The sequence below is a fragment of the Heterocephalus glaber genome, unplaced genomic scaffold (genome assembly GCF_053883595.1).
Source record: "Heterocephalus glaber isolate CG9 unplaced genomic scaffold, H.glaber_assembly_v1.0 deba00001465, whole genome shotgun sequence".
NCBI lineage: Eukaryota > Metazoa > Chordata > Mammalia > Rodentia > Bathyergidae > Heterocephalus > Heterocephalus glaber.
This window is the reverse complement of record NW_028258312.1, coordinates 5,422,754-5,494,842: the sequence shown is the minus strand read 5'-3', so window position 1 is coordinate 5,494,842 and position 72,089 is coordinate 5,422,754. Positions and strand designations below refer to the sequence as shown.

At 37.0% G+C, this 72,089-nt stretch overlaps 1 non-coding gene and 1 pseudogene across 1 annotated transcript; both read right to left on the bottom strand.

Annotated features, from left to right (window-relative positions):
- Window positions 1-49,121: 49,121 nt before the first annotated feature.
- LOC147826553 (small nucleolar RNA SNORA44) lies at window positions 49,122-49,251 on the bottom strand. The gene has a single exon (XR_015439031.1). It is a non-coding gene; the product is annotated as a small nucleolar RNA SNORA44 (small nucleolar RNA).
- A 1,347-nt stretch (window positions 49,252-50,598) lies between these two features.
- Window positions 50,599-50,881, bottom strand: LOC101698320 (ATP synthase F(0) complex subunit k, mitochondrial pseudogene; annotated as a pseudogene).
- Between the last annotated feature and the right edge of the window lie 21,208 nt (window positions 50,882-72,089).

Genomic DNA, 72,089 nt, shown 5'->3' with positions numbered 1-72,089 from the left:
TGTCCTCACATTGGTTCATTCTGCTGTTTAAACTTTCAATGGAGTTTTTAATCTCCTGGAATTCTGTTTGCATATGTTTTATGGATTCCATTTGTTTCCTCTGTAGGGATTCCATCATGTTCCTCAGCTCCTCTATTTTTTTATCTCTGTCCTCTCTAGATTTATTAATCATGTCTTGCACTATGAGCACAATCTTTTCTGTTATCTGAGAAATTATTTCTGATTTCATTTTTTCCAGATCCTCTTTTGTTGTCATTTCATGGAGTCCAGGTGGTTGAGTATTAGATTGTTCCATCTCATTTCCCTTTGGGGTTGCTGTAGGTGATCTGGAAGTCTGTTTTTGAGGCTTGTTTACATGTCTTCTCATTTCCATGGGGTGACTGGGGGGTGCTGCTGGCACCCTGGCAACTCACCTCCTCTGCCCTCTGAGCAGGGGAATGGTTGCCAGGGAGCCTCCTCCTGGGCACTGGGATTGGCCCAACTCCTCTAAAAACTCCAGTCTGTATCTATGGATATTAATGTAGTTGCCTAACGGACTTTTATGAAATTTAGATTAAATTTGGCAATTAAAGTTTTGAGAGATTTAGTATCTTTATGGTTTTGGTCATTTGAATGCATTTCTGAAAGTAATATTTGTTCATATACTTTTCAGTTTTCCCCACTTGTATTACTCTCAATACTAACTATGAGGTGATGAATAAATAAGAAAAAGCTATATTAACTTTATACACATACTTTCTCCCTTCTTTTGCTCTCCTTGGCTTGAAACAGTTATTATTTCCATGCACTTGTTCAGTTCCTCTAAATTGTTCTGTACAGTACATTGCTTCATCAAAGCACAATATATAGTTATGCAATGATAAGAAAAAGAAACATATATACCCTGATGTTTTTGTGCCTTCTTAGCTTTGAAACAGTCACTATTCCTCTAAATTTTCTCCTTTCTCCTCCTCAGGTATAATCAGTCCCAAGCTCCCCATTAACACCGCTCTACTAGAAGGTCTGGAGAGTGGAGAGACAACCCCCCAAGAATGACCCATGGGATCTTAAAAGTAGGGGAGGTGGGGCCACATCCAAGGCTAAACCACAAGTTCCAGACTCTGCGGCCATATACTTCCTGCTTAATTCTCAAAGGGAAAAAGCAAAGGATCCAGACCAATATATTTGCTCCTTCCTTTCACCCCAATAACAAATGTCATTCTATTTCAAAATGCTAAAATCTGACATGTTCTCAGAAGACCTTCTTTCTTCAGGCAGCCATCTGCATTATAGCCATCTGTCAGTTTCTCTTGCTTATTAGTCGTGTCCTTAAGGAACCAACTGTAATATCTACTAATCCTTAAAGGCCATGAAATATTGTTGATCCAAATGTGAAAGGATGACAGTCGAATATAGTCTCCATCTTTCTACTGCAAAATAAAAGGGAACACTGCAAATGTGTTTTATTTTTATCAGTATAAAGAGCCAAACAAAAACATTCACCTCTTATTGTGTATTTTTTCTATTCCCTGCTTTTTTATTTGGGTTATTTGGTTGAAATTTAGTCTGTTTTGTGGAATGAAATGATTAGGATTTTTTAAATGAATTTTTCTACTCTGCTTATTTACAATATAACTGATGTGGACAAAAATGTGATTATTCACCCAAACCGTTTAATCCTAATCTTTTTAAAATTTAGAGTGTAATCTTGGTTTTGAAAAGAACAACATAGAAAGAACACTGGCTCATTCATCAGACAGTTTAACATCTAGAACAGGTCTTATACTTACTAGCCCTAAGATTTTGGTAGGTGCTTGACTTGATTTACTTTTTAAATATACAATTTAAAATTAATATCTTTCTAAAAACAACTAATTCAATTTTCTCACAAAATATGAAATGAGGAAATATAATCATCAGTTCAGCCATCTGTTTATCTACCTACCGAACTCTTCGTCTATCCAGCCAACTAATAATCCATTCTTTCAACAGATTTTATTACTAACATGTGCTAGGCACTGGGTATAAAACAGCAATCAAAACAGAAAGTAAGTCTGATCTCATGTAACTTAAATTTGAGTAAGGGAAAACAAGTAGTTTATAAGTAACTAACCTATGTAGTATGTCAGATGATCAGAGGTATCATGGAGAAAACTTTAGGCAAGGGGCAAGGAAACTGTGATTTTTAAATTGGATAGGCAAGGAAAGTTTCATAGAGAAAATGGAATTTGAGTAAAGACCTTGGTAAGGCAAGGGGAAGGAGTAAGCCATCCAAATATCTGGGAGCAAATTGTTTCAAGTGATTATACAGTCAGGGCACTATCCTGAGGCAGGAATATGTCCGATACAGTCATGGAAAATCCAGGAAGCCAGTGCGGCTGCAGTGGCTTGAGAAAGGGCAAAAGAATAGAAGGAGTGAAAGGGATGAGAAGGTAGATCAGGTAAGAGGAATGGTGGGAGCCAGACAACGCGAGGCTTTATAGACCATTAAAAGTATAGACACTTGTTCTGAGTGAGATTGGAGTGTGAAAGATTTGGGGCAGAGGAGTGGCATGATCTAATTTAGGTTTTGGCTCCTGTGAAGAGAAGAAGCTATATTGGGGTGGACAAAGAGGGTGGAAAAAGTAGAAGCAGAGAGACTTGTTAGTAGACTGTTGCTATTTTCCTGAAGAAGTGGTGCAAAAGTGGAGAAGGTGATGAAGAATGAATGCTAATATGTTTTCAAAGTGGAATCAGGTAGATCTGTTGACTATTTAGAAAGGAGAAGTGAAAGAAGTGAAGGACGGTTATAGGGCTGGAACTGAGGAGTTTGAACAATGAAACTGTCATCTACTGAGATGGTGGGGGGCACAAACGAGGGAAGTTTATGGGGGAGATAAGGGGGTATATAGATGCTGGACTGAGAAGTCTGAGATGTGTGCATTTTATGCAGAGAAGAGCACCCACCTAGAAGCCAAAACAACACTGAATTATTGAGGGTGGGAAAAAGAGTATGAATGGATATCAGGCTCACTTTTTTATTTTTTTAAAATAAAACGTTTCATAACAAAATTAGAGACTAACGATAGCTATACACTGTGTATCATTATCTTCAACTTTTTACAAAGAAATGTCATGAAGGCAGGTAACCACAAAACCAGGTGGGCTGTCCTAGGCAGCAGGAGTACAGTGTTGTTTCTCTATGCAGCTCGAACTTCAGGGTAGGCACAATTCAATGTCACACCTCTTCTGAGTATAATCACTTTCTTGACAACTTCAAAAACAAGACTAGAAGAGACTTTTATTTCTCTGCACATACTTGCAAACCACACTTTGATAAATGTCTGATTATATACCTCTTTGAAAAACGTCTCAGGTGAAATCAAATCCTTCTACTGACACACCTGACCTTCTTTTTTGTTTCATATAGTTTATGCTCATCTTTTTGCTGGGAGCAGGGAATTGTGCAAGTTAACCTATGTCTTCATCAACATGCTAACACAGATAGGAAATCATAATTCACTATATGTAATTATGCAGTGACTTAATAAACAGTTCCATGAGTTTTCAAAACAGTGTCTTTTCTAAGATTGGTGTTAAATTAAATGAGGAAATATCAAGAATAACTGTTTAAGGCAATTTAAAGTCAATGTCTAAGACTAATAAACATCTCTAACAAAATAATTGTACTGAAATAGTAGATTATAAGTGTTTTTCTTTTTAAAATATTATTTAAGTATTTAAAAATCACTGTCATAGTTCTATGATAAAGATTGATTGATATAGTGGGTCTGGATATTTGCCTTTAAAATGTGTGTCTTTTGAACTACATTGCAGACATTCTTTTTGATCAACAATCTAGTTTCTTGAAACTTACAGGTATAATTAGGAGTGAAACTTAGGCAAGAGAAATAAAAATATGCACATCCTTATTAAAGCACCTTTTTTGAGGCACTTCTGACCTGTGAGAATTGGAACTTAAGGTTTTAGAAAGTTTCTCTCCCTGTGTAATGTTTAGAAAACAACTTCAACTTTGTAGACTGAAGGAACCAAGAAGAGGTCCATGAAGAAAAAGTGAGGTATCATGGTGCTGGTCACCCAAAGAGAGGACAATTGATGGAGTGAACAACTGTTGTTTGTTTCCATAAAGCATCTATTACCTCTTCTTTATTAACAGCACCCTTTCCCTCTGAAGAACTGTTCCTCCACTCAGTGTGATTTTCAAGAATTTTCAATCACATATCCTTACCTCCATGGTCTAATGGGTGGTCCTGTGAAGTGAGCACTCATTATTATTCATCAAGGCTCTCCTCTAAAGTAGAGTGGGAGGGTTCTCTATTTTCCCTGGGACTATGAATTGCAAAGATATGACTTCAGCGTGGCTAGTCTCCAGAATATGGAGTATAGCTGAGAGAATTAAATCAACAAAGCCCAGAAGTTGAGATGAGAAATGGGCAACAGTAGAGTGGATAAGGCATGAAAAGAATGTGAACTAGAGAGAGTGAATATGCCTTGCCTTGTTTTTTGAGTTGAATGTTTCATCAAGCCGGTAGACACCTTACTTCTCCCTTTCCATATTTTGGTTCTGTGTTCCATATGTATCATCCTCTTTGTTTTTTAATGTTTCAAATAGTAAGAATTTTGTTTCTGTTACATTTAGCCAAATAATACAGATTAATGTAGGGAATGCATACTTTCTTTTAGAAGTCTTAATCTATGTTTTACACATGGACAAGGAGACAGGCGGGAGAACCAGACTTTGCATATGGCTACATATTTCCTATGCTGATTGTTTCTCTCTCTTTTTCTCTTCATCTTTCTTCTCTTCTCCCTTCTTCCCCCCCCCCCTTCTTGTTTGTATTTATTCAGCAACTGAGTGTAATAGGGCAGAAGACAGTGAAGGTCCCCCATGCCACCATAGGAGAAACTGTAATTAACTAAGTTTATAATGGAATATAGTGGAATTACTTATAACTGTTTAAAGGATAATGTGCAATTTAAGTGAGGATTTAATGAAGTGAAAACAGTTGGGAGAGGAAGAGAGCTAACAACTGTGCCTATATATCTTCAATATGTGTGAGGTGCTTTATATCCATTACTTTGTTTAGTATTTATAAAAGCCTTATAAATAAATGTATAAATTCCATGTACTTACTGACCTAGATTAAGCAAAAAGAAAATTAATTGTTTCTGAGTAGGCCCAAGGTTAGAACTGTTTTGGGAAGGACTGAATTCAGGGTTGAAGTGATACCGTCAGAATCCATTTCTGACTCTGCACCGTTGCATTGCATAACTGCTGATACACAGAAAAACAAGTGAAGGGAGCCTTCTGGAGCTGGGTAGCCATTCCTGGTCTTTTTTATCATACTTTCCTTATTTTCAGGTTTGCTCAGTTGGCCTGGATCTTGGGAATCATACAATCACAGCATCCTTTAAAGAGTTTGTATTTAGGGTACAGCATGAACAAAAGTCTCAGAATTAAACACATATGTTCTGTGCAGCTGTGAAACAATTAATGACTATAGGTCTTTGGAATCAGACCAGGCTGATATCAAATTCTATCTTTGCCATTTACCGGGTGTGTGATCTTAGATATACCCTTGGCTTCTATCAATCCCAGGGATGGGAAATACATTCTTGATAATATTTGATATAGAAATTTTCTATCAGGAAATGGAAGTTGTATAACCTGACTTCTTTACTGTTATTTTAGAGTTCAGAAGCCAAAACTTCTTTACAGGAACTAAAATATACCTAATTCCCGAGACTTGATGCCTTAATTATTCTGATGAATTAATATGGGTTTTTCTTTTAATCTCTAAAATGCCTTTGAGATTTACTTTTAGCAGAATTCAGACTACAATCTTACTGAAAAGGAAAGGTTATGGTCACCCAACTTTTGTCTGAGAGACTTCTGTCTAATATTCTCTTTCCAAGGTGACAGTTTCATTTAATTAATTCTAAACTTTTGTCCTTTCATCAAAATATCCTCATTTTGTATAATTAGAGCTCTCATGAATAGTTCTCACATCAATTTATATTGTTCTAAAGTTTTATTTTAAAGGATCATTGCCTTTTTACACAGTTTTTTTTCACTTCCTTAAGTGTACATAAATAGTAACTAGGTATTAAAAACCAGACTCATATTTACCATATGTAAAATTACACACAGGGAAGGATGTTGACTATCTCCTTGCCCCTCCAACCTCCCTAATCTTCACCTTTACTCTAAAAATGCCCTGTAGAAATTTTCACTTGTCCTAACCTGACTTGAAATGTCTTTGATGCTCATAGCCTGTCTAGTGAGTATCATGATGGGTGGTAATGTTCCTTTTGATGTGATTATCACAAAGAGATATTTAGCTCAAACACATATGCTCTTAGAATTCACTTCTGCGAATGAGAGGCAATCTAAAATTTGTCATCTCAGAGTATTTTTGAACTGAGTTTGGCTTATGTGAACATACTTATTAACAAAGCTGAGAAATCCTAAAAACACTGTGAAACTGAAAACTTGTGGAAAATTTATGTAGTTCAGAGGTTAAGACAGCTTCTGACCACTAAGGTATCCTAGTGAGCAAACCACTCCAGGAATCTAGTCCTGTGAGCTTAGAAGATTATCTTTCATTGCCAGAACTTTCATGTTCATAAAATATAATAATATAAAAGAAGAAACTCTTTAGATATCATTTCCCTTTGGATGGAGTCCTGCACTGATTCCCATGTCACACGACTTTGAAACTGTGGGAAACACAAGCAGTTTCTTGTAAGAAGTATCAGGCGTTTTATGTTAGATTTTTGAGGACAAGGCTCAGAGGAGCTATGAGCACTGTCCCCAAATATTTGATGGGTCTTCAGGTGAAGCAAGTTCCCCAGACTGAACTGGAAGTAGACTTAATGGATGGGAGATGTTATGGGGATATATTTGCACTCAATTTACTGAAAAGTTTACAATAATTGTATGCATTCAACAAAGGAACAGATTTTCCTGAGATGTTCAAGCAAAGGCTATAGAGTATTATTCAGGTTACGGAGTAGAAGCAAGACCTTTAAACTTATGTCCTGATTTCTAAGGTTTCTGGATATTAAAAATGCTCTGAAAAGAAAGCAGTAAATATAATTTGTTGGTTCTGTTGGACACAATGAGATTCTGAATTGTTATGGAAATTTTTAATCCTCCTGTCATTTCAGAACCACTTCCACACATTTTTATTTTTTGGATGGAGTATACATATTCCTTAGAGCAGGGGACAGGCATGAAAAAACTGTAAATGAGAAAACTAAATGAGAAAAGCAGCATAAGTGGAAATATGATATAGCCAGCATTTGTTTAACAATGCATACACCTATAGTTTCTCTTTTTCATTTAAGGATTGAGACGTAATGTTGCTGGATCTGCTGAAATATCACAGAAAGGAAGAAATTGATTTTTTTGTTTGTGAAAGCTCTTAATTTTTGAAAACTGTTGGCAACTATGGCCATTTCAGAGCAGGATACAGGATTAAGGATGGGGAAATTTCAAACAAAACTCCTGCAAATCAAATTTGGCCCTCAGACCACCTTCTTGTGACATCTGGAACAAGCAAAGAAGTAATAAAATTAATGAATAAAAAACTACTCTGGTCACAGATGAGAGCACAAATGAGAAATTCATGATTTCCAAGTCACATGTCACTAAATTTGTCATAGTTTCTGCCGTGTAACTTCTTGATCATGAGGTTTTGGCATACTAAACATATTCGCTGTACTCAAGTAGTGTAGAGATCTCAAGAATGCAATAGAACAGTGTAAAATATTCTGAACATCACACTACTCATAGGGATTTTCTATCATAAGCAATGCAATCTAATGGAGGAACAATGGGGCAGTGCAATCAGAGAGAACTGAAGTAATATGCCAGTGTTCCTGGTCACCACAAGGTGACCTGGAGAAAAATCACTTAACATTCCTGAGTCCTAGGTTCCAGGAAACTGTTACTCACTTCATTAGATGGTGTGAGTTTGAGTCAAGAGCTGGGTATAAAGCTAGAACTTAAGGAAATAATTCCTGTAGGTATCTCTGGAAGCTTCCCATTCACTCATTCAAAATGGTTTTGGTTAATGAATATGAATAACAGTCTCAATGAATATAGCCTATTTATTCAAGATAATAAACACATAAATAAACAACAAAATTTTAAAAAAACAATAATCAATACAATAAAAAACCCCAAATATAAAAGGTGGAAAAGAGTTCATGAGAAAGAGACAAGTTAGACAGAGAAATTGTTGGGTGTGACATTTCTGCACTATGAGCATGTGTCCTCAGAATCTAAAGTCCTGGAGGCAGAAGCAGGCCTGTCAGTGCCAAGTGCCTCATGAGTATGGGTGCATATGAAATTCCTGGTGTATGACTCTGCAACAGGAAACACATTGGGTGACTTATCCTTCAGCTTTTCCTCTCAAGTGTTCCAGCAGTAAAGATCCTGCAGCCCTCTGCTCTTGAAACTTCCTATCATACCATGTTGTGAAATGTTCTTGATGTTGTAGGGAAAAATCTATGTATGGAATTGAACAGGTTTGGACTATACCTGCTCACCAAAATTTCCTTTGAAAAGTGGGAGAAGGAAATTTTATAACTGTAGAAATTTCATTTGGGGACCCTTGAGATTCATGTTATTTTTGATATTTAACAGCTGCATGACACCTTTTTAAGCTATCTGTGATTGGTCATCTTTGTTGAACTTCTCCCATCTCCGTGTCTAGAGAATATGTCCAGACCTGCATGCCTCCTCTTCTGGTTCAAGATGGGTGAGCCAAATGTTAGCTGGAACTTTCACAACATTCACACGATTTCTGCTGAGAATATATCACTTCATGGGATACTTTGGGGAATCATTATTCTGCATAGTCTTCTACCAGCAGTCTTTATTGATATTTGAATAAACCTACATCTTTATTTTCTAATTGCATTGACCACCTTTTAAATAAGATCATTTTTATGGATTGGATCTAAAATGTTCCCCAAAAGTCTTATGTATTGGATGATGATTAGATCATTGCAGTGTTATAGCTATTGGTGGATTCATCTATTAATGAGTTCAGTAGCTGAATGTGGTGTTACTAGTTGGGGACTGGTTGGAGGTGAGTCACTCAAAGCAGGACCTGGAAGGGTGTATTCTTGTCCCCAACTCTTCTCTTTTCTCTCTGCTTTTGGTCACTATCATATAAGCAACTTTCCTCCACCATCCTCTTTCACGTGTCATTCCTCTTTGGAACTGGCCATCCATGGACTGAGCCAACCAACTATGGACTGAATCCACTGAAACTATGATCCAGTGATAGGAAAGCTGATTACTTGGGAAATTAGTACTAGGAATGGGGTCATTGTTGTGATAGTACTTGTTCATGAGGTTTAAAAATCTTTGAACTTCTTTTTGGGATGAGTTCAGAAAAGTTTGGAAGAGCGGCTAGAGAATCCTGAGAATGCTGTATGCAGAGTGATTCTAGTCAGAGCTCAGGAGCCCAGACTGATAATAGAAATGTAGATAGTAAAAGCCAAGATGAGAAGGTTTCAGTTGGAAACAAAGTCTCCATTGGTAGTTGGACTAGAGTCCATGTGAAAGACATTTTGGCAGATAATTTCTTTGCATTTTTCCCATGTCCTGAAACTTCAGGAGACTGAGATTAAGAGCAGTGGACTAATTAATGTGGCAGAGGAAATTTCAAGGCACTACATTGTTCAGGTTGTGTAATGGCTATGTCTGGTTGCTTTCAGTCAGATTTACAATAAGAATGAGGAACACAAAGAAGAGCTCAATGATGCAAAACTTGGTGGTGGTGGTGGGGCAACCTGTAAAGTTAGAACAAAGGAAAGTGTGGGTGCTGAAAAGATTAGAATGAAAAAGGAGCCAAGTGTTTTTCATCAGGACAATAGGAAAGGTAATTTTAAAGCATCTCAGAGACTGACCAGACTCCACCCTTCACGGGCCCAAGTGTGTAAAGCTGGAACATTATTGAAAAGAGAGGCACTATGTCCCTGCTGGACAAGAGGTATCTAAGAAATTGGTTAACATGGATTCAGCACTCAGAGGCCACTGCAGCCCTATCTCAATGGAGCCTGGCTACTGCTTGAGCTGGTGACATCATCCACATAGTAGTAGTTTTTCAGGCATGAAGAATGCAAGAGTTATAGGATCTCGGTTGCTTCTCTTTTGATCTCAGAAGAAGGCTAGTGTGCCCCTGAGAGGGCAGTGTATGGAGTTGTGAGAGTGATGCTGAAGGTACAGTGGAGACTCAGGAATTTTCAGATACCAGGAATGTGGAATATCTACTAAGAAAAATGACAGGAAGTGAGCAGAGAGGATATATGGGCGACAAACATCCACGACATAGAAGCAGGGCAGCCCAAGCCTTTTGGAGCTCACATTTCACCACAGCTTACCTTGGGTACTGGGCATACAACTACAAGTTTTAATGTTTGCCCTGTGGTTTTTCTGCTTTACTCCCATTCCTTTTTATCACCCTATTTATCCCTTTTGGAGTGGTAATGTTTACTCTGTGCCATTGAGTGATGGAAATGTTTAACTTTCTTTTTGATTTTTACAGGGAGGCTCAGCTAAAAATTGGCCTTGAGTCTCAGAGGAGACTTTGGACTTAAACTTTTCAGCAGCGCTGAAACTGTTAAGACTGTGGTGACTCTTACAGATGAACTAAATTCACTCTGCATAATGAAATAGACATGAGCCTTCTAGGGACCAGCGGTGCAATGTTAATGTTCAGATACAAAATATCTCCCAAAAGTTGCATGTGTGGGGTGGTGATTTGTTCACGTGATAGTAGCTGAATGTGCTATTAGGATATGGGTCTGGTTGGAGATGGGTCACTAGGTACATGACCTGGAAGGGAATATTCTTGTTCCCAGGTCCTCCCTTCTCTCGCTGCTCTGGCCACCATCATTTGAGCAGCTTTCCTCTGCCATGACTTTACTTTATGACATCTCTGTCTTGGAATAGGCTTACCATGGAATTAGCCAACCAACCATGGACTCCAGTCTCTGAAAACCATGAACCAAAATAAACCCCTCCTCTTTTAACTTGCAGGTGTTGGATATTTGTTCCAGTGATGAGAAAATGGCTAATGCAATCCTAAAATTTAACAACACCTTAAACAAATAGTCCTAGAAAGTGTTACTGAGGCTAGTAGAATCTGTCTTATTCTAGAACTATTCAGAGAAAAATGGGCACAAGAGGCTATTTGTCTAAAAACTTTCTCATTCATATATTGCTATGATGTCACAGGTTGAGAAAATGGCAATGATTTTACTCCCCTTATCAAATAAATCATATTTGTCCCACATCCACATATAGAAGGCATGGCTGTATTTCATTTCATAACATGTAACTCAGCACAGGTATGTTTAAAAGCATAAATCATTGTTCACAACTGCAAAAAAGCCTGTACCAATCAATATTTATTCTGCAAGTTATAAAGAAAACATGTTTATTGTTTGGAAGCTAGGCAGAACTGGAATTAAGAAGGAGAAAAACTAATTATTTTTATCAAATTAAAACCATCTTTAAGGAAAATATAGAAGTGTATACATTCTGTGACCTAAAAAGTATAAGAAAACAAAGTTTGGTCAAGACCTTTTGAAATGTTAAAAAGTGAAAGGATAATGTGTAAGTAATTTTTTTTCCAGTACCAGGGATAAAACTCAGGACCTTGGGCTTGTGAGGCAGACGCAGTGGCACTAAGCTAAATCCCCAGCCCAAAAGGATAATGTTTATATGACCATCACTATATACATTATATTGGCCCTTGTTCTTGAAAGAAGCATGAACCTCTTGGTGTTTGAGAAACTTTGGTAAGCACAATTTCAGAAAGAGCATGTAGGCTTTCATTTGAAAAATTGCTTAAAATCTAGTTGAATCAGGGGTTTCCTTACACAATGCAAGCTCTTCTGCTCTCCATACAACACCAACTTTGCTCAGTTTTCTAATGAGTCTCTTGATTTTATATAAGCATATATTTATGTGATAGTGAATACATTTTCCTTATTTGGTGGCTTACTTTTAAAATTATGTGTTGTATAAATTCCCTATAGTCAATAATTTTAATCTTTTTGTTTGTTTTTTGGTTTTTGGAGACAGGATCCTACCATGTAGTTCAGGCTAGCCTTGAATTCATTATGTAGCCCAGATAGGCCTGGAACTCATGGTGATTCTCCTGCTTCAGCCTTCTGAATGCTGGGATTACAGGCATGCTCCACCATGCCTGGCTCAAATATTTTAATCTTTTACCTGTGTTTATCTTATTTTTCATTTAAGAGACCTATTTTTTTATATTGATTCTAAAGTATATTTTCTATATTTCTTCTAAAAGTTTTGACTGTTACATTTAGCTTTTTAAGCTGGGACTATAATATTATATGTAGGTGAGGTAATTTGTAAAAATGGGTATCTATCTCCATACTATTTATCAAATTGCTGTCTTTCTCACTGACTTAGAAAGCCACATGTGGGACACATCCTATTTTCATATATACTGTATACATGTACTTCTCAACTCTTTATCTGATCCTATTGATTTCATTGCACCAATATCCAAGGATATGTACTAGTATGGCAATTATTAAACTATAAAAGTTCTGTATAAGTTGGTAAGTGTTACTGTTCTGACACTTATGAATTTTCCCTTCTGTTTCTTCTGCCATTCTTCGAGTTGCATCTCTACCTCCTCAAAATGTACCCATTGTATAGCAATTAAAGAGGAAATATCTGATATATCCACAGTCTTCTCTTAGAAGTACAAAATCCTTTCTGCCTGATTAGTGCCCTTGAAATGCTTGTCAAATATTTAGACTATCATTCCTGGCAATATCCACTGTTTTAATTACTATGGCTTTGTAATTTCGTTATATATGGAGAAAGAAATGCTCACACTTTATTTTTGGTTTTCCAACTTCTCATAAATATTTACCCTTTGTTGTGTGAATATTTAAAGATTGTTTTATCAGGTAACCTGAAAAATGTATTGGAAAAAAGTTTATTATTTGAATAAAAATTGAAACTTTAATTTCTAGTTTAATTTTCTTGTATCTGTTTAACAGTATATGTCTCCTCTGCCTCTTTTTGCTTCACTTTTAATTAATTTCTTTATTTAAAACAAAACAGCAAAAAACCCAAAAACTAAATTGTGTGTTATTGTTGAATTTGTCATGAAAACATAGTTTGGTGTTTTCTGAATTCATTTTCAAGGCATTCTTTAACATAGTACTCTAGCCTTAGCACTTTCTGTAATTTGCTAGTTAGATTTAGGTGATTGGTCAAATTTAAGGTTGATTTTTTTTTTTCAGTTCCTTGGCTACATCAAAAACTGGAGCTACAGGTATCACTCTACAGAGCACAGGCTTATAGCTGAATGCGCAATTCAAATATGGACTTCCTGGGAACCTTCAGGAAGATGGCAGAGCACTAAGCAGCAACATATCAGCCTCTCCAAGATTTGGAATCCAGACACTGGAGAGTGACAACTTGTGGAAGAAAGGAAGGAGAGATAGGATCCCTGAGACTCAGGAAGGATCTGAGGGGAAAATTGAAACCTACAGAGAAAGTGAAGAGACAGACCTCAGCACAGAGAGAAGAGGCAAACTTCACCCCCATGCTAACATCCCAGAGTAGGAGGAGTATCAAATCTACAGAGGCACAGTGAGGATGGGTGAGACCAGAGGTCTCCAGGGAGAAATGCACCAGTGGAGCAGAGAAGTGGATGTTGTGTGCTGCAAGGGCCAGTGAGTGACTCCAGACAAGACAGCAGCCATGTTTCTTGAAAAGAATGCCTGGTTGGATGTCTCTTTAGGGAGGAGCCAACTGAGCCTGAGACTCAGAGTAGCCATGGGTTGGTTTCATCTCAGGGCTCTTAGTGTTGAAATCTTACAGCAACTGGGTGAGGGATGGCCTTGGGAGATGTCCAGTGTCTGGGAGAAGTAAGTGGGCTGTCGAGGAACACCCAGAGTGTTGCTGGCTGAAGACTCAGGCCCCAGCCCTACAGCTGGAGGCCAGGATCAGTCTGAACTTTTGCATAGTTGAAAGTATTATAATCTGCACTCTGTCCTAACCCTACTACAGGCTTGTTGGGATTATTCAGCAACCTGCTTAGTCCTACTACAGATTTACTGGGGTTACCCAGCACAGATCTGGGCTCTGACTTGGACACTGGCATAAAACTGTAGACACTAGAAGATAACCACAGGCTTAATGTCAAAGAAATATCTTTTTCTTTTTCTTCATTTTTTTGGTTTGTTTTGTTCATTTATTTTTTCCTTGTTATTTTTTTTTTTGTTGTACCAGGGATTGAACTTGGGTCTTTGTGCTTGGGAGGCAGGCGGTGGAACCACTGGGCTAAATCCCTAGCCCTTCCTTGATTTTTTTTATGAGTGTGAACATTGGTTTCAGTTTTTTTGTTTTGCTTTGTTTTGTTCTTGTTTTTTCCTTCTTTCTCTCCTGTTTTCTTCACCAGTTTCCCAAAGCTTGAATGATCTTCGTTTGCCCTTCAGCCTTGCTTCTAATCTCTTTCTCTTCTTTTATTTCTCTATTTTTTTCCTCCTTATCTCTTTTAAATTCTCTGAGAGTGAAATCAGTCTAGTAAGGGGATATTTACTATATATAATTTTCTTATTGGTTTTAGATTTTGTTATATAACTATAAAGCTTGTACCTATGCTTAAAGAAGGCAAATCATTATCACAGTTTGTCATTTTCTGGGTTGTACTCGCTTCTATTGTTATTACTGATTATACTACTTTAGCCAAGGTGACATAGTTGTGATCAGTTGTTCTTCCTTCTTTGCTAATACCAAGGGGTCTTAAATAATACCATAGTCCAATACCAAAGAACTAAGTGTAGACCAGACACCAAATTTTAATCCCTAACAAATCAAAAAGGCAGGATCTCAGAATAGACTCATAAGCCAAAAGCCAGCTATGCATGGAAAATATTTCTGAAATGTAATAATTTCCTAAAGAGTTCTTGGTACTAGTGGCAAAGCTACCTACCACAAGCAATTTACAAACATCAGTGAAGAAAACAAGTTTAAAAAATATAAAATGAGAAAACATGGTGGCAAGATGCAACTCCAGACCTCTATGTCATTCAAGGCAAATCCAGGGGGCACTGAGGTAGAAGAAAGTAAAAGCCACCCAGCTGGACTTTCTGAAATAGCAGCACAAGTAGCAAAGCAGATGAATGAGGCTATAGAAAAAAAATCAGAAATAAAAACACAGAGTTTAATAAAGAGATGATGACCATAATGAGGGACATAGTGAATCTAGAGCAGATACAGATAAAAAATAGAGGGTTTTAGGAAAGTGATAGAACCATGAATGCCCAACATAGGAAAGCAGTGGATTACATTAAACAGATGTAAACAGATATCCAGGAGACTAAAATTATATTTAAAGTATACACTGCAGAATCAGCCAATGTTAAGACAGAATATCAGATTTGTAAGACAGGTTTGCAGTTAACAACCACCAAATGAAAGACTTCTTAAAAATAGCAAAGGACCAAGAAAAATCAGTCCAACAGCTGCTGGATGATAAAAGAAGAATCACATAAGATTAACTGGAATCAATAAAAACTCAGAAGAAAGTGCAAATATATAGCAAATGTGTTCACAGAAGTAATAGCAGAAAACTTCCCAAACATGGAAAAAGAATTTGACCTACACATAAGCTAGACATATAGAACCCCAATAAGCTATGATTGGAAAAAAATTATACCAAAGCATATAATAGTCAAAATTCTGGAAATTCAACTCAGGAACAAAATATTAAAAGCTGTTTGTGAAAACAAACAAATCACCTATAAAGGAAAACCTATCAGAATCACAGCAGACTTCTCAACACAAACCCTTAAGATAAGGAGAGCTTAGAGTAAAGTATTTCAAGCCCTAAAAGAAAACCTCCAGGCCAGATTGATGTATCTTGCAAAATTATCTTTCAAAATCGATGGAGAAATAAGATACTTCCATGGTAAAGAACACCTGAAAAAATTCATGACCACCAGACTAGCACTCCAAGAAGTTCTAAAGGATATTCTAGAAAGAGAAAATTAGGGCAACAACTCCATGAATTACAATAGAATGAATCCACTAGGCAAGGCAAGCAATTAAACATGGGGGAAAGAAAGAAAACGAAAAACAGGGAAATTATATGACAAGGATAAGTCAATATATGTCAGTTATAACGGTCAGTGTAAATGGTCTCAAGTTACCAATAAAAAGAAACAGATTGGAAGAATGAATCAAGAAACAAGACCAAACAATATGCTGCATACAAGAAACACATTTAACTCAAAAATAAATTCATTGACTGAGAGTCAAAGCATGGAAAACAATACTCCATGTGACGGGAACCTGGAAAAAAGCAGGGGATAGCTATTTTATTTGCAGACAAAGTGGATTTTAAGCCAAGACTGATCAAGAGAGATAACGAAGGTCACTGCACACTTGTTAAGGGAGCAGTCCAAGAGGAAGCGGTAACAATCATAAATATATATGCACCAAATATTGATGCACCTAAATATATAAAACAAACCCTAATCAATATGAAAAATCAGATAAACATAAATACAATTGTAATGGGGACCTCTATACTCCACTCTTACAAATAAACAGATGAATTAGACAAAAACTCAACAAAGAAGTATCAGAACTGAACCAAACCTGTGAACAAATGCAATTAGTAGATATCTACAGAGTGTGTCACCTCCACAGCAACAGTATACACATTCTTTTCAGCAGAACATTGGACTTTTTCCAAAAAAGTCATATACTACTTCATAGAACATGTTTAAATAAATGCAAAAGGATTGAAATTGTACCATGTATATTATCAGATCATAGTGCAATGTCACTGGAAATCAGTGGGAATGGAAACCACAAAAACTACATAAACACATGGAAATTAAATAACATCCTCCTGAACAGCCAATAGGTCACAGATTAAATTAAAGAAGAAATAAATGATGATCCCCATATGACGTATTGGAATTTATTGGATGCAATGAAAGCAATCCTAAGAGGAAAATTTATAGCAATGAATTCCCATGTCAGAAAAACAGAATGAGCTCAAATAAATAACCTAATATTGAACATCAATCTTCTAGAAAGAGAAGAGCAACTCAAGGTCGAAGTTCATAGTAGGGAGGAAATTATTAAGATCAGAGTAGAAACTAATGCAATTAAGACTAAGAAACAATACAAAGAATCAATGGTTTTAATACCTCGTTCTTTGAAAGATTAAATAAAATTGACCAACCCTTGGCCAATTTTATTTAAAAAAGGAAAGAAAAGACTCAAATCCATGCAATTAAGAATAAAAAAGGCAAAATTACAATGGACCCTGCAGAAATCCAGAAGATCATCAATATCTATTTTGAGAAACTGAACTCCAGTAAGATGGAAAATGCAGAAGAAATGGACAGATTCATAGATATATACGAATTTCCAAAGCTGTAACAAGATATAAAATTTTTAAATAACCAAATATCAGCCCAGGTCCTGACAGATTCCCTGCTGAATTCTACAAGAAATTTAGAAAAGATCTAATGCCACTACCCCTCAAACTCTTTAATGAAATTGAAAGGCAAACAATACTCCCAAAGTCATTCTTGGAAGCAAGCGTTACCCTGATTCCAAAACCAGAAAAGGGTCCACCCAAAAAAGAGAACTACAGGCCAATTTCCTTAATGAACGTAGCTGCAGAAATCCTCAGTAAGATACTGGCAAACAAAATTCAGCAAGTCATTAAGAAGATTATATATCATGACCAAGTAGGATTCATCCCTGAGATGCAGGGATGGTTCAACATACACAAATCAATGAATGCAATACCCCACATTAATAAAACCAAAGGCAAAAATCACATGATTGTCTCAATAGATGCAGAAAAAGCAATTCTCTTTTATTTTTGTAAACTTTGTATTATCTATTTTCAAGTTATATTGGTGAGTGACTATCGATATAGAACTGCTATCTTTCAGGTAGATTAACTCAGTATTGTTATGAAATATGCTTTTAATCTCTTCTAACGTTCATGGTTTAATAATTTATGATTCTGTTTTTCTGTTTCATAGTATATCTTTTGCCAATTTGTTTAAAAATTTTTTTTCCGTCCTTATATTTCAAATTTGTCTCTTGAAAGAATTTAGAGTTAAATATTGCATTTTAAAAATCTTGGATGATAATCTTGGCTTTGAATGATGATACTGTATTCAATTTCTGTATATTTATATAATTGTGTATAAATCTAAGCTTTTATTACCATTTAATTATTTTTTGACCTTATTTTATATTCCTTTTATTTTTTTTATTTCCTCTTGTTAGAATTACATATGTCTAGGGCCTGGGATTTAGCTCAGTGGTGCCATGCCTGCCTTGCAAGCACAAGGTCCTGAGTTCAATCCCTGGTACTGGGAAAAAAAAGAATTACCTAACATATGTCTGACAAATTCTTATAATTTTGAAAATTGCAGATCTATTGGTAATAATTTTTATGTGTAATAAAATGTATTTATTTTGGTTTTCTTTTTGGATATTTTTCCTAGTCATAAAATTTTAAGTTGGCTATATTAATAATACAAAGCTGACATACCTTTTTCTGGCTTTCACAATTTCTGTTGAAAATTAGCTTTAATATTTCATGTGTTGTTTGAATAGTGTCTTCTTTTATGTAAATAGTATTTTGTCAGGTCTTTTTGCATATTTTCCATGATAAGCCTAGGTTTCCTCATTTTTATAATCTCTTCAAAGGGATTTTTCTTCTTCCCCCTCAACCTAAAGTGATGGTAAGCTCTGAAATATTTGGAAGACAAAAACTTAAATCTCTAAGAATCTGGCACTTAATTTGTGGATATTCTACAAATTCTAATTTAATTTATTTAATATCTGTAAGATGACATAGATTTTCTATTTATTCAGATGTCAATTTTTATATTTGTTTTTCTATGAAATTATTTTGTTTGAATTTTCAAATCATTACCAAAATATTCTTAATATTCCTTCCCTCTCTCCTTTCATCATTTTGTTCTTTCTCCTTTGTTCATTCCTTTCTTCATTCTTTTTTCTTTTTTCCTCTCTTCCTTTCCTTCTTCCTCTTTTCCTCTCTCTCTCTCTCTTCTTCCTTCCTTAATTGCTTTCTTTCCTCTTCTCAGCTTAGTGGTATGATTATAACTGTAAAATAGATTTATATAGCATCTCTGTGAATTTATTTTGGAAGAGAAAACCATGTGACTGTAGTCTTCTTAATAATTTTATAATAATGTAGTCAATAGTAACTAGATTATACAAAGTAAGATCCAGTTTTTTTCAGGAAATTTCCTGGAATAACCCCTTCCTTTTTTTTCATGGAGTAATACATAACTTATTTATTTTTCTATCCTACTTTTATTTTTATTTCTCTAAATTTTAATCCATGTTTATTTTCCATTGAGGAAAACATACAACACTTTTCCAATCACTGTCATATTAAGAAACGAGCTCAGTTCTGAGAGTCATGATAAATAGGAAACAATAAATATGTAAAGATAAAAAAGAAGATGAAACAAAACCTATTTACATTATAGAGATGACAGACAGCCTTTTCCTGATCTAGTGTAGTATTTTTAGCCAGGTTGAACAATTCCTCCGTGTTTTCATAGGAGACCCCATCTGCATTTTCTTTTTTTTTTTTCAGAGATGTGTTCCGCTCTCTTTTCTTTCTAATGGTGGTAATGAAGCTGATTGTGGGTTTGAGGCCATACACTGGGCTTGGGAGAACTCATCTAGTCACAGAACAAATCTGCTCCTGGGAGATAGGTGTTAATCCATTTTGAGGGTAAGGCCCCATAATCTAATAATTTCCCACCAGGCCCCACTACTTAAGTTTTATCACCTCAACACCATTACACTGGGAGCAAGCTTCCAGCACATGGAGCTTTGGGGAACAAACCACATTCAACCCATGGCAGAGACTACTGTCTCACCAATATATAGAGCACCATGTTTTCCTGTTTCTTTACCAGATTAATGATTTTTAATTGGATAGTAAATATTATAATAAATGGGGTTTTTCTGGTACCGGGGATCTTATAATAAATGTTTTTTTGGTGAACATACAGATGTTTTAATCTTCCTTTAAGCATTTGGGAGGCAAATAAGCTACTTGTGGGTCATCATGATTCTACTCAAAGTGATTTTTAAGTTTTTAGAATTCATCTAAAGGAGCTTTTACTCAGGGTTATTGGTATACTTTTCCTCCCAATTTTTATTTTGTATCAGTACATGTTTGCAGTGCATAGTGATTACATTCTCATGGGGAGTTCGTACACATGTGCATAACACATTCCAATTTATTGTTTTATCCCCTTCCCCACCTCTCCCTCCTCTTTCCATCTTTTGGTCCCCTTTCCTTTTGCGAAAGATGCTATCTCTGAATTTCCTATCCTTTATTTTTCTGGTTATTTACAATTTGTGTTTCTCATATATAAGAGAAACCATGTGATATTTAAGCTTGTGTGCCTGATTCTGATTTATTTTACTTAGCCTTACAGTCTCAAGATGAGGAATGACACATCTGGGATCGCTACTAAAGGTCCTAGGTGGTCAAACAGATCTCTTCACTGTAACTGGCTATCGTGCAAATATCCTCCAGATCTGAGCTCTGAGAATTTTTAAATGTACTACTTCCTGGAAGTTGTTCTTTACCCAGTTTTGTGGAGTCTTAGTCAATGCATGTAAATATTAGTATTCAACTAAAGAACCAAAAGAGAACCTCTATAAAGAGCTCCAAACTCTTCTGTGTCCTCAACAGAGTATCATGTTTGCTAGGCTCCCCATCCCTGTATCACAGTTTTAAAAGTGCCTCCAGGCAGAAAGCTAAGGATATTTCAGGGCTTACTACCTTTGTTTCCCTTTTTTCAAGGATCACAATCTGAGGCTACCTATTGCCCAGTATCTGCTTATAATTGGTCCATATTTTCTGTCCAGTTTTCCAGCTATTCATAAAGAGGAGAAAATCTGTTATCATTTGCTCTGTCAAGGATGGAAGGAAAAGCACTAACTAGTATAACAAAGAATTTACTAAGAATTTAGTTTTCCTTGAATTAGGGGAAGGGACTTCTATTATTTTCTCAAAGGATGCTTGTAATGAAAGACGTTTTCTGAACAGGATACAAAAAAATGTATCAACTTTAATATAAGTTAACTTACATGTCAAACTCCTTCATAATGATTCTTTGCTTCTGAATCTTAAAAGGGTACAAGAATTGGATTCTTTCTCCTGTGAATGTCAGTCAAAACTTAAAAAAAAAAAGAAGGCCAATTGTTAGCAAGAGAATGGCTATTGATTAAACTCACTAAGTATTTCCCTGAGAAAACTATCAAAGAATTGACAAAACTAGAACCATGTTAAAAATATACATATACAGCTCAGAGAACAGATGGAGTAAATAACAGAGGAATTTAGAAATAATCTTTCAAATTCTTGCTGAATGTTTTCCTTATGCTTCAGAATTGCCAATCATATACTCTAAGTCACCGTAATATTGAACTTAAAATAAAATCTGGTTTGCATATCTTTACTATCTGATATGACACACTGTAGTTAACATGACATTTACAAAAACAAACATCCTATTAAATAAATTGAATTAGTCATACAGAGAGCATTTACCTGTTTCCTGAAACACTGAAGGAGAGTAAAAGAGGAAATAAAATGGCAGCTGGGGTTTTTCTGGATCACTAAAGACCTGTCACCACACCGCTACACTTGTACTCATCACTGCTCAGCTGTGTCCACCAGCAGAATGTCAGCCCTGGCTCCGAGGACTCTTTCAACCACGTGTTCCTAGTTTTATCATTGACTTTTGGGGTGTAGAATATTTCCCCATCTTTATTATATTCTCCCTAGCTACCCTGTTAAGGGCATCCTGTCATATTCATACCCTATCAAGAATAAGAATTAAAGATCCCTATTAAATTGACAAAATGTTGGTAGTTGTTGGACCTAAGGAAACATACACATGGCAGTGTTTCCTGACTTCCTCCACATCAGCCTTCTGGTCTTCCTTTCATCTCTTTTCTCACTAGCATCAGCCTTAAGGGTTTTCCTTTCTCCACTGAGGCCCTTTCTTACTTTGACTTTATAGTCACATCTCCAACACATCTTTATACATCTGCAACCATCTGTATCTCCTTTATCTCTGAGAACACTCTGACCTTTCATCTTTTCTTCTTCTCCTTATTTAGTCATTCAGAACCTACAACTTGCTGGTGTCATGAACTCCAGCTTTACCCTGGAATCTTTGCTTATTGTTATAGTTACTGTATTGATTGCTCTTTTAGCATTTGTAATGTGGGCTCAAAGACTTTTACCAAAATTTGTGGATCTCTCAGTTGTCGCTGACCAGATCTGGGTGAGCTGCCTGGTTTGTTTGGTTTTTGTTTGTTTGTTTGTTTGTTCCTGATCTCAGCTGAGTTTTGCTGGGGAAAATGTTGATTACACATTCATGCTGTTTAGTTGTAGATCCTTACAACTAGATCCTTATATTGGTTTGGCAGCTAATTTATTCAGTTTATCCACTTTTATTCACTTTATTTGACTGCAACTGCACTCAGATATTAACCTTGATACTGGTTCATTTATCCTCAAAAGATGACTTATCTCCTACTTTTAAGACAACTGAGCATTCCCTCCTCTTGGTATATATCCAAAGGAAATGAAATTACTATGTTGTATAAATATCTGTAGGATTATTCATAATAATCAAAATGTAGAGACAGTAGACTTATATGTTGACAGATAAATGGATAAAGAAATTGTGAGATATGTCACATATATATTATATATAACATATATGTATCATATATAATATATACACATACACACTAAGTGAAATATTACTCAGCTTCAAAATAAGAAGGTGATCCCACCACTTGCAATGAAAGATTAAACTACAGGACATCATATTAAGTGAAATAAGCCAGATAAAGACAGGAAAATGCTGCATAATCTCAATTATATGTGGACTCTGAAAAAAACTGAATCTATAGAAACCAAGGGTAAAACAGTAGCTGCGGGGGTGGGAGAGGCAGCAACAAATGGGAACAAATGGGTCACAGTGTGTGAAGCTGAACTTACTTGGTTTAGCTAAGTCCAGAGATCTAGTGGACAGCATGAGGACACTTGTTAACAACATGGTGTCATATTCTGCTGATTTGATAAGGGAAGAGATTGAGGTCCTCTTACCTCATGCACACAAGAAGAAAGGGAAGTGCACCTGACATTGGGTATATGAATTTGCTTGACTATTGTGATCATTTCACTTCATTTTTCTTTTTCCTTCTAAAATATTCTCCGTATTGTTTTGAATTTTCATAATTCTGAGAATTATGAGCCTTCATTATTTTTCTAAAGTTACTGTTTTCCATTTTCTGTTCTTCCTGGACATCTGAAAATTATGGCCCTTCTTTGTGTCTAAGATTAAAATCTTCATACAATGGTCAAGTCTTTTTGGTCTTCAAAACCCTGGCTTCTAAGGATTTAAGTCTATGCAGCTACTCCCTAAGATGAATGTAAACTTCACACACTGCAAACACATAGTAATAAAACAAACAAACAAAAAGGATTCAGCTATTATGAATTGTACTGCTATAAACATGAGTATGCATGTATCACTCTTATATGATGTCTTTAACTCTTTAGGGAAGGTATTTAGAAAGGGAATGGCTGGGTCAAATGAAATTTCTAGCTTTAGTTTGTTGAGGCATTTCTATACTGACTTCTGCATTATCATCATGCCCCTTGATAGCAATAATCTTGACATCCTCAATCAGGCAAAAATTTATAGTAGCTCTGACAACAGTGGCATTCCTGTTCTCCTGGGTAGTCAGTCTGGGTGTGAGGTTTGTGTGTGTGTGAATATACTACAATTTGATCAGTGAAAAAAAAGAGCAAGCCCCAAAGTCAAAGTCAAGCCCCCAGATGAACCTCCAGCCTCCAGCTTTAAGTCTTTGCATCAATTTCTTTCCTTAGTAAATACTATTGTCCCCCATTATATTAGTCTTCTGCACAGTCATACTAAATGATATATCTTGGGAAAACTCTTTCACTGCCCTGGGTTGTCCAATGGTCCCATTGGATTAGTTTATGTACTTGTATTAATTATAGTCATTGCTGGTAATGCTATAGGTTTTCCTGTTCCCTTTGCCTTTCCATTGCCTTGTATTAATTTGATTACCCAAAGCGACTTTGTTGAGAGTACTATATACAATAAGGTGTATTATTAGCAGTAGTTCTGAAAATCATTTGAAAGTAAATTGCTATGTCAATGCCCCATAATAATGTTGACTACTTCTATTCTTCTCAAAGTCCTTTTCATTTCTTCAGAAATAAGTCACACTCTTAAGAACCTTTGCTTTACACTAAAATATGAACCAGTATGGATCATAATGGAATCCCCTCCAAGGTAATAACATTATTCCTTCCTGAAGGAGCTGTGCATTTAACAGTCAAAAGAAAAGAACCTATGCTTTGCCTCAGAGTTGTGCCATAGTCTTTTAAAGTATCTCCCTCTATTTAGGAGAGCTGAAGCTTTTTCTTTTAATTTGGAAGGACATCTTCAAGGACATTTTTTCTTTTTCCTAATCCTTTCTTGAGCTGCCTGTGTCAGCTGAGCTATTCTGACTCTGAGTTTATTGCTTTCATTTGTCCACTCTTGCTTTCTTAGTCCCTTTAAAACATCTAAATCCTTTAAATCACACAGTTCTGTTCTAAGCCTCCCACTCACCTGCCCGTATGATAGCATCAGAAAACTTTAAAGTAGAAATATTTTTCGTTCTAGAACAATTTTTGAGTATCAGCACAGAAAATATTTCAGTTTGATAATGTGTAAAGTTAGGGTGAGTTACATTATCTGTGCTCTACCCTGCTATTTGGGCCACCTCGTTAAGAACCCTGGGGGAGAGGTGGAAACAGATTTCTTTCTTGGATCATGAGCTCATATCAGGTAAGAGTTCCTCATCTTTGGGGAGTAGAGACCAAGAGAATTCTGATTTGCCTCACAATGATGACCAGCTTGTGCCTATTTGAAAATTACATTGATACTTTGCTAAGGATCAGCTCCTGCCTTCAGTTACTTTGTAATAATAGCTCCTATTTAATTAAGTTCATGCTAGGAGCCAGGTGTATCTAAAAGTGATTTATATGTAAACATATCATAACTCCTATTTTATCAAGATATAATTTACATACAAGTTTAATTCTTAAAAGACTAAACTTGGTAGCCTTTAGTAGATTCACATAGTTGTACAACTTTTACCAGCATTTAATTCCAGAATTTTTTCATTATCTCAAAAAGAAATGCAATGCCCCCAAACAGTCACTCCTATTTTCCCTTCCTATTCCCTGGTACTCACCAATCTATTTTTTTGTTTCTGTAGATTTGCCTTTGGTAGGAACATTGCATAAATGGAATCATATAATATGTGATCTTTTGTTACCTTAGCATAATGTTTTCAAGGTTTCTCCATGCTGTGGCATGAACTTATACTTCATTACTTTTTATGGCTGTATGATATTTCCTTGTATGGCTAATATCAGATTTTTTTCACTGGTTCATCATTTGATGTGCATTGGGGTTGTTTCTAGGGTTTGGCTCTTATAGATAACGCTGCCGTGAGTATTTGTGTACGAGTTTTTGAACATTCATATATACATATATGTATATATATATATGTTTTTGTTTTTCTTGCATGAAATATAATTGCTGGGAGATATGGCAACTATGGTTAACTTTTTAAGGTACTGCCAAACTGTTTCCAAAGCAGCTATAGCATTTACATTTCTACCAACAATATATGAGAATTCTAATTTCTTCACATCATTGCCAATATGTTATTATCATTTTGATTATTGCCTCCTAGTGGGTGCATCTCACTGTGGTTGTGTCATAACTTCTATTGTCTACAAATCAACTTACTTCATATTGTAAATTTCTATCCTGCCAGGCTTAAAGGCAGTGATTTTCAGTGTTTGCTACCTGAGGTTGCGTCAAGACCTTGAAAGACTTACACAGTACCTGGGACTGCTGGGTCAGGAACAAGTCTGTTTGATCCATGGGTTGTCCATAGAGAGAGCCCCTAAGTCAGCTTGGTTCCCATGGCCATCATGCATGTACCCCTATGGGGACACGGAGACTCTCTGTATAATGGTGTAGAGCTCATCTCCTCAGGCACCATGAGGTTGTTCTGTTGTGAACCTGTGTGTCCCTTGGGCACTCAGCCTGACCCTACATTCCCTCTTCCCTAGGGTTTCTAATTCTCCATTAATCTCAAGGGAATCTAGACTAATGAAAATCTTTTCCTTTTGAAGTTGCTCTCACCAAATAAAGGTGTTTTTCCAACCACCAGCACTGTAGTTTATGACTATGGAAAGAAAAACCAAAAAGCTAAATATTTCAAAAACAAAAACTTTTTTCCTGCCACACCACTACTTCTTCCTAGACAATAGATAAAGCATCTGCTTCCTGCTTGTTTGGAGGAAACTAAATATTTTGAGGTAGAATGAGTCCTCCTCTGGTATATTTTAAATGACATTACACGGACAATGGCCTGACTCCAGGGAGGGGATTCCTGAGGGGTAACTGAAGTCACTGTCTCAAATGTGTGTTTTCTCAATGAATTCTCACAGCTCTGTGGACAGAGTTCTTCATCTATATTTTCAATCGGGGTAACTGAGGCTCTGGAAGATCAGGTAACAAATCAGGCATATAAAAATATTGGTTGAATTAATTGAACTTGCCTAGGGTTACACAGTTTATAAGTTATAAAAATGGGAATCAAACTTTACAACTCAACCCTTCACTAGGCCTCACTGTTTAAAATCTGGATTTTCTTGAAAAGGTGGCTCCACATGGCTACTTGCAGTCTAGTGATGAATTTTATTACTGACTTCCTCAATATTATTATTTATTTCCCTCCTGAAATCACAGATGAATAATTGCCATTATAGATATGGATCTCAGCCTTCTATGTACTGCTTCAAGTCAAGAAAAAGCATAAGTACATGTGAGCAACAGCCATGAAATTAGGATCTGGTCAGTGATTTTATTTGCAGAAGGATGAGCTGGACCAACATTAGAAGGAGGTACTGAGTGTGGCAGGGCCACTGTCAGCCTTTAGTTGAAGGAAATGTCTCTGCTAGTCACTGCGGTTCGTGATGTCCAGCTTTTCTGAGACATCTCCTGAGGTCTTACAGCTACTGCAGGGTGGGGATCCTGAGAGACCCGACCTCGCATGCAGGGAGGCCGGGAGTGTTGGCAGGTAGATGAGTTTACTTGTTGCAAGTGCTACCTTTTGTTCCAATGCTTTTCCTCCATGCATTGCTAAGGGCACTGCTCTCCCTGAGCTTCCTCCTTCCTCATAGTTCGCTCCTTAAGATGCTGCCATCAGTCATCAGTGTCTACTGTCAACTCACCTGCATTTCCTAGGACCATGTTTGTATTTAAAAAGCTTTAACTTGACTAATAAGGAAAAAAGACATTTTTTTTCATTGACAAAATTTAAACTGTTAAGAACACTTAATGCTAAGGCTATTGCTTTATGTTTAAATTATCTCATTTAACAACTGTAACAATAGTGGGGCTGGAATTTTTTTTTTTTTGGTAATGGGATGAACTCAGGTCCTTGCGCTTGCGCAGCAGGCAGTGAAACCACTGAGCTAAAGCCCTGGCCTGGGGATGGAATTTTGACCCAGGAATGTTTGACTCCAAAGTTCTCCTTAGTTAGCTTCATGTTTGCCTTTGAAATCTCAGAGAGGATGGAATGATTTACCTGGAGATTGGTAAATTTCCAGTAGACCGAGCATGATTATAGATCAGGTAAAGGTGTAAAGTATTATTTAGAAGAGGTTAGATAAGTACCCCTTCCTAAATTATTACCAACTACACACTCACATCTTCACAAGGAATCATGTAGAATTCTTTGAGGCCAGAAGGCTGTTTTGATTCTAGTAGTTCAGATTCCTATGTGTGTATTTATATTAGAGACCCTCGTGCCTTCAGCTATGTGAGCCAGCTGTCATTTTAGCAGAATTCATTTATGAATCAGTGCTGAAGAAAGAAAATGGATGTAGACCCAGCTTCTGAGGAGAAATGAGGTGGAAGGTGAAGGCTATCCAACCAGGGGGATAAAGTGCACTCTACAGGAGGCTCATCTCTCCCCTACTACCTTGTCTATTGGTACAGGTAGACACAAGAGTAGTTTGGGGGCTGAAAGAAATAAGAAAATTTTCTTCATGTATTAGGAAAGGTTGTCTGCATTGTAGTGATGAAGTTAGATGCAGTTGTTACTGCTGAGTGTTTTGCTTAAGCAGAGAGGCAGCTTGGGGAAGTCATATCATACTTTCTAATTGTATCTTATTATACTGTAAGCCTTTCCCTATTTTTGGCTTTTTTCTTTCATTTCACAGACTCAGTTCTGCTGCACCTTAAGCAATTTTTTTTTAAAGTCTATGATCACCATTCCCTTAAGATTGTTTTTTTTTGAGAAAGAGTCTCAATGTACAGTCCAGGTTTTCCTTAAATTCACTATGTAGCCTAGGCTGGCCTCAAACTCACAGCTATCTTCCTGCCTCAGCCTCCTGAGTGGTGGGAATTACAGGCATGCACCACTAGGCCTGGCACCATTCCATTAAGATTAACTTCACTGAGAACATTAAGAAGCAAAGCAAGCCAGAACTTTTAGTTCTTATGTTCAGTGGAAATTTTCTATCTCATGCTACCATTGCATCTGCAGCACCTGGTTCTGAGGATTATAGCCTTCTCCTTGAAATTCTCTTTCATGTCATGACCTCAAACCATTTTGGGGGTCTCTTTATTCTTCTCTTTAGGTCACCACATTTATGTATTTTGACATCAATGTATCATTTTCCTTGAGCTATAACAAAATGCTCCAAGTTGAGTGGCTTAAACAGCAGAAGTTTGTCTCACAGTCCTAGAGGCCAGAAGGGAGATCAAGATGTTGGCTGGTGGATCCTAAAGCCAGATCCTCCACGTGTGTTTTGATGATCTTGGCCAGACTTGTTAATCTCTCTGTTCCTTGGTGTTTTAATTTATTTTCCTTAAAGTGCAATTTATGACCTTCTTAACTCACAGGATTTTGTGAGAATTAAGATAAATGAAGCACTTAGGACCAAGGGCGTGCAGAAGGTATGCCCAAGGAGCACTCCTACTGCTGCTATCATTATTATTATTTATTTCAGACAATGGAAGTTGGGGTAAGGATTGATTTTTAAAAAATGGTTTAAGAAGTTTGAGCTTCCAAGTTTTAGTTCTTTCCATGATTTCATAAAGGGGGGGGGTGTGACTCCTTGATACCTTGCAGTTAGTAGTAAAGTGAGTACAATAAGATGTTGAGGCCTCCAGCTCTCAGCCTTTCCCCCACATCTCTATCACCCGTTGTAGGCCCTCCATACCCATGGATTACACATCTATACCTAACAACTGTGAATCAAAAATATTTGGAACAAACTGCCTCTGTACCAAACATATGCAGGCTCCTTTGTTGCTTGCCATTCTTTTCTAAGCAATACAATATAACAAATATTTACATTGTATTAGGTATTATAAGTAATTTAAAGAGAATTTAAAGTACACAGAAGGATGTGCTTAAGTTATGTGCACACAATAAGCCATTTTATATAAGGGACTTGAGCAGTCCCAGGGGTCTTGGAACCAATTCCCTATAGATGGATATAACTGTATATCGTAAGCTAGTACATTTAGGAATAAGCCAAAGAATGAATTCAAACTAAAGCAGAATGAATTCAAACTAAAACAGAATAAGCTTAAGCAGAATAAGAAATTGTGTAGCCTTGGTCACCCTCTATGTACGTCTACTAACTCATGTCTCCTTAATTTAACACTCCTCACCCAACCTTCTCAGGGAAAACTCTTCATTATGGCAAAAATCCATTATCTCATTCTCATGCCATTATTAGACTTGTGGAGTGTGTGTGTGTGTGTGTGTGTGTGTGTCCATGCACACGTGCAATTCTGACCCAAATATTATAGCCACAAGGCCTAGAAGCTCTGCCTGGCCAGATCAAATCAAGGGCCTAATCTTGGAGCTGGGGTTGGATGAGTTAGTCCTCATCAACCATGGGGGTTTTGAGTGCAAGAGAGGTTACACCAGTAAAGAAAATAGAGGCAAGTGGAACGATCATTTGGAAGGCAAGGGCAATAGAAGTCCTTCCAAAAATTAACAGCCCCAAATAGGTCAGAATATCTCAAAGTAAACAATCCTACAAATTATTGGGCCTCTCAGTTTATATATTAGCACACACATCACTTGTAGTTAAATCCAAGCCACTGGCATCTTTTTCTTCCCTTATTGGTTGCCTTGTCTCTCTTGCTTCATGATTGCTAATCTCTTAGTCTTTTTCTTTTAATCAAAAATTGAGATTATCAGGAGGGTGTTTTCCTAAACAAGAACCTAAATTTCCAAATGGACTGAGAGGACACAGTGTGTGACACGATAGGGGATTTTGACATTGCCGTTAATTTCCGCTGAGTCTATCAGCATTTAGCTATAATGTGAGTATGAGTGCCTCTGAGAGCCTCTAGGAACACTGAATGTCACTCTGTGACTGAAAAATGGGGTGAGCTTTGAGCATATGAAATTCCATGTGCTCCTAATGCCTTTTCTGTTCCTACTGCAGTTGTAAGTAAGACGCTGGCCTCTCTGTTGCTAAATAATTCTACGCCAGTCTTGGAAATTGCACCTCTCCCCATGCGCCATCATCACAATTAGTATGATTTGAAGCACTCCATCTACAGTTTAGAAAGGCAGCCTTCAGGGAAAGAGGATCAGGGACTCCAGTGGAGAGTCCTCATCTGTAGAATTTTCTTTGCCTACTCTGATTGGTAAAGCTCCAGTGAGAAAAACCTTTTTATTATGGTGAGTTACTGATGCTAATATATGATAGTCTATGTTGTTTTGCTATTTTAATTAAACATTATTCTGCATGGGCTCCCTGAAGAGTTTGCATCACAAAAAAGCAGTTTCATAAATCTTATAAACAACTAAACAAACTCATGCCTTTGCACATTTATACCATTTGAAATCTCCATGTGTTCCTAAGTTGTTCTATATGATTGCAAAGACAGCTATTTGTACTTATTTGTGCATGAGTAATTCTTCCAGTTTCCTTGGAAGTAAAGCCAAAGGCAGACATTGGCTGCTTCTCCGCATGTTTCTATGTGTACACAGGGATCTATAAATATGAATGCTCCTACTTTCAGAGTTTGAAAATAAAATGAGCAAATTTTTTTTTTTGAATGAAACTGGTCTTGCCTTTAATTCACACCAGCTCTTTGGAAAGCACACTAATAAAACCACTGTAACAATCACGTGTTTCTTTGGAAACATCGGTATAATTAGCCCTTTCAAGAAGAGAACAAAACTGTAGTGGAAGTCTCAGTTTGAAATACAGTGAAGCCAAATACCTAATTACAGTGAAGCAGGTTTTTTTCCTTTTGATTTGATTTCCTGGCAAAACATTATTTTATGCTTTTGTTCCCCTTCAATGGCCATAAAAGTCTTGGTGTAAACCTTGCCAGGTATATGAAAAACCTCCTACCTGAGTATTCCTTATTCTCTGGGAGAATATTCTTAGAAAGAACCAGACCAGTGTCTGCTTGAAGGGCTATCCATAGAAAATCAGGAGCCTCTCCTCAGCCATATTCTGAAAAAACTCCTGCTTTTTGTCTTTTCTCTCCATGACACAGGTAGCTCTTGCCCTTGAGTCTCTCCTTCCTCTTTTGTAGTCCTTTTCTGCACCAGGGGAGGGTTATTCTCACTCTGTACAGCAGGATGGACTTTCAGAGTAAGGGAACATCTTTAAGGGACCTATGAAAGCTTACACAGGAGCCTCTTTGGCAGATTTGAACTGGACGCTTAACCTTCTCCAGGAGCATTTGGCTCTTAAATATTGTCTATGGAATGAAATGCTTTATCCCCCATAAAAAGAATTCCTCTGCGAGCAGAATGGGAAAATATCTGTGCATTGGGAGTCCTTCCCTGGGGGAAAGAAAGCATAAGCAACAAATAATATAAGCATAATAAATACAAGCTGGTGAGCAGTGGGATTTCCAAGTGACTGCTCAAGTGCTCCAAGTGTAGCCCTGGGGTGAGGAGTTAAAACACCTCACTTTGCACCTGACTTAATGGATGCCCTGAGGGAAGAGTTGTTCTGGCTGATAGGATTAGGTCTCTCTTCACTTCTTGATTTAGCTCTGATGCGTGAAAGGAGCTGGACCTACCATTTCACTGGTGCAATACCTAAACTACACGGGTTCAGCCACAACCTTTTTCCTAATGGATTTTCATATTACAAACTATGCACATTGAAGAGGACAGGCAAGTCAGTGGGAGCACTTACACTTGAGTTTGATTTATAGGAAACCATTCAGTGTGGCTTCCTATAATTCCCTTTGCTATTATTTTTCTCAAATATGTGAATGTGTTGCAAAGTTGTAAATGAAAATTATGTTTGAAATGTGTCTTAAGACACTGTATACCATCAATAGTAAAGATCTTTCCTCTGGAAATTTATTTAAGGATTAGTCAATAAACCTTCTTTCCCACTTGTCGTTTTCAGAGACAGTTAGAATATATCTGAACTTATTTACCATGATTTACTTGGACTCCAGCATTTGGTATTGCCTCTCTACCCTCTTCTTTGCTCACATATTGTAATTACTATTGACCTCTTTTTGTGTCTGGAGTCCACCTACTTTCTCTTGCTTTTTGGAGTCTCTACGTGCTTCCTTTCTGGAATAGCTTTTGCCCTAGTTTTCCTCTAGTGAGCTCCATACTCACCTTCCAAATTTCAATTGAAACTACAAGTCCTCTCTTGAGCCACAGAGTTGAGTTGTTCTCTTATTATTTATTCCCTTAACACTGTCCAACTTCGGATTCTCCTTCATCTCCCATCATATTTGTAATATCTCCCATCATATTTGAAATATCTCCCATATTTTCACTTTTTTTTCTTTATAACTGGAATATAAACTTCCCAAAGAAAAGAACTGTATTTTTTTCTTTTTCACCAGTATAAGCCCTAGCCTCAGCCTGTAATATATTACTCAGTTTTAGTTTATTGCATGGTGAGAGATACAGGTCGAGTTTGAATCTTTGGCAAGTTGAAACACAATTTTTCTAGCACCATTTATTAAAGACGCTATCTTTCCTCCACTGAGGGTGTTTGGCTCCTTTGTCAAAAGCAAGGTGGCTGAGTATTTCTGGAATTCTTTTTGCATCTTCTAATCTGTTCCACTGATCATCAGGGCTATTTCTTTGGCAGTACCATGTAGTTTTTATCACAGTAGCTTTGCAGTATAGTTCAAGTTGGGGATTGTGATACCCCCTACTTGTTTTTGTTGCCTAGAATTGCTTTTGCTATTCTAGGTCTCTTCTGGTTCCAAATGAATTTTTGGATTGTTTTCTCAAGTTCTGTGAAATATGCTGTTGGGATTGCAATCAGGATTGCATTGGGTCTATACAGCAATTTTGAAAGTATGACTATTTTCACTATATCTTCCTGCCCAAGAACAAGGGATGTATTTCTATTTTCTGATACCCTCTTCAATCTCTTAGCTGTAGTTTTCAGAGTAGAGGTCTTTTATTTCTTTCATTAGATTGATTCCTAAGTATTTTATTTTATAGATGCTATTGTGAAAGGAGTCGTTTCTCCAGTTTCTCTCTCAGTGAGTCTGTTGTATTGAAATGAATCAAAGATCAAAATATTAAAAGGGAATCACTAAACCAGCTGGAAGACAGTTTAGGTAGAACTCTTGAAGACATCAGTGTAGGAAAAGACATTATGAACAAAACCTCAGTTGTACATGAACTAGCACAAAGAATCAACAACAGGGATATCATCTTATTGAAAAGCTTCTGCACAGCAAGTGAAACCACGAACAGCATGAAGAGACAACCTACAATGTGGGAAAAAAATTTACCAGATGTTTCTCAGACAATAGACATTCTATTATGTAGAATATATAAAGAACTTTAAAAAAATCAGACCTTCCAAATTTAAAGACCCAATCCAAACACAGCCATCTGAAATGAAAAGACATTTCTCAGACAAAGAAATAGACACAGCAAATAAACATAAGAAAACATGTTCAACATCACTGTCATTCAAGAGATGCAAATGAAAAAAATGCTGGGATTCTACCTTACTCCATAAAGAATGGCTATTATCAAGAAATCAACCAATAACAAATGCTGACAGGGATGTGGAGGAAAAGGAACCCTGCTCCACTGCTGGTGGGAGTGTAGACTGGTGCAACCATTGTGGAAATCAGTATGGAGATACCTCAAAGAACTAGGATTAGAGGTCCCATTTGACCCAGCTATTTCCCTGCTGGCTATCTTCCGAAAAGAATTAAAAGAACCATACCACAGCTACATATGTGCACCCATGTTTATAGCAGTACAATTTGTAATAGCTAAAATTTGGAAACAGCCTAATTGCCCATCAACTGGTGACTGGATAAAGAAAATATATATATTTTTTAATAAAATGGAGTACTACTCAGCCATAAATTATGAGAAACTAGAGACATTTATAGCTGAATGGATGCACATTGATGCCATATTCTTAGGTGAAATAAATAGTACATGCATGTGTAAATACCAAATAGTTTATCTGTTGTGAGAAACTGATAGTGTGAATAAGGATACAAATGTAGACTATATAATGTGAAATAGGAAGACAAGGCCAAAAGGGGTAGGGGAAGTGACAGGGGTATGGGAAGGGAAAGCAATAAATATGAGAGAAGGAAAAAAATGAAAACAAAAATCTTTGTAAATAGGGAGAGGTGGAGGGGTGGAATGGAGGGCAGGGGAAAGGGGAAAAAATAAGAACCAAGATATATTATGTAAAGAGGTACAAATTCACAATGATGAATGTCGTCATATTGTATACCTAAAATGCACCAATAAACTTAATGAATTTAAAAAAGTCACTCAATAAATATTTAGTAACTGTATGGCTGTGGTAGGGTCACTTTTTTTTGTATGTGAAACTTGTTATATAAAGCCTTTGCTCTGTCTGACTCTGTCTCTCTGTCTCTCTCTCTCTCTCTCTCTCTCCCCGCTCTCTCCCGTCTCCCCCTCCATGTAATATTCTATATCGTTTACACATGAGAGTAGTTAGGGGACAAAAGAAGGTAAGTAAGTATAACAAATTAAGAGCCATGGTATCATTTTCAATTTCATTAGCTTTCTTTCAAGTAGGACCTTGAGAAGCTTTCCAACTGCTCACAATACTTCCTGACAATTATTTCGAAGACCAGGAGTGTGAGGCTAACAGTGAAGGGGTGCCAAGCGGGGACTTTAGCCCATGGTCATCCTTTTCTCTGGTCTATATTGCAAACACTAATTTTAAAGGACCCCCTATCACCAACCTCCACAATGCTCAATTATGTCTGAATAAAACAGTTCTGAAGTTTTAACCAAGCGGAAAGAGAAGTTTAGACTGAACAAAGAATTCAACACCCTTGATTTGATTATCATGACCCCAACTTCTCATGAGGTCCAGACAAGCTTGACACAAGTTAATAAAACTTTGATAAATACTATGCCTCCAAGTGTTAGGCATGGGAAAGCTAGCACTGAGTATTTAAAGCTCGACATGCGGTGTCTGCCAAATTGATGCCCACATTCTCACCATGCACCCAACCGTTACCTTGCACCAAGCACATGAAATGAGTCTAATTTCCTGAACTTTCCTTTTGAAAGACAATGATACATTCAAATTGCAGCGGGATCCAGTTTACTTTTGGTTTAACCTCACTGCTTTCTTGGTCTTTGCTACATACTCTTAGCTCCATAAGAACTTTACAGTATTAATGCAGCTTGATTTTGGACCACTAAACTATTTGAATTGTAACCAGCATTTAGAAATTATTTTATCAACTTTTGAGGCTCTAAAATGCATTTGAAGCATGTGGGTCTTGAGGAGCTTTAAATCTCTACAGGCAGTGGCCACAGTGAATCGAATGACAATTTTAAAGGGAAACTTCCACCTTTGAAAATGTACATATGAAATAATTCTATTGTCAAATTAAAGATAAGCATTTTTATAATTTACTTAGTACAAAATTTTACAGAAATAGAAATTCTTACTTTTCACCTCTACCCCTTGACCACCTTTCCCATCACAGCTTATCTTAGCATTAATAACTTCCACAGAAAGGGTGGCATCTAGCGCGACTTTATAACTTTACTTCCTTTTCAGTGCTTATTAAACTTGCTCAGGTAAGTTGCAATCTTTCCAGTTTAAGAAAATAAGTGTCCAACATTATTTTATCAGTAAAGTATGTCCTAGGAACAAAACCTATCTATAGGGTGTAATTAATGTAGTCCAACTTGGACAATGTATCTAAAAGTGTACTTTGACTTAGTACAATTGTCTTACATGTTTTATATGTTCTTTGGCCTATTAGTCTGTTTTTCAACCTGTATCTATAATAATTCAATGTATATGGGCTTATAAGATAAATAAATTAATCTGATGCTGTATCAAAGGGGGCGGAAAAAAGGGAGAAAATAGAATTGAAATGTGCTATTACATGTACCAATTTCCTACAGTGAATGCAATCATTATATACTGTAGATATGTACTAATAAAAGTAAAGAGATTGAGTAAAAAAAAATACAGTGAATATTTAAATTAAAAAATTGTAACAGTAAAAGACACACTGCCTGTAATCGCCCTCAAAATACTCCCTCTCACCTTTAACACACTTATCCCATCATTCTTGTCACTTTCTGAAGCAGTTCTGGAAGTCTTCTGTCATAAGTGTCTTTAGTTGGACTTTCATGGCTGCCCCGATGTACTGTATCATTTAAAAACATTTACCTTTCATGATCATTTTAACTTTAGGGAAGAGCCAGAAGTTTACATGGTGAATAAAGTGGATGAGGACACATGGCAATATTTTTACGAATACTGCTTTTCTACTGCATGGCACTCAGCAGCAGAATTCATCGTGTTGTTTATCACACCTTCTAAATACACTCAACTAAATCTAAAAATTCCTGCTCATCTATTGAATAATTTCCCATTTCTCCAATTAACATAAATTTAATCTTCACAACTCAATTACCCTGATGTATACTAAGAAAAATTCTTCTTTCTCTGCCCCAAGTTCCAGTTCAAACATTCGTCTATTAAAGAAGAGTTGCTTCTTTTTAATGATCAGACTCCTCCTGATTACAGGCATTGATTAATTTCTTTTTATCCCACTACATTTGTCAAAGTAAACAACTCACAAGGCTGCTTTACACCTTTGGAACTTCTTTCCTCCTGAGGACAGTGAAATGATCAAGTTCAGTCCTGTATATATATCTGTGGAACTGAAGACTGAGGACTGACTCTATGTAGGTAAAATGTCCTTCAGTTTGCCTAGATGGCATTTTTTATGTAATTTGGTCCAACTGGTGCTTTTCTGTTGATTCACTGGCCATATAGCTTTATTTCCAGATACTTGACTGTGTGAAGGTAAAATAATGATGAAATTTTCTTTCTTTCTTTCTTTTTTTTTTTGGTACCGGGGATCGAACTCTGGACCTTGTGCTTGCAAAGCAGGTGGCAGAACCACTGAGCTAAATCCCCAGCCCAATTAAATTTTATTTCTGAAGCTTATATTATAAACATATAGTGAAATTGCAAGCTCCCCAGGGGGTGAGGTGGGGATTGGTGAGCTTTTCTTGTCCAAATTTTCTCTATGTTTTATCTAGCCTGAAGCCAAATTTGCATGACTTCTCATTAACTAAATTTTTTTCAGGAAAAGAAATTTGTCACTGAAATTTTTCAGCCTAAAAGGGGGATGGCTGTCTTCCCTCTTCCAGAGTGACCCAAAGACAGACTGTGTGGCTCTTCTATCACCATTTTATTGAATTCAGACAAAATGTGACAAAATTTTAGAAAAAAGTGAGGAGTAACTTATCAGATGGAAACTTCTGCTCAGATCCTGAGAAGGGTATAAAGGAAGAGATTGTACAGCCAGTAGGCCTCTCATCAAGGGCAAATGCCTGGAGATGGGCCATTCTGAATGCAAGAGGCAAATGGGATTTATTTAGTAGTTTTGTAGATGTAGGGGAGAAAAAAATCAATATTTAATACATATGTTCTAAACCAGGATTTGGCAAATTATGGCCTGCAGGCCAAATGTAACCTATTTCTTTTTATGACTCAGGAGTTAGGAGTGGTTTTATATATTTAATAAAAAAAGTTTAAACCTTTCCATGAAAACAGTTGTTCAAGAGGTGAGAATATTACGTTTTGGACTGCACAGCCTCAAAAATGTGCTATCTCTGCCTTTGCACTAAAAGGGCCCTAAATACTTCAAGTGCACAATCATTTTTGATCTTCTCAGCAACCTTGGGACATAGACACATTACTTTTCTTAGTTTATAAAACGGGGAGTAGGCTTAACAAATTTAAATAACTCCCCCAACATCAGACAAGAATAAAGCCAGGCTGGAACTTGAATCTGTGTGTATTGATCAGAGTTCTCCAGAGAAACAGAACACCTGTGTGTGCGTGTGTGTGCGTGTGTGTGTGTAAGACACAGAGACTTTAAAAGAGTCAGATCACGTGATTATCAAGGCTGTCAAGACCAATATCTGCAGGGTAGATCACCAGGTAGGAGACCCAGGGAAGAGTCAGCCTTGGAGTGCAAAACCACTGGCTGTCTGTTGGAAGAATTCTTTCTTTCTTGGAGAGGCCAAACTTTTGGTCTATTGAGTTCTTCAGTGGATGAGATGAAGCCCACCCACATTATGGAGAACAAGCTACCTTACTCAAAGTCCACAATTTAAATATTAGCCTCATCCAAAAATGCTTTCACAAAAAAGTCCAAAATCATGTTTAACCAAATATCTGGGTGCCATGACCAAGTCAACTTGACATATAAAATTAACCATCGCACTGGATCTATCTGGATCTAAAAACACTGACTTAATTGCCACAGGAGATAATCCTCTAATGCTCTATTTTTGATTGCCTTGAAAAAAATGTGTCTTAAAATGCCTACCAGCTTCCCTTATCCTTACAGCAGAGAAATAAATTTTAATTAAGAAGTTCCAGAAAAATTACAACTCAGAGAACTATGTGTCAGAAGCTGACATGGTGGCACTCACCTGTGATCATAGTTACTTGTGAGGCTAGGGCAGGAGGATTATGAATTTCCCTGGGCAATTTAGCCATACTTTGCCTTAAAAAAAATGAAGCAAAACCAAAAGAACAGTGTCAGGAGAATTGACTGGGCCTAATCCCTTCATCTATGTCTCATTGTTTCCATATAGGAAATAAAATACAAATGCGGTCTTAGTGCAATATTTAGAAAGACCCAAGTGTGTAGAAAAGATTTTGTATGCTCTTTGCTTTTCCATTTTCTCTTGACAGAATTTTTTGGAATGGCATATTAATGTTTTTTATTAACTCATGACTAAATGGCATTCATGCATATTTTAATTTACAACCTCAAATCTCAAATAAATAAATAAAAATTGATTTAAAAAATTTCCAGAAATCATTTGATGTTTAATATTTATTAATTTATCATTTAGAATACAAATGTACTATACAGAAATATAGTATTTTGATGTCTCTTACTTCAGAAGACCTTACAAAGATAAGTTACAAGTGCTTTATTACCTAACCATAGAGCTATAGATACAGATGTAGATAATAATGTAAAAGGCTGATAAAGGGCTCTGTCACATTTTCTAAAATGCAGTGCCAGGAGTTTTTCATAATGCTTCATTGTGCTCTCCTTTCCTACCCTTGTTTTACAGATGAAGAAGTAGACAAGAGAGTTGATTTTTCTTTTTCTCTTTCTTGGTATCAGGGATCGAACTCAGGACCTTGCGCTTTCCAGAAAGGCACCGGAACCACTGAGCTAAATCCCCAGCTCTGTTAATGTTTTTTGCTTAATTTTATACAGCATAATGATAGCAGAGTCAGGATGGGATCTCTGAGTAACTGCTGATCTTTAGCCCAGGCATTTTTTCTTTGATTAAACTACATCTGACCACTCTGCCTTTATTTCACTTTGGCCAAGTGATAAGGTTGTTTCAGCAAATGGAACTAAATACAACATCAGGAATCAAAGAAGTGGTACTGAAAATGGAAAGGGTCTGTGCAATTATGGTTGGCAAATTTCAACAGAGGTTCCATATCAACATTTTAATTTGTGTGGTGGTTTATCTGTTCACCCATAAGGTGTACCTGGATTGATTTTGGTATGATTTACTACTGCTGATGATCACTTTGATTCAATAGCTGTTGTATTTACAAAAATGCAGGAACAGGTGTTTGTGATTCAGCAATGTCTTCAGCATCTAATTTGGTATGCAAGTTAGTAGGTCATGTATCATATTTCTAGGAATTCCATTACATTCATAATCGGGTGAATTTTTTTCCCTGGGCAAAATCTTAAAGTTTATCAGGAAAATTATTGGGTATTCATGGCTGCATACAAGAAAGTTTGTAATTCTGAATTTTCTTGTACTATCTGAACTATCTTGCTGTTTGAGAGGGAAAGCATTGAATAGTTTTCTCTTTTACAATCCCTAACTTCACTTTCCAGCATCCCAAGCAGTGTGAGGTAAGGATTCAGGTGTTTGGAAGAGATGTTAGGTGAAATTTTTGGTACCTCATGAGAGGGGCCCAAAAGGACATGGGGTAAAGATTCCAAATGTTGCTGGATGTCAGGATAAAGGCCCACTCAGTCTCCTGGTGTGCACAGACCTTGTTCTTGCTTCAGGGCTGAGAATGAGATGCTAAAATAAATTGCTGATTCCTTGCCTCAGGGAGCTGCAGTGAGGCTTTGACTTGATTTAAGGCCAAACACCAGAAATATTTTTATCCTCTTCACTGTAGGCTGGATTTGAACTACTGACTCGGAGGTGAAGTGCACTACATCCCCAATCCAATCCCTGGAGTCCATCAAGCTCCTTTCTTCTATATTTTTCTATCGTGCTGGGCTGTAAGAAACAACCTTAAATGATCCTGAGGAAAAATATGATGTTGGCATCAGTGGCGATATTGACATGCTGTAGTTTCATTAGGGTTCTTCTATTTTATTAAAATAAAGAGTGAAAATTAGCTTGTATAACATAAACCAAAGACAAAAAGGTGGGTTTTGATGTTTACAAAGAAGAAACGGTTTGATTATATATTTCTACACAAAAGAAACAGATAAATCTTTTTTAAAGGCTTGCCAGCACCACTAATCATAAATATGTGTTCAATAGATAGTCTAATTGCCTCATTTATAGTAGGACAACATGCTGGTTTGCTTTCACATTATTTACCCATCCACTGAGTTTTGGAGCAGACAGGGATACTATTTCAATCCTGAGGTCTGAATGTTATAAGCATTCCTTCTGTCTCTGTGACAAGTGTTTTATTGTCACTATTGACTGGATTCCTATTTTGGTCAGTCAGTTGTCTTTGCAGGGTTCACGAGTTTCAGTGAATATTTTTAAAGCCCTTTAGTTATCATGACTCTTCAAAACTCAAGAAGCATGTTTTGTATTTCTTTATGAGTGAAGACAAACTAGAAACAATTTTGTGACTGATTCCCATGGATTGGTGTACAATAATTCACACATGAATAGTATTTCCCTTTTATGCTTAGTAATCCATAGGATTATTACAGTCATTCTGGTAGATATGTAAGACATTCACTCATTAATACACACATATATTTGTCAAATATTAATGTGTCAGGTATTGGGCTAAGTACCAGGGATTAAAATATGAAAAACACAGTCATTTTCTTCCAAAATCTTCTAGATAGTCTTTTTTAATGGGAGCTAAGAACCTAATATATAAATTGTCTCCATTCATTCTTGCTGCTATAACAAAATACACTGGGTAATTTATAAATAATAGAGATTTATTGCCCATAGTTCTAAGACTGAGAAGTCCAAGACCCAAGTACCAGCAGATTTGGTGTTGAACCAGGCCTTGTTTTTTTTTTTCCAAGATGGCACGTCATTGCTATATCTTCAGATGGTAGAATGGAGGGAAGAGTGTGTCCTTTTATGGCAGAAAGTTGGAAAAGACAAGCAAACTCCCATAACCATTTTATAAGAACACTAGTCCCATTCATGAGTGTAAAGCCCAAATGACCTAATCAACTTTCAAAGGTCCTGCCTCTTAACACTGTCACATAGCAGTTAAATTTTAACATAAGAATTAAGGTAGGACACTAACATTCAGACCACAGCAGTAAGTATTTGCAAAGTAAGTATTTACAAAGAAAGAGCAGGCAGAATTGTTAAAAATCTGCTTTAAGAATAATGGGAAATAGTTTCATGAAGGAGAAAGAATTTAGGGTAGGATATGAAAAGAAAAATGTTTCCCAAGTTGAGCAAGGGAGAATACAAAGGTAGGAAAGTAGGACTGCTATTCTTATTTGAAGAAACTAAGGTAAATAAAGTCAAAAGAGTAGCCCAAGTTCATAAAGCTTGCATATGGGATTGCAAGCACTTGAACTAGGATTTTTCATGCCATCTCCATTATACCCAACTACGACAATCAATTTATTATACGTATTTTTCAAATCTTCTTCATACATTTTATAAGAGCAAGAGTAACATATACAGCGTCATTTTAATTGAGTTTCAGAAGGCAATGAAGTCTTAAGGAGAGAGATATGATAAAAATCTAACTTATATTTGTGATTTTTATTTTGCATATTGTTTTAAAAAACTGAAGTGTAAATCATATATTAAAAGAGCAAATATTAAGTGTGTAGCTGCATGTACTTTTACAAAACACACACACCCATTTTCAAGAGATAGAACACTATCAGCTCCTTTGCAGTCACCATCATGACTAGAGTAATTATACCCTGTACAAATTAACCACTCTTCTATCCCAGTAAGTTTGATATATTTTTGAGTTTTTAAAAAACAAAATCATATAAAATGTACTTTTTATGTCAGCTTTGCCCCCTCAACATTTATCATCATGCATGCGGCAGTAGTTTGATGTTTATTCTTTTTTCTCTGATAACCCATTGTAGGAATATACTATAATTTATTAATCTATCCTATTATATGTGAACATTTGGGGTATTTCTAACATGAATCTATCATGAATAAATTATTCTAAGAATAATTCTGCTTGTCTTTGGTGGACATATGTGCATATTTCTCATGAGTATACCTGTGGGAATAGAATTTCTGTGTCAGACAATTTGCATATGTTCAGATTTAGTAGTTATTGCCACATGGCTCCCAGTCAGATCCAATTTCTCAATGTCTTTTATTATGAATTGTAATTTCTTTGTGTCTTGTTTAATAAATCTTTGCTTTGTCCAAAATCATAAAATATTTTCCTATAGAATTATTTTGTTTTTCACATGCAAGCTTACAACCTATGTGGAATAGATTTCAGTACAGATACAGAATGGAATGAAGGTGAATGTTTTCCTTATATTGGTGCTCAATTGATAAAGTACTACATATTAAAAATCTCCTTTTCTTACTAAGTTGTAGTGAGACTTGTTGAAGATCAGCAAACCATATAAGTATGGGTCTAATTATGGATTTTCTATTCTATTTTATTGATTTCTAATTCATTATTCAGGTACTATTGTCTCTTACATTTTGTTCTTCAAGATGGTCTTGGCCCTGACCATTTCCATAAAGAAAGCTGGGCTTTCAATTGGAATTATATTGACTCTTTTGGGAAAAATGAAGTTTTATAATAAAAAAATACTCCAACCTATAAATGTGATATATTCCTCTATATATTTAGGTATTAAATCTCACTATATCTTTGCTTTCCTATGTAGAGTTTTTATGTATTTTTCCTTTATTTCTAGACATTTAAAGATTTTTGATGCTGTTGTAAAAGCTCCTATTAAAACAATCACTTCCTAAAATGGGAATGGGGCACATGCCTGTAATCGCTGGGAGGCTGAGGCTGGGCAGATTAGTGACTTAGGGAAACCCTATCTCAAAATAAAAAAGTGAAAAAGGTCTGGGGATGGAGCTCAATGGGAAGGCCCTAGGTTCAATCCATAGTGCTGCCAAAAAACTCTAAGATCTCTCTCTCTCTCTCTCTCTCTCTCTCTCTCTCTCTCTCACACACACACACACACACACACACATGCACACGATATCCCTTCCTAATTATATGCTGCATATATATATATAGAGAGAGTTTTAGTTTATAGCCAGAAACATTAATTTAATTAATAAATTAATTTATTAAATTAATTATAATAAAGAATTTTTCAGTGTATTTAATTATATTATCTGTGAATATGAGCAGTTGAAGTTTTATTTTTATGATATATTTTATTTATTTCTATTTCCTATTTTACTGCCTAAGACCTCCAGTATAATTTACAAATTCAGCAATATGATATCTTTTCTTTCCTTCTGATTTTAGGGAAAAAGCTTTATTATTATTATTATTATTGTTATTGTTAGTATTATTATTATTTGGTACCGGGGATTGAACTCAGGACCTTGCACTTGTGAGGCAGGCAGCAGCACCACCGAACTAAATCCCTGGCAAAAGAAAGCTTTTAATGTATCATTATTAAACTACAATTAAATTGCAATTAAACATGACATTTGTTATAGTAGTTTTCAATAGTCTCTAATCAGACTGAAGATTCTTCTATCTCTGCTTGCTAAGAGTACAGTATCTGACAGGTAGATAAGTCATCTTTCTTTCAGGAGCAGCAGGTGAATTACTGGTAAGAAGTTCTGGAACTATTATTCTAATATAGCCTCCTCCTGCTAGGTGGCATTCAAGAAATAGGAAACATGCCCATAACAAAGAAGTAGAAGAAAAGAGGAAAGAAAGGGTCACTAAAGATTTAGGAGCAAGTTCTTCCTTCTTTTCAATCAGCTTCTCAACTAGTTTGAGTCCTCTTGACATTCTTGTATCTTTTTTCTCCTGAATTTCCTCCGTAGAGTGCAGTTCATGTCTGCATTTGGTAAACTGAATAGAAAAGCATTCTGCTCATTGTTTTATTATTCATTTTAGCTGGGAAATTACTTTTCATGTGCATGCTGGGTAACTGGAGACTGGCTTAGCTGACATTGTTCCCGAGCCAGCACAGCATGCAGCTCTTGATCTTACATCTGGGGCAACAAGTTAAGCTCTCCTGCTCTCCAGCTCTTCTCTGGAGAATTCTGTCCATCCTCTCACATTTTCTAGTAACAACTGTGCTGTTGGAGTCTCAGTGATTAACAAGGTATCAAACCATTCCCCTGGAACCCTCCAGAACTGCCACTCATGGGGCACCTGATGGATCTGAATTTCACAGATGGCTTATCCACACATCAAGGTATAACTTGCTGTTCTATTTCCATTTCTCCTGGGTATATTTTAGAGAAAATGAATCTTCTGGTCATATGATAGATGTTTCATCTTTGTTAACACAAGCACTTGCAATGAATCTTTATAATATTAGCTGTACCCTGAACCAGCCCTGTCTCTGAATTCACTTTGAGACCCTATAACTCTACATTTGCTTGAGCTTCCTAGGAAAAGCTCACTATTATTTATTTTCTCTGTGTATATACTGGGCATATTTCTGCCTAGAGGAAGAGCAAATCAATAAGTTCTAGTTTTATTAAGTTTCTTAAAGAGCAGAATATCTGATCTGTTGGCTAGAGTTAGTTAATCATCATCCTATATAAATTTATATTAGGATAGTGGTTTTTCACACATGTTTTTCAGTTGTCATTAGTAATAGAGTGTTTAACTTCCTAACTTTATTTAAGAAATAATTATTGCTCATACCCACATGTTAGTGCCTTGGTGTAGCCCCAAATACCCAAAGTTAAAGAATACAATACTATTCATGCATGTTTCTTTTTTGGCTTTTTAGCCTGCCACATATCATTCGATCTCTTCTGTTTCTTCCTTTGAGTTGAATTGTGGCAATCTTAGCTGTCACTCGACCTATCTCAGCTTTTAAGAAAAAATCAAGTGAAATCACATGACATGTATCCAATTTTGCTCTAGTAGTAAGAATCATGTACACAAGCTTGGAGACAAAAAGAAACAGCCTGCTGTGAAGTTACAGTGATCTACTGAGGAAAATTATCCAGTGGCTTGGACAAATACTCCAATCTTAGCTAGACTCTCAGTGCTTTGTGGAGTCATTTTCCATCCAGCTAGTCAGGTGCTTCTCCCTTTTATCTCAACAAGTGCTGTGAGCTTTGATTACTCTCTCCAATTTCCTTCCTTTGCCTCATCTCTTCTTGCTCTCAGCATGAAATCTTGCCCTCGTATACATTCAGAAGAACAAAAACGTAACTATCTTACCCCCAAAACCACCAACAAAATGTATTGCCACCCATGCTTCACAGTCCTTTGGATTTCCGGTGAAACCTTGTCCCTCCTGCAGTCAAAGTTTAATTTCATCTATCTCTCCAAACACTTGTCCTCTGGCTTGGCAGAAACCTTGGGAGAGTAGCCATTCACTTTCCTTTCTCTACATTCTGTTTGTTCCCTTCAACTCATAAACCTATTCATTAAAAACATTTCCTGTGACTCTACATCACCCTCTAGCTACTGTTCTGTAGTGTTTCCTTCTGCAGCCCAACTGGAAGAACTGTCTGTACTTAGCATTTTCCTTCCTCAGTGGGCACTTAGTGTTTAGATGGCCATAATTTGTTTTTTTCATCCTCAAAACAGCAGTGACATTATTTCTACCAATTAAAATATTACTAGATCCAGTGCACTGCCTTCATTTCCTTTAATTATTTGTCACTTAACAATTCCCTTCTTAAAATCTTTCTTCTTTTGAGTTCCGTAACAGCTTTCTTCTCTATTTTCTTACTGTGTCTCTGGACATTCTCCTCAGTCTTCCTCACTGGATTCTTTTCTTGTGATCTCTCTAAAATGAGTGATCTCAAGGTTTCCTCTCTACCTTGGCTATATTTTTCTACACTGGCTTTCACAGTTATCTACATATGACTGACTCGTAAACCTACATACACAATTCATTCCTTTCTGAAAGTTTCAGACTCTTATTATTCACTTGAATATCTCTTTTTTTGTTTGTTTGTTTTTGGTACTGGGGATTGAACTCAGGACCTTCCACTTGTGAGGCAGGTGGCGGAAACACTGAGCTAAATCGCCGGCCCCTCACTTGAATATCTCTTAGTCACCAGAACTCAACATTCTCCAAACTCACCTCACTACCCTTGTTTCTCAGCAGGCTACTTCAGTATTATCCAAGGAATAGCACCCTGGGGCACAGCAGGAAATTTGGGTCATTACTAACTTTCTCTACTTAGCACATTTTTGTATGTTATATCTCCTAAACATAGCACAGCTCTCTTCATTTCCATTGTTACTGTCTTATTTCACCTAATTGGCTATACTTAGCTTTCTAGTTAAGCTTGTTTTTCTTTAGTCTGAACCTATCAAATCTAATATATTCACCATTATTAGAATTATTCTTCTAAAATGTAGGTTCATATTAATTTTAAATAAACATATCCATTGTCTTTATGCAAGCCTAATAAAAATCATGACTCTTAAAATGAATTTGATAAGGTGATTTTAAAGTAGATATAGAATAGCAAACAGCTAAGCACAAACAAGACATTCATGAAGAAAGGTAGGGTGGAAAGACCTGCCCTATGATAACAAGAATTATTCTAAAGCCATAAATAAGGTAATGAATTACCTCAGGGGTAGAAAAACCAACTAATGATGTATAACAGAGAACCCAGGAGCAGAACCTTTCTTAAATGGAACTGTAATCTTTAACACAGGTGACCTGTTTCTTTGGTGCAATGGGGAAATCATAAACCATTCAGTATTTTAAGTAGGAGGAATTTAAAAAAGGGAAATACACACAGGTTACTGAAAAGCTGGAAGGGCAAAGGTTTGGGTCATGGGGGTGTGTGGGGTTAACTCTTTCTACCCCATTGATTATGCCCAAAGCAGGCTGTAAGCAGAGGTGTCATTAAGCTTTATGATTCACTAGCACAGCCTACCAGAGAGTCTACTCAGAGATTACACTCTTGCTGAGGTCCCATGACACCCTAAACTGTTGTTGCTTCCTAACTCTTGACTGGTATAGGAATGTGATTCTATCTGGGTCCTGTAAGACCTCACAGCTAACCAAGTCTTGTTTCCTCTGCCTTTGTGGTTGGGAGTGAATTGTTTCTATCTCCCTACTCGCTTCCAAATTTGCATTAGAGCATGTCTCTGACCTCACCCAACCTTATCTTAAACCTTGATGGCAAAGAAGTACAGAAAACCCAACTCCTAGAAGCTAACTCTTGTGATACAGAGGATAATAGAGAAAGGAAATCTATGTGTACCAAAGGCCAAAGAAAACATGCAGCAAAAGGGCACTAAAGATCAGTGGAGAAAGGAACAACTGTTCAGCAACCAATGCTGAGACAGCTGAATATCCATTAAAAACTGAAATTGAATTCCTGCCTTATATAGAGTACACTTTAACAGATAAGGACTTTTACTAGGAGGAAAACTTCAGGAAGAAAATATGGAAGATTATATTTCTAGTTTTGTGGTAAGGAAAGTTTTATTAAATAAGATACAAGTTTTGGCCATAAAAGAAATGATTAACTCAACTGTATTAAACTTAATAACTTCTGTTTATAAAAAAAACACAAAGAAAGTGAAAAGACAAAAGAAGTAGCAGAATATATTTGTTACACATATTACTGACAAACATCTAATATCCAGAATATATAAAGTAATCTTACTAATCAATTAAAAAAACACCTCACACACAATCAGTAGAAAAATGGGCAAGTAACAAGTAAGTATACTGTCAATAAACATAAAAAAGATGTTTAATCTCTTCAGAAATCAAGTGAATAAAAGTGGTCAAATTGAAACCTTTCATTTATAATATTGGTAAATAGTAAGAAGTAAAATTTGTCATCCCTGAATTCTCCTTTTAACCCACTACATCATTGTATGTTTTATCTCCAGAATGTATTATGAGTCAGTTTTTTCATTCTCATTCCTTTGGGCTTAATTCAAAAGTATTGGAGAGAGTATGAAGCAATAGGAATTACCCTTTCTCCCCCGATACATTATATGAAAGGTGAGCGGTAGCTGCAGGTATTGGGTTGACCTGAGCTGCCAAAGTTTCTTCACATTACTCTTGTGTGTGACTGGGGATCCTTGGCTGCAACCAGTCACAGTCCTTGGAAATATGCTGGGAATTCTTGAATAATGGTCACGGATATACAGTAAAACTTTGGTTTGCAAGCATAATTTGCTCTGGAAACATGCTTGTAATCCAGAGCACTTGTACAGCAAAGCAAACTGCTTTGCTGAAAATTAGAAATTCAGATGATTCCTACTACAACCCCAAAATATTCATATAAAGATGATTACAGTACTGTAATATAATAATATAATAGAAATAATAAAGAAAATACAAAATATAAATTAAAATAAATGAATTTATCTGGATATACCTTTGAAAACCTTCATGACTGGTGTGAAGGAGACAGAGAGGATGGTAATTGCGTAGGATGACTTTCACTGTCACTAATGGAACTACTGCTCTCTATTGGCTCAATGGAATCTTTTTCTTTTCATGCAGTTTTAACAAGGAATATATCCAGTGACTCTTGCTTTTGCTTCCTTTTAAGGATTTCGTGGAAATGTGACATTTCATTGTCATTAAACAGACTGATCTGTCGCACTGCAGCAGCCTTATTTGGAAAATAAGTTTTTACAAAACTTTGCAGTTTTCCACATTTTACACATTTCCCTAATGTCACTTGAAGTGAGGTTTTCCTCCATCTTTTTCTCCTCCTCCTCCACAGATGAGATCTCCTCCATAAACTCTTGCTTTGGGATATGATCACCCACAATTCTACAGAAAAAGACAGGAAGAGGAGAGGGAGGGAGGGAGAGAGAGAGAGGAGAGGGAGAGGAACCACTGGCTTGGCTGTGATCATGTGATGTTCATCATTATGTACTACTCATATTTCAAGACATCATTCATTTATCAAGTTAAAGTTCATTAGAAATATGTGCCCATCTTGCAGAACACTTGCAGAAAAAGTTACTTGGAATCCACAATTTTACTGTATTAGAAAATCACTTTGGAAAACAACTTGGAATTCTCTTAGAAATCTGAACCAGGAAACACTCTATAATTCAGGAATTCCAGAGAAATGTCCCCTGGTATCATAAAAACCAGTGTGTGATAGTCAGAAACTGTAATTCTTTAGAATCTATTATTGGAACGATTATATAATTGTATTACATTTACACAATGGGATATTATACAGCAATAAAAATGAATAATCCATAGCTGCACAGAGTAATATATAAACATAAAAATCTAAAGTTGAGTTTAAAAAAGTTCTAAGAAACATAAATAGTATGACATCATTAAGACAATGCTCAAACACACAAAAATTAAGCAATATGGCTTCTATATATGCACATTCAATACAGCTATTTTTATTTATTTTTATTTTTTTTCCAGGTTCATAATTTATTGTACAAACTGAGGATTACATGATGAATGACAGGTCTTCCAGGCGTGGGAACTTCACAGATGAAATCAGATACTGTAAAATCCTGGCATGCACAATGCCCTGCGTTTGATTCCCAACACACTTAGGTTGCTTTCACAGCTGGCGTTTTTGTTTTTTTAGACCTTAACTTAAAATACAAGATCATCAGAGCAATGCCTCCATATGTGGCCAGTACACAATTCATTCTATCTGTGAGAGTGTAAGAGTTGAAATATTTTTTGATGCCAGTGAAGTGGTGCTGGGCGTTGGCTTCTGGACCTGCCATGATTTCAATCTCGCCAGAGCCACAAATTCGGCCTATACAGCTATTTTTAAAAAGCAAAATAAGTATATACACAAAATTTATATTGTGCTACTCTCTGGTTTGGGGGACAGTGGTGAAATGAGAGGACACAGGAGTGGAACACATAGATACAGACATCTTGTTCATGATTTTTTAGTAGGATTGTAAATTCATGGGAGTTTAATATATTATTATGCTTTACAACACAAACATATGTTAATAAATCTTTTTGTACAAGTCAGACATAATATTAAATTATATGAAAAAATTATCTGCATTCTATAATGCTCAGCTTGCTTATGAGTAAGAGCTATTATTTTTCTCAAAATCTCTTTCCTTTTTCATGTTCTATAAATAAATCATGATATTGAAGACCTGTTTCTTATCTAGGATCTATAATAACATAATATGGCCACACAGTTTACTAAAACATTAATTTTTGTCCAATACCAGAATGTTTTACTGCTCATCAAAACACAAAATAGTGTATTGGAAGCAAATAAACTCTCTGGTTTACTTAACTGGAAGAAATGTAACATGTATGGGAAAGCACCTGGGGATTTTATGTGGTAACAGCAGGGGAAATAAACCTGTGAAAATGACAAAGTAGAATCAAGATCAATCACTGTTGGGTTTTTTATTTCTTTTGAAATCTTAGTATATTTCACTGTTGGAGGTAGGAAGAAACAAAAACAAATGAAACAAAAGAGACAATCATGCATTGTCTCTCTTTTTATTCCTCCATTTTCTCCCTTCTACTTTTGTGGCTAAGTTCCCCATGTATTAGTTTTACACAAGGGCTCTCCTCTTGGGGTCTCTGGTGTTTCTGCCTGTCTGATCTTATCTCATGCCACACCTGTGGCCTCCATCTGCTCTCCATCTCCTTCTCAGAAGCCAAACTTCACTTCCTGTGGATCCCTGAGTAGGTCGTGCTGTTTTGTGCCCCTGTGCTTTGCTCAGGCTCTTTGTTCTCCCTGGAAATCCCATCCTGTCTCTCTTCCCCACCGTGACCTCTGACTAGCTAGTCTTGCCTGATTCTCTAGTCTGAGTCTCCCTTACTCCTTCATTTGTAACTTTCTGTAGGTAGTTATCACATTCCCAGAAAAGTTAATTTCACTGCCTTCTTTATTGGGCTTGAAGCTCTTTGGGTAAAAAAAAAAAAAATGTATCTTTTAAAAAAATTATACAATGCCACTCTATGCTTATAACAGTGCTTTATAAAGACTCAATAATGTCAACTACATCAATAAGTAATGGGCAAGTATCATCTCCTGTCTATGTTCCTTCACTGTTTTGAGGACCCTTCCACACCCAGGCTTGCAAGTGCTCTTCTCCAGAGCAGGCTCGAGGGTCCGGCATGGTCCTCTCACTCCTCATCAGGTTGTCTCTTGAGTCACTTCCCCAGGACCCTCCTGACTCTCCACAGTGAATGGATTTCATCTGTATTGCTCTTCCCTAGCACCACTTATTGCCCTTGTGTGCTCACTTCGGATTTGTATTGTTCTTTGAACAGTTTTGCTTTTCCCGCTGGACTGACTATCAGCTCTGTGGAAAAAGGGACCAGATCTTCCTACTTGTGTTCATTACTTTTGTATTGTATGGCATAAGGTAGACTTCCAATATGCATTTATGACTGACTGAGTGGCTGAACGAATGAGCACTGCTAGAATTCAGGACATAAGGAGCATGTCTAATGGGCTGGGAAGGGATGCTCATCACACTGAATTATTAGCAGGATACCTGTGTAGGAGAATGCAGCCCTGTTCAAAGATTTCCATGGGGACCCACAGGAGACACAAGGATGGGGAAGATGGCAGGATGCTTGTTATAGGTACTACTCTGCCTTCCTTGCCCATGGACTTAAATCTGAATCTAAAAAAAGAAAAGTGACAGGCAGAAGGTGAAGGAGTTATTTTCAAGAGGGTAGCTGAGGTGTATGAGATGTACTGCATTGTGGGCTGGGTGACAAAGTCATAGAAGTGGGGGATCAGGAGGGAATTTCTTGTTCCTGTGGAGTCCAGTGTGGTGCTTTTGTTACAAGGTGAGTGAATGACATAAGACAGAATCCAGGGCACCCTTGGCCTGGATCCATTATTCCCTCTTTGACAACAGTCACAGTGCTAGCAGCCAGGCATTGCACTCAGGTGGCTTTTGGGGTGTCCATTAATAATAAAGAGGAGCTAGAGGAAAGGAAAAACATTCTGGGTATCTATGGACCATATCTCATGCATGTAAAGCAGTGGAATTAGAAGGTTTTAAAATGTTTATGTTGACTCCATAGGTTGCCGGACTTGGGAAAGCCAGGAAATGCCACTGGAGTTCTGTTTATTTCCAGCTAAGAGCTTACTTCTCAATTATTTGAACTTTTATGCTGGCTATGGTCTCCAGTTTTAATCTTCAGTGGTATGTTTCCTGACCAATTTGCATAGTTTATAGTTTGACTTGTAAAGGGGGCCTTTCAGTTGGACCATCTGGAAGTAGTAGAAATTATTCATGTTAATTGTTCTTCTTCCCTATCCCTTTTTGTGATCCTCTAGTTTTCAGCCTTTGGTGATACATAAGGCCATTATTAATATTTTATGTTACATACGGTGGCCTCTAGGTCTTCATTAAATAAGCTTATATTGGCAAATTGGATATATTAAGTCTGGGAGAACAAAGGCATTTATTGCTGCAAAATTTCACCTAAATTGGCATATATTTCTGGATTTTCTCTATATCAAGGCTATTTTTATTTTTTAAACCTTTAATTCCTCCACATGAGAACTACATTATAGTTGCCATTGATGTCTACATCCTACAAACAAGGCCCCTTTTTCTGGTTGAGCCTGAAATGGTCAGAAAGCACCATAGTGTACTCAAGGGAACTTGGCTCTGGTCTTGGCTCTTCCGCTGAGTCCCTCAGTCTCGGGTTTTTCCCTTCATCTAATGAAAGTGATAAGCCAAATGTAACCAAACAAAGAGAGAAGAAAAGCATTGTAAAGTGGTGAGGAGGTCAGTACAGGCCTCCAGTAACTCAACAACAACAATAACAACAAAAATAACACAGGAAGGATAGGGAAGGATGATGCATATCAAGTAGAGAAAGAGGCTGGATAGGGTCGTCCAGAATTGGAGAATTTCTGCAGGGTTAAGTGGTCCAGGCAAATTTTGTTTTGTTTTGTTTTTTCAGCTACCTTATCCTCTTACAATTTGTATGTGCAGAAAAAATCTTGCTCAATCTAATTTTTCCTACTTTTCCCTTTCTATCCATCACTGACCTGATTTTCTCCTTTGACATTCCTTTGTGCTTGTTGGATTCCCAGCTATGATGTAGACACACCTTGAAGCTCACACATTTGGTCTCTGCACAGTTAGGTGGTTTGGAAAATGTTTATTCTATTTTGGTCTTCATGAGTTCCTCTATAGTTCTATCAGTCTGACAAGTTTATCACTACCTACTTTCAGAAACTGTCCTTCAGCCATAAGAGGACTCTCACATTTTAGATCAGCAGTCCAGCACTTGGCCTTGACTTCAGGTATTAATATCTGTTAAGATTGATATTCATAGGACTCAAGGAAGATTCCAGTACCACGTATGAAAATAAGAATGTTTTCCTCCTTCTAGTTCAATCTCCTGCTCCACCAGGAGAGCTGCTGGGCTGTCACCTCTTCCATTAAGGGTGATTCATTGAGGAAGTGATCTGAGGACCTGAACATTTTAAATAAGTCATACATCTTAATCATATGATAAAGAAGGGATATTTTTTCTGTTACAAGGTTTAAAAATGAGGGTGTCTTGTTATTGTTCTGAGACTACTGGTTTATTGCACACTCCTTGTTAGATACAGAGACATGAGCAAGGTCTCACAGTTGGTTCTAGTTAAGTTATTTCAATTTTAAGCTCCTCTCTCATAGGATGAGATTTATTGGTACTTTTTATCAATGTAGTTTTCACTTTTGTTAATTCTCATCCTATCATCTAATACTTTTCAACCATTAGAAACATACTATAAATTCTGTTTTGCAGCCAGTCTGATTTTTCATATTGACATAATTTCATTCCTATAATTTTGTATGTATGTTTTCATAATATTCCACTGAATAGGGTTCCCGTATTTATTTACCAGATTCTTGATTGTCAGTTTTTAAAGTACTACTATATTTTAAAGTATATTCAGATATGCAATTTTCTAAATGGGAATTAACCAAAAGACAAGATACAGTGGTACCTTGGTACTGGTTAATTGGTGCCAGGAGGTGTGGCATGTGCCAAAAACAAGTACCAAGAAAAGTGTTTAGGCTAGAAAGAGTATTGAGTTGTGAGGCAATCAACGCCAATGAGTTAGAGCTTACAAGAGTGAAGTACCAAACAAATGATGAGCATGGGACAAAATTTCCATGTCAAAGGTACTAAGTTTGATGATCTTCAAAGCAGCCAAGGACTGAGGTATGACTGTACTGTCCTTTGCTTCTTTGTGCCACTCACATTTGCTGTCCTTACGCTTGATTGGTTTGTCCTCACCCAATATGGTGAGTTGTATCATCTCAACTAGCCCGGCCCTGTCATGTTCACTGTCCAGAGGCATCTTCTAGTGAAAAGCACAGCTACTGCTGCACAGCACGGGATTCTTTCCCTTCCTGACCAAACTCCACAGGAGGGAAAACTGTAATCGCTGAACATTTTCAAGGGAGCCTTGAATTCTGACCTGTCTCACAGGGCTCAGGATGAGAATTCAATTTTCTTAGGATTACTCAGGTAGTTTCCAATTCTTGATACATGGGATATAAAAACGTATCTTTGCAAACAAATGGAAGGCAAACCAATTGTGTTAGTTTCCTGGGACTGCAAAAACAGAGTTCCAGAAGAATGTAGGGGTTACACCAGCAGAAATTTTTTTCTCTCATAGTATGGAAGGCCTGTGTTTCAAATTAAGGTGTCGGGGGATTGGTTCCTACTAGAGGCTCTGAGGAAGAGTCTGCTGTATGTCCCTCTCCTGGCTTCTGGGGGCCATTTGTAATACGGTGTCCTGTGGCTTGGAGATTCATTGCTCTTAGCTCTATCTCCGTCTTCACAGTATGTTCTCCTCTTGGTATCACTGTGTCCAAACTTTCCTCTTTCTCAGAGGACACCAGTGAAATTGGCTTTACCCAGTATGACCTCCTCTTAATGTGGCTACCTCAGCAAAGACACTATTTTCAAATAAAGTTACAGTTAGGTTTTTAGTGGATATGAATTTTTGGGAGAAACTATCCAACCCAGCACACAAACCAAACAACAAACTTTCATTTGGCTTCCCTGGGGGCAGGATAGGAAAAATTAAAGGATTTTACTGCCGTTAAATTTTAATGTATATCTCTTATATAAGATAGAAATATACTGCATGAAGTCACAAAAAAGGCCAGAGGACAGTTTTTCCCTTTTCCTTTTTTTTTTCTTTGCATGTGAGTAGAAGTCTGAATCAGATGGTATGGGGCACGTACTAACACTGACAATGCCAAATGGGAACCAGGTGCTCTGCTTCCTGTCCAGGTGCCCTTAGAATGTGCATTTTGACATTCTGCTCAGTGCCTTATGCTCACAAGATGGTCACTTGATTTCTGTAGTACACTGGAGCAGAAGTAGCTCAGTCACTACTCATTTTTGCAGACTGGTCAAAACCTGGGCAGCCTCCACAGAAGTCCTTTCTAATATTCTCCACTTAAGCTCTTGTTAGTCAGAGCTAACTTATGGACCAGAAAGTTTGGAAAAGTTTTTATACACTTATTTTTAAAAGTAGGAAAAATTGCTGGATTAGAGCAACTTAGGTTTTATTAGTGTGGAGAGAAAACAGATATTGCCAAAATAAACTAATATTGTCTGTCGAATCTTCCAAACTTTATCAGAGCCAAACCTTTTAGTCCTCAGTGAGTAATTTGGGTTGTTTAAGTAGCCAGTCGATGTCTGTGTGTTAGTGCAGGCATACATGCATAACAACGTAGACCCAAAGATTGACTCTTCTGATTTGGCCAGAAATGCTTTTACTTGCTGCTATCGAACCAATGTTTGTTTTCACGGCTTCATAAACCCCTGTGCTACAACAGCTTTCTTATGAAGTTCATGATTTTATTTATTTACTTATTATTTTTATTAGTCCATGTTTGCACCACATGATGTTTACATTCCTTGAGTGGAGTTGGTCCATGAATGTAACACATCTTAATTTCTTTTTTTATCCCCTGTCCCATCTCTGACTTTCCCCATCTCTTCATTCCCTTCCCATTTGTCAAAGATCTATCTCCCTTCTTTCTATTATTTATCTATTATTTTGCTCTTTATTTATAATTTGAGTTTCTCATATAAGAGAAACAATACGAGCTTGTGTGTTATTTCACTTAACATTATGGTCCTGAGGTGCATCAATTTTTTCTACAAATGACTAAAGTTTATCTTTCTTTAAAGCAGAGTAGTACTCCATTGTGTGTAAATCCCACATTTTCTTTATCCATTCATCTGTTGAAGGACATATAGGCTGATTCCAAGATTTAGCTATTTATGAATTGTGCTACTATAAATATGGATATGCATACATCACTGTGTTGCACTGTCTTTACCTCCTGTGAGGAAGATACCTAGAAGGGAATTACTAGGTCAAATAGAATTTCTAGTTTAAGTTTTTTGTGGCATCTCCACACTGATTTCCATAGTGATTGTACTAGTTTACATTCACATCAATAGTGTAGAAGGGTTCTTTTCCCCACTGGAGCCCGCCAACTCATGTTTCGCTAATATATAATACCAAATCTGGAAATACAGGGATAAATCACTGGTTGCATTGTATCTTAGTAAAAATATATTTTATGATTTATCTAGCTAGCTCCCTGTTATTGGGCACTTGAATTCTTATATATTTTTTATTGTTTGCCTTCACATCATTTTCTAATTAGGTAACTTCACAAATGAGGTCTCATTATCGTATAGGACTAGGTTAATGCCTACAGCTGAGATAATAAAAGGACTTGGATTGATTAAGACTGAAACCTGGGCAGGACACATTGAATGTTTTTATTCCTGTTATAATGGCATGCTATTTTGACTAAGGAAGAATGCTGATGACAAAAATGAACTGAAAGACAAAATGAGAAGAAAGGAGAGGGAATATAAAACAGTTCTTTTTTTTTGGTCTTTGTGTGCTTGGCTTTGAGCTGAGTTCCTATTCCCTGTTATTATTGTTTCATCTCCTACAATTAGCTCAAAATTCTTAGGAGGCAATTAATCCTGCAAGATAGATTTTAAAAAATTAGTTTTGATAACCTGCTGCATCCCATCTCTCCTTTTTCCTCTGTTCTTTTGATTCCAACACAACTACTTGACCCCATCCTAAAGTCCATGAGCCTTTCTGTTTCTTTTTCCTTTGTTCCTGGGAATATCTGCTGGGGGCTTCTGAGGCAGAGAGAAGGACAGCATTACACCTTCTCCCAGACTGTACACAGCATATTAATGCTAGCACCCGGGGCACTTGTAATTGCAGATATGGACTGTTTATGCCAGTGATGAAAGTGGGTGAACATCTGCAGCTGCCAGGCAAAAGATAATGCAGGAATGAGAATGTCAAAGTGGATTTCTCAGGACTTAAATTAACTTTTCTTGTTGCTCTTCTTTTTCTCTCCCTTTTCATTCAATCTTTCTACCCCAGGGTTCCCAGATTCTTTCTCAAGACTTTCATCTATGTTGCTATACTGACTTGCAAAGTACTGAGTTGGCTGCTCTGGTAGGTCAGGTGTCTCTCAAAAGAGGGGAGAGTAGAGGGATGCTAGGGTTTAGAGGCTTGGAGGCAGGGGCAGGGGTAAGAAGACAAAACAGCAGGTGCTGAGGGGAAGAATTATATCATATATCACGGCTCCTCATTATAAACCCTGATTAGGCTATTTCTGAGTTTCTAATTCAGTTCAGGGTTCCAATTCTTAGTCAGTGCTAATGTGTATACTGCGAGGCTAATGATGCTATACTCATCACACATTTCAATACTAGATAGTTCCACCTGCCTGTGGGGATTAAAATGATGATGCTTTCCACATGCAGTGAGTTATTCTCCATCCTCCTTCTCTGCACGGCTGGAGCACAGCTCATTTGTGTATTCCTGGCTTTCTAGTCATTTATTCTTGCCTTCCCATTCCTCTTCCTCCCTTATCTTGCAGGAATACAAGTAGCTATTTGTTCCTCTCTCTGCCTTTCTGCCCACAACTGAGATAATTCACCCTTCCTTCTCTTATTCACAGACATAGACATCACTCCAGCAGTGAGAACAGAAATCAGTGAGCTGCCCTTTGGCCATTCTGCTCTGGCTCTGAGTGGGGGACTAGGTGGAGGCAGCTTTGATAAGCTACACCACGGATTGCATCAGTGGGCCATCACTGGTGCCTCTAATGTGTGTCCTCCTCTGTGACCGGCCCTGTGACAACACCATTTGTTGTCATCGATTTCTGCATGCTCAGAAGATGAGTGGAATCTGAAGCCAGTTCAGTAAATCTTAGAGGAGGAAAGGGAGCATACTGGCCCTTTGGGGACCTGCCAATCTCTTTTCTTGGGTAGAGAGTAACTCCTCTAGGGACCAAATAAGTGTACAATAGTGAATTCCATTAAATTCAATAGATATTTATTGGGAAAGTGCTATGAGTCAGAAATGACACTAGGCAGGACATGGTTAAGAGATAAATGGAACCCAAACCTGGGCTCAAAGCCTAGGGAGAGTTAGAGTAAGATATATTCATACTAGCCTGAAAACTGAACAAATGCAACACTTCTACAATATCTTGGAATTGGGTGAGATAAGAAATGACAAATCATTTATTCTGACCAGAACAGGATCTGAGATGCTACAGAGGCGACAAAACATGAAAGTCACAAAGAATGTATATAGTACAACAGGTGCATGTGAGAAAGGGCATCCAATACGGGAAGTCAAGAAAAAAGACTCCCATGGTTTGTTGGAGACTGATTCCATATATGCATGTATGTTTTTTTGTCTGCTTGAGGCTTAGGATGCCATAACAAAATGCTCCAGATTGGGAGGGGTAAACCATGGAGATTTACTTTCTCGTAGCTCTGAAGGCTTGGAAGTCCAAGAGCAGGAAGTTAGTATGGTTGGGTTCTAGTGAGATCCTTGTTCTGCCTTATTAATAAAATAACACCTTCTCCCTCTCTATGAGAGAGAGAGAGAGAGAGAGAGAGAGAGAGAGAGAGAGAGAGAACATAAGTTCTCAGGTGTCTCTTCTGTCTCTTCTTCTAAGGACATTAATCCAATCTTTAGGATTAATTTCATCTAATGCTAATTACATGCCAAAGTCTCTAGCAGATTAGGACCTTAACATACAAATTTTGGGGGAGCACAGACATTCAGCCTAAGTAATATGGTTCAGAGATATCAATTTACGGATTTTTTAGTATAACATTTTCCAATATCTTATAAAAAATCAGCTAGAGCATCATTCAGGCCACACAACACCACTATTTCTTGTACATCCCCATCCTTTCATCCATTTGTAGGTTCACTTTTTAGAAAGCACCACTTTTTCTCTATGTTCAGAGTTGTACCACAGTGACTTGGGTGAAACCATCTTCATTTTTAAAATTCATTAATTTTATCAGTACACTTTAGGTATACAATATGATGACACTCACATTGGGAATTTGCACCTTTACATAACCTCTCTTGGTTCTTATTTTTTCCCCATTCCCCTGCCCTCCCTTCAACCCCTCCATCCCTCCCTATTTACAAAGACTTTGTTTCCATTTTTTTCCTTTTCTCATATTTATTCCTTTCCCTTCTTTCCTTTTTCCTACCCCTCTCATTTCCCCTTCCCCTTTGCATCTTTTCTTCCTATTTCACATTGTCTATTATACATGTTGATCCTTATTTGCACTTTCAGTTTCTTATATGAGAGAAACTCTTCAATATTTACACATGTGTCTCCTATCTATTTCACTTAAGATTATGGCCTCAATGTGCATTCATTTTGGGTTTCAAGTTGCCAAAGATTAAACTTAGACCTATATCTCTCAGCATGCACTAAACTAAAATCAAAATGTATCAAAGATCTAAACATTAAAACAGAAACACTAAACCGACGTAAGAGAAGTTAGGTGGAACTCTTGAAGACATTGGCATGGGGAAACATTGCATGAACAAAACCTCAGTTGCCTGTGAACTAGCATAAAGAATCAACAACTGGGATCTCATCTTATTAAAAAAAGCTTCTGCACAGGAAGAAAAACCACCAACAGTGTGAAGGGACAACCCACAATGTGGGAAAAAATTTTACCAGCTGTTCCTCAGACAAAGGTCTACTATCTAGAATATATAAAGAACTCAAAAAAACTCAGACCTCTCAAATTTAAAGACCCAATTCAAAAACAGCCTTCTGAAATGAACAGACATTTCTCAGACAAAGAAGTAGAAATAGCACATAAACATATGAAAAAATGTTCAACATCGCTGGTCATTCTAGAGATGCAAGTGAAAACAATGCTGAGATTCCACCTCACCCCAGAAAGAATGGCTGCTATCTTGAAATCAACCAGGGTTGTGGGGAAAAAGAAACGCTTCTCCACTGTTGGTGGGCGTGTAGACTGGTGCAACCACTGTAGAAATCAGTATGGAGATACATCAAAAAACTAGGATTAGAGGTCTCATTTGACCCAACTATTCCCCAGCTGAGTATCTTCCCAAAACAATTAAAAGCATCATACCACAGAGACATATGTGCACCCATTTTTATAGTGCCACCATTTGTAATAGCTAAAACTTGGAAACAGCCCAAATGCCCATCAACTGGGGAAGATGAAAAAGATGTGTTTTTTTTTTTTTATAAAGTGTAGTACTACTCAGTCATAAAGAATGAAAAACTAGAGACATTTATAGACACCATCTTCTTTTCTTTCTTTGGTCCATTTTGTTCTTTGAGTCTCAGTTGCTTCATTCCCAAACAGAGAGGGAAGTGCTAAGTGATTGAAGAGGCATTTTAATTCTTCTGTTTTTATTCTTCCGTTTTTTCTTTCCCTCTCTTCCTTTCTCCTTTTCTCCTTCACTCTCTTCAGAAATATTTTGAACACATACAAGGCTTGATATTATGTTATAGGCACTGTTATCGCACTGCCATGCTAACTTCTTATGCTTGAGAATACAGGTGTTATCTACAGGTGAGCATGCAGAAAGGATGGCAGATAGTACCACACCTTTCCTGATCATCTGTAGTCTATGTGCAAATGTTTCCAAGCCCATTTCCTCCACTGCCCACACTTTCCATGCTTCCATCTTGTTCATGCTGGGCCTTTGATTGGGCAGAATTCTAATCCATTCCGAAAAGTAGTTGGCTTTTTCTGTACATTTCATATTTGTAGACTGGAAGATATAGGATCTCTTCTGATGATCTGCTTGCTCACTGAATAAGAATACTCAATTTATCCATTGCAAATGTGAGAAATTAATTTCTTACCTATTTAGCATCTGATGGCAAATTTGTGCTGATAAATATAAAATAGTAGGAAATTATAATCTTTATGGGACAAATGATACATATGGGGCATTAATTTAAAGAAGCATGTAGTGTGTGCCTACTGGTGATGACACTGGAGTTAAATCTCACAGTGGCTAGCACCTGCAGGTTTCTGTAGTCTCAGAATTATTATCTCCTACGTATGTAGAGGAGATATGTAGTTTCTTGTAGGTGAGGCTTTTACTAAGTCTTGTTTGTATAAACATGGATTTGGGCATCTTAGGGATTTTTCTAAACTGTCAAAAAGTGGTAACAATGCTAATTATTACATTGCCTAAAATAACTATTTATATGTCAGTGTCATTTTCCCCTTTACTGAGATAAACTGATCTCGACTGCCAGGATGGCTTTGATTTTTTCTTACCAGTTTTGGCAAACCAAGAGGAAGAGCAAACCCTGTGGAGGAGTCCATGACTACACATCAATCAGGGGTATTTCTGTTCTAACACTGTCCATCTGCTTTATGTTGATTCCAGGAGAAGACAGCCATTAGAGGCCTCCAGTCCAGCTCCTGCTCCCTGGGGAAGGGTAGTTCTAAACAGAGTTGGGTTTTATTGCCATCAACTGCTGAGAACTTGTGATTAGCCAGAAACGGCCAATCACCCACACCCAAGTGTATTTCAGCATCACTCTAGTCTTCCTGCTTCAGATCACTCCTCACTGCCTGAGGTTATTGTGCCCTGGCTACTCATTACAGAGAGTGAAGCTCTTTCCAGTTTGCCTCACTCTGTATCCATCATGGCTATTTCACGGCACAGTTACTAAGGAAGAATGGCTGACTTTGAGGCTTAATGTTAGCATCAACAACTGGTTCTCACAGGAAAACAGTTTCTACCTTGCAGAGTTACAGGTTCTGTTGTGATATTATAGTTTCATTTAGTTTATTTCAGTAATTATTTGAAAAATTTCACACACACACAAACATACACACAAACACAAGCAAGCTTTTCCCCAACAGGGGTCTAAAAAAATTCAGTTTAACAAAATAGAAGCTGCATAAATCTCAATGACTATGTTGTAAGCATTGAACAGAATCACTGACTGGATAATTTTTATTTTTTGTTTATACAGATACCGATTATTTTAAACAACAATAGCAATAGTCATGGCATCACTTACCATGCCAGACTTTATGCCAGACTTGTTTTTAAGGAGTTAAAATGTATTAGCTTATTTAAAGATATACTAAATTGAACTGAAAGAGGTACCTATAGAGGCATATACTGTGTGTCCATTGAAATTCAGATAATTGCCAATATTGTGTTTTTATGGAAATCTGGGTCTGTTAGGTTGTTTGAGGTTAATTATTTTCCTCCATTTTCACAGGAACTGGAGGTAAATGGACAAACACAGATGGCCTGAGATGAGAGCACAGCATGTGACCTGGGAGGGCCTACCTGATGTTTACTTTTTCATGTTCCTCATGCTATTACAAACTGAGATGTGTCACCTCCCCAAGTGCTACCCTCTATTCATGAAATATCAGCAAATCTAAAGCTCAATATAAAGTTTCAGAAGAAACATGACTTGAAAACTTGTAAAAGCCCCTATTTTGTTCTGGCCTCTCCTTGCAACTGTCTTTGAGGAGGTTTTTAGCCCCTGTGGATCATGTGGAAAGTGGAAAGTTCTGCACCAGCCTGCACAGGGATGAACGTACGGACAATCCTTCCCCAGGGCGCCAAGGACGTCAACCCGTGCTTTCCTCTTTCTCACTCACTAGTACACTGTTTCTCTGCCCCAGTGACAGTTTAGGAAGAGGTTGGGGCATCAGAGGTGTAGAAGTTGCTTATGTTATTAGTTAATTTGTGTTGTCAAGTGTTGATATCTGCACTGTGTGGGACACATTTGTGGACTTTTTGGTGACCTCTTTGACCCCATCAATGGGATCTGGTTGCCAGCAGTTCAGTTTGAATATGGTAAATAAATTCTCCAGGAAAGGTACATCTTATTGCTTCCTCAGGCACCAGGCACATAGTTGGATACTTTCAGCTTCTCTCTGTTAAGAGCATTTCAGTCCCACAACCCACACTGCAGTGGCCTTTAGAACCAGATTTAAGACAACTCAAGTCAGTTCTTCCTTTTGCATGGATCACCTCTGGTCTAATACGCACACATTCCTGTATCATAAAACCCAGGGGCAGTCACCACCTTCCTGTCTGCCTGCAGAATAAAGTAGCTGTCTAGCCTGGTAACTTTATTCAGACTTTTCAGGAGCCATTCAGGCTGCAGTCTCATTTATGCCTAAGCTTCAGGAGATGTGGTTTAAATTCTAGTTTGGAAGGAGGACATACATTAAATATATTTCCTTGGTTTTGATGGACAGAAATATACCTCTATTCCTAAGGCCCTCTTACCTCTGTCCTTCTAATACCTCCAGGCTTTCACTGCCCTTTGTAGATTTCACGAGAGTATTTAGCAAAGTTTCCTCAAACTGGTACCTAGACACCTAGTTTGAAAGTCCTGATTTTGCCTTCTCCTGCCTCCTTTTGTAAAGTTTGAGGCACTGATTCTATGTTCTATGATCTCAGCTAAAGTGCAGTAGTTGCTTGTGAAACTTTTGCTAGACCTACAACCAAGCAGATTATTTGCAAAGGTTATGACTAATCAATTCATAGATGCCTCTGTATAAAGAGACACTACACACGCTTTAAAAGATGCTCAACATCATTATGAAACCTTGAAAATGAAATTAGAACAATTACATCTCATATTTATTCATCATATTGGTGAAAAGGTAAAAGAATGATAATAGGTAGCATTAGTGGCATGTGGGAGTACCACATACTGCTGGTCAACTATGCATTTGGAAGGTCATTTCTGGAAACTAGTCTGGTCATCTCTAGTAAACTAAGAAATGTGTTTCCGGTGCCTGTCCTGAGTTCCCAAAAAAAAAAAAAAAAGTAATGTGCACATTCTTTTTAAAATTAAATTGACCCATAATATTTATACATGTTTATTGGTCATGGAAAAATAATTTGATACCTATATACAAGATATAATGATTAAATCAGGATAATTAGCATTTCCATATCCTCAACTAATTATCATTTCTATCTATTGGGAAAATTTGCACTCTTATTTATTCCATAAGATTTTAAATTTAAAATTGTATTGAAGTTTCCAACAATAAATCAGATATGTTTTAGATGAAAACTGTTGGACATGAAAGTTAAACAGAGTTTAACACAATTAGTAAACCATCTAAAATAGATGGTTTTACAAGGACATGTCAGTGTATTTAATAGGGCAACGTGACAGATTGTGAAGAAATTATCTCCATTTTGCTACAGATTCTGCTTGATTTTTGCCTTGTCTCATTATTTTAAGCTTTTATTTGTTTTGTAATTAATTAATTTATTCGTACATGTTTGCATATGTAATGATTGTATTAAGTTTTAAAAGTTATGTTTAGAAGCAATATATGTTACTTCTACTAACCTCACACTAATAACTTTAAAGGATTTTTGGAAATTGGATGCAAATAATCACAAGACTGTAGGAGGTGGCCAGCAGGCACAAGGAAAAAGAATGGGTTCCTGAAGAGAGGAAAGCTACCTGTCTTAGCCACGCAGGACTGGTATGTAAGACATAAACATCCTCCATTGTAGCCATTAGTATTTTGTGATTTACTTCTCCAATGAGCTGATGTAAAAATGATACAAATGTTATGCAGCAGTTAAAAATAAGGAAGTAAATTAATATGTTTTAACTTATTATATCTCAAACATATATGAAGTTAAGAATGCATATGACATAATTTATATTGTGCTTAGATTATTCATGTTTATATATGTTAAAAATACAGAAAAAGTTCCAGAAAGATGAACATTTGAACTAATAACAGTCTATACTTCCAAGGAGAAGTGGGATCAAGTGTTGTGGTAATTGGGGACTTTTGCTTTGTATTACTGAAATTTTTATGAGAAATATTTCTTAAGTTACTTGTGAAATTAAAAATTATAAAATAAATTGGATTGGCTCCCAAGATAATCACTTGGCTTGAACTGCTCCTTTTTTCTTTTTGCCTTCATTTATATGAAAAAAATAGATAAAAACCTTTTCATTTTACTCTGTTCACCAGAACCCCATAATCATCACAGATTATTGGGAATAATTCCTGAATTATGGTTCTTGGCATAAAACAATATGAGCAATTATAAAAAATATTTTTAAAAATACGTAATACATTAAAATGAGACAAAAATGTTGACAAATTTTGATAGCAAATAATATATTGATTTAGAAATATTTTGCTGGGACTGTTGGCATTGTACTCCTGAATTTAAAAATGTCTTTTTAAGATAGGTGGATTCAATAAAATATCCTTTTTTAGTAATTTAGTAATTACAATGGTGGTCATGTGACATAGCCTTTCATCAGGCTGTGGTGATCTAATGTTTCACTTTGACTTCACTACGATAATACCATGGCAATAAAGGGTGCACACCCCTGCCCTGCACTGCTGTCAGCAGCCAGTGAGTCATCTGGGCATGTCTCCCAGGACAGTAAGATCTCTTAAGTGTCCAGCCATGAATGACTCAGAAAACAACAGGGCTGTGATTTCCTTCCTCCCTCTGCTTTTTATGTGTTGCTTCCTTTGGGTCCATTCTGCCAGGTTGGGCCATGGACACATTTCCACAGCTGTAAGTGGTACCTCTTGGCTACTTCACCAACGCCCATCTTCTCCCTCTTTGAGAAGAACTGAGATCTCAGAGACTTTATGGCTTGGAGCTCCCTCTTCAGATCATGGCTTTGGTACCACATACCACTTCCTAAAAGGTAGAGCAGCTGGCAGGCTTCAAGACTAATTCTTCCCTTATCTTTTTTATTTCATGCTCCTAAAATGGGTTATATTTGGCCTCATACTCCCCATTTCCTTCTTAAGTCTGCATTTACTATACTAGTTTTATTCTGTCATTCCTGCTACAACATCTAGCAATAGTCCGGTTAAATAAAATAGCAATACCTCACTCATTGAGTTTTTGTGAGCATTAGAATGTGTACCAATGTGTTTGGCAGGGACACTATAATGTTACTTTCATTCTCCTGGTTTCTCATTTCTTATATTGTGCAGGTGTTTTCAGTGTTGCAAAAACACAAAATAGGTAGGGTTATAAGCTGGAAATTTTAGAATGCAGTGCAAAGAGCTGTGCTTCACAGGTGCTGGAGATGGTTCAATCTGGGAATGATGAGGTTGGTGAGGGTAGGGGCAGTGAGGCATGTAGTTAGGAGCTGAGGAAGCCAGAAGAGAGTCACTTCCCGCAGAAGCCCACTATGCCAAGGATCTTGTCCTGTCATGAATTAGAACCTGGCAGTAAGCATAATTTCTGTTTGATTCCAATACGTTAAAACTAAAATCAAGGTAAAAGAAAAGCAGCAGAAAAAGTCGAAGTCCTACTGCACTGTGTATATGATTGCTTTCCAGTGTGAAATTTCACTGCAAGAAGAATTGTGAACTAAGAAATCAGAGTGGTGGAAGGAGCATTAACCTCAAGACAGATGATTGTCTTTCTATTAAGTCCAAATTTCCCCTTTGTCCTCTATGTCCCTGCTCCACCCTCCATCTCTGGGCTGACCTCATTCCTTTTATGCCAACAGTTGCTCCCTTCTTCCATCTGCAATCTAAGGCTCACATGACCCTATATATGGCTACCACACAGGTTCCTCCATTACTCTGTCCTGCTTCCCTTCTTCTGACACTGCCCCTGGGATTCTCATCACATTATGGAGAAGTTATTCCTTATCTGGTACCTCTGTCCCCTTTTCCCTCTATTAGTAGAAATCTTGCCTCCTCTCTGATGTATACAGGTCTGTTTTCTTTCCAGGACCTCTGACTTTTATCATCTTTCACCTGAAGAAACTGTCTCACTCCTTTTGCTTGTTTTCCTTTTCCTAAGTAATTTTAATGACTCATACAATTCTTTCTCTTCTGGCATCTTGAGATCCATGTGTTATGATTTGGATCTGACATGTGTCATGCTTTCAGAAATGTGGCTTTTGGAAGGTTATTGGATCATGGGGCACTATGCTCACCAGTGGATTACTCTATTGATTGGATCCTAGTTGAATGTGCTATTAGAAGGTTGGACCCACTTGGAGAACATTGATCACAGGGGGCTGAAAGCTATATCTCTCATTCTGGCTCTTTCTTCTCTTTTTGCTTCCTGGCTTCCATGAATTGAGCAACTTTCCTTTGCCATTCTGTTTCTGCATTGGAGCTACCCCTCTGAAACCATGAGCCAAATAAACCTTTGCTCCTCAAATTGTGGTGTCCAGTATTTTGTTCCAGAGATGGGGAAAGGTGACTAATGCATCAGGTTAATGACTTTTAATCTTATCCTTGACATAATTGAATGCTAATTTTGCCCGTATCTTGGCATGATCTTCTCCTCTGATCCAGACCCAACTGAAAATCCAAACCTTTCTTTAGAGTTTTTCCTAATTTTGCAACAACTGCAAGTTCCCTGTTTTTTTCCTGAGTGATCATATTCCTTTATTTCTAACATTTTATGCATTAAAGTTTTGAATATTGAATAGTAATTAAAAGTTTCCCTTTGTTAAAAGTAAGCTATTTAGGGATAAGAGCTATGTTTTTTATGTGCATTTCTACCTATACTATTTCAAACTTCATTTTCTACTTTGCATGCAGAGTGTACTTAATAAATGTTAATTTGAAGACTGAATGACAGCACCTGCCTGCTTATCCATTCTTGGTATAGAGTTACTTATTATGATACCATAAAATACATCCCCCAAACCCTGAATCTCTTCTACAAAGCTATTTTTAATAATATTTTAAAAAGCATGTCCCATATGACTAGTCCTGCCTTAAATGATAGAGTGGAGAAAGAGTATTCTAACTAGCGTGGAATTAAGCAACTTGTGGTCAAGTGGGTTGGAGGAGGACTCATCAGCCCTTCTAAGCCATGTTGCCTTATCATTATAAAATGGGGAAGTTAGTCTTTACAACAATGAACAGTGCTGACTTGGTCTTCCATTTAACTCTTCTTTGTTTCTGGTCCTGTACCCTCACTCTTGAGCAAGGCAAGTTGCAATTCCAAGCAGGTCCTATTTTGTCTCAAATTCTTCAATAGCTTTCACCATTGAACTTTATGTGCTTGGTTTGGCATACCAAGCCTTCCTGAGCTGCTGACTTTGGAAGCATGATCTTGCACTAAGCCACCCATAAGCCCATCTTTTAATCCTGCCAATCTTCTGTGAGTTTTCAACCCTAGCATGCCATTTTGAACATCAGTTCTTTCTTCAGTTTCTTTTTTCTCCTTTATTTCTGAAATGGTTTCTTTTCAACACCATAGCCTAAACTATTTCTTATTCTTTAAACTTAGTTTAAGAATCACATATCCTGGAACTTTCGTTTGACTTCATTGTTTCATTTAATTATCTTGTCTCTGTTCTGTAACGTGGGATGCTTTGCCCAGTCATTGCACTTAACCCACCTTCCATAATGGTGAATTTACCTTTTTGTCTTCATTTTGCTGGGCACCTTCTTTGTTTTAATTTATTTTTTGCACCTATAGCATATCCTGGAGTGTAGCTAATAGTAGGAACTTGGTAGCCTTAAAAGATTTAACTTCTGACACATTTAAGAACTCTGTATTACATCCAAAATAATGCTTTCTTTACTCATTTCCTTTGTCACTTTCAGAAGTGTTTATATTGGACAATTTTTTATTCTATTCTAGAATTATGTGAAATTTTCTATCCATTCCATTTGAGTGAATATTTTTTCTAGTTGGATCATTATTAATAGTTGATGCTGCTTTTGAAGCACTTATAAAATTGAATTATATTAATTATTCATTTGCTTTCTCTACTTCACTCTCACTTTATAGTGAAGTCTCAGAAGCAGAGTCCACATTCTATTCATTATTGTACAGCCAATGACTGCCATACAGAGTGTACCCTCTGAATGTTTACTGAATGAATACAAACAAATATACTGTTTTTCCAACTCTCTTTCAATTGTTGCAATTGTATTGAGAATTATCTCTCCTCTTTCCCCCCCACAATAAATCCCAGTTCATTGAGCCCCTGCTTTTCTAATTAAACCCTCTTCTCTGCCTAGGGATAGTAGATTGTAGGAAAATAACATGCTGTCCTTTTGCAATGCCTTCATTACTGGTGAGCTCTACTTGGGAGAAAAGGGGCATCTGAAAGTGAGGCAAGCATTGTGAATCCCAGGTGGCAAAATTATGGCATCTTCTATCAGTCAGATGCAAGTGGATCTAAGTGGGCTAGAAGTCACAGTACAGGGGAATCTTTGAAAGACAAGACAGAGTTAAGTCAATCCCTAATTTGACACTGGGGAGTACAGTCACATTTGTAAAAACTTTTGGGTAAGACTTTAGCATTTTCTTCATTGTTAAAAATTAGGAGATAATGTGAGCAAATGAAAGGGGCACTGGAGTACAAATCTGAGGAACGGAGTCCTAGTAACAATTGTTTTTTGTTTATATGCCATACCTTGGGCAATCCATAAAGCCTATAAGCCTTGGCTCCTGTATCTCTAATGTGGGGTAAATATAGTTATCTTTCTTTCCTCACAGAATCATTTCTAGAATCAGATGAGATCTGGGCTGTAAAATCAACTCTAGATTGTTAATCAGTTTACCAGGGTGAGGGATCATTATTATTATTCCATAGAAGTAATGAAATTCTTACCCAGCTCCCAGATTTACAGCAGTATTGATGGAAATTTCTCAGTTTGCCATATCACATTAAAAGAGAAGAGTACTACAACTTAAACTTTCTTTTTAGAAAATAGTTTTGCATTTAACTCAACAATAGTTGATATTTGCTCTGTAGCATGTGGTGGTAACTCCTGTTATAGGATTTCCCTTTTCTGTGGAGAAGGCAGGGAAGAAAAAAAGAGAGACATAAGAGAAATGCAGAAACCAGCAGCCTTCCTACAGCATAACTTCACTTAGCTTTCATTTTTGGACAAGCCTAACTGTGTTGGAAAGTCTCCATTTTCTTCAATGACCTATGATCTCAAACTTCTGTCCAAAAGGTCTCTACATTCTATCCATTAATAAATTTTCATCCAAAAGTGTCAATGCACTCGATAGTAGAAATGTAAGAGTGAACAAATGAGACAAAACCTTTGTGGTTAGTGTTTATGTTGTAGTGGAGAAAGTGAAAAAAACCTAATTACAGATGTTGGGAAAATATAATTAAAAACAAAATCTTCAAACCAGGAAACCTCTCCACAAAGGGAGTAAAGACCAAAAAAAAAGTTTTATTACTGAATGAGCATTAAACCAGAATGTGATGTGCATCACAGGCAATCCATTAGCAGATCAGCAAAACAGAAAGAAATCTTACCCTTTTATATAACCAAGCCCCTTGCATGTTCTCAGTGTAAACAATACTTACGATAGTCTTCACGTAAGAAGATGTAGTAGCATCATTTGTCATATGTAATTCACTTTACCTTGTAACTGGAGTGACTATTTATGTTAGCATATTGTTGACAAACTTCTCATACCTCCATGACAGGAAAGAAGAAAAATCAACTTCTCCTATTGAGGCAAGAGATTAGGTCATGGCAGACTGGCTGGAAAAATGGGTATGATCTTGCAAAGTCCTGGGAAACAGGCAAGCAGAGCAGCTCCCAAAATCCTGCATGTGGAACCAATCAGAGAATGTTACTTTCAATTCTTCCCTTGAGAATTTAAGCAA